Source organism: Bubalus kerabau, chromosome 2, assembly GCF_029407905.1.
Source record: "Bubalus kerabau isolate K-KA32 ecotype Philippines breed swamp buffalo chromosome 2, PCC_UOA_SB_1v2, whole genome shotgun sequence".
Lineage (NCBI taxonomy): Eukaryota > Metazoa > Chordata > Mammalia > Artiodactyla > Bovidae > Bubalus > Bubalus kerabau.
Window position 1 is genome coordinate 80,939,817 of NC_073625.1, and position 72,089 is coordinate 81,011,905.

Sequence of the window (72,089 nt, forward strand, 5' to 3'; positions counted from 1 at the left end):
TGGAGTGCAATGAGGTGTCCAGTAGTGTGTTATGAGGTGTCTATGGGTTCAGTGTGACTTTTGGCTGCCTGTATTTTAATGCTCAGGGTTATGTTCCTGTCTTGACTTGGGTGGAGCTTGGTTTCAGTGTAAGTATGGAGGCTTTTGGATGATCTCTTATCAATTAATGTTCCCTGGAGTCAGGAGTTTTCTGGTACTCTCAAGTTTTGGATTTTAGCCTCCTGCCTCTGACTTTCAGTCTTATTCTTACAGTAGCCTCAAGACTTCTCTATCCATACCACACCAATGATCTAATATTTAGGTTAATGGTGAAAAGATTCTCCACAGTGAGGGACACCCAGAGAGGATCGCACAGTTACATGGAGAAGAAAAGAGGGAGGAGGGAGATAAAGGTGACCAGGAGGAGAAGAGGAGGAATCAAAAGGGGCTAGAGCAATCTAGCCAGTAATCAATTCCCTATGTTCTCTCCACAGTCTGGAACACTCACAGAGGTTCACGGAATTACATAAAGAAGAAAAGAGGGAGGAAGGAGATAGGGGTGACCAGGAGAAGAGGGGGAGTCAAAAGGAGAGAGACAGATCTAGCCAGTATTCAGTTCCCTAAGTGTGTTCTCCACAGCCCAGAACACCCAAAGAGATTCACAATGTTGGGTAGAAAAGAGAAGGGGAACAAGGAGATAGAGATAACCTGGGGGAGATAAAGGACAGTCAAAAGGGGGAGAGAGGAATCAAGCCAGTAATCACACTCCTAAGTAAATATGGGTACTGAAAACTGGATTCTTAAAGGTACAAAATTGATAACAAATACTAAAATGCAAAGATTAAAAATCTAGAGTAGAGGTTAGACTCTTCCAAATACAACATTAAAAAAATCACAAAATTTATTATATATATATATATATATGAAATTTGCTTTAAAAATAGGGTATATTTTGCAAGGTAATAGTAGTTTATAAAAATGAAAAAGGAGTAATAAAGAACTTAAATTTTAAAAAATTAAAAATTAAAAAGTGATAATAGTAAAATATATCTCAGAATTTCTCTGGAGCTGTTGAGGGCAGTGTGGGGTCAGTTCAGTTTCAGATAGTTCCTTGTTCCAGCTAATATGTCTTCTCAAGTTCTCTAGGCCCCTTCCAATGTAGTCAGTGTTAACAACAGGGTTTTAATCTGTTGCACCTGTCACTTCCAAAGTTGTTCCCTCTTTGTTTATTTTGGCAGCCTCTGTTTGCAGATCTCTTCAGTGTCTAATTTCTACCCTGACACAAGAGGGCGAAGGTGGTCACTTATTTAGGTTCATTAGTTCAGTTGTGCTGTGGGGAAGGAGGAACACTGCAAACAAACATCATTGGCATGTGTGGGGAGTGCTTCAGTATCTGGGCTACACTGGGTTTGCCTCCACTCACAGCGTGTGTACTTTCCTGGTCTACACAGCTCAGGCTCCAGGTTGCTCTGAAGGGGAACTGTCTAAAGTGCACCTTGGGTTGCATGCACTTCCCAGGACTAAGCTACTCAGGTTCAGGTTTTTGCTGCTGCTGCTGCTGTGTCACTTCAGTCATGTCCGACTCTGTGCGACCCCATAGATGGCAGCCCACCAGGCCCCTCCATCCCTGGGATTCTCCAGGCAAGAACATTGGAGTGAGTTTCCATTTCTTTCTCCAATGCATGCAAGTGAAAAGTGAAAGTGAAGTTGCTCAGTCGTGTCTGACTCCTAGCGACCCCATGGACTGCACCCTACCAGGCTCCTCCATCCATGGGATTTTCCAGGCAAGAGTACTGGAGTGGGTTGCCATTGACTTCTCATATTCTTGGGCACTCCACAAAAGCACAGACTCGGTTGGACCAATGCTTTGTGCCTTTCCCAGGTCCAAGCAGCTCAGGGGACCAGGTGCTTGGGGAATGCACTCTCCCCAGGTGGGCAGTGCATCTTATCACCTCCCCAGTCCCAGCTCCTTGGTTTCCTGGGTACACTGTGAAAGCACCATCTCAGTTGTTCCGTGTGTTTCCTCTGGGAAGCTGATCTCTGGCTGCGACCCTCCTGGCGGATGTCAACTGCCTAGGATCCCAAGAAGACTTGGTTAGCAACTGGGAGCCTGCTCACAGTTTGGTGGAGGATGCTGTCTCTGGGGCCGAGATTGCCCCTTACCCTCCAGCTCTGGCTGGCGTGCGCCTGCCTCTGCCTCCAGTGGGGGGATGAGCCAGTCTGCAGTTGGCTAGCTCTCCTCTCGTGATTGCCCAATCCTTTGTTCTATCAGCAGGCCAAGCTGTGCCTTGGAGGTTTTTGCTAGAAAGTTCTCTCTCTCTCTCTCTTTATTTATTTATTTTTCTCTCTCTCTGGCTATCCCACAATTTGGGTTGCTATCTCATGTTAGCTCCCTCAGATTGTCCTCAGGGCATTCGGGCCATTCCTTACCCTAAGCATGCTACCCACACCTCCCTGTTCAGCCCCCCCGCTGGCTTCTGGCAGACACAAGCATCTGGGCTACTTCTCCACTGGGAGTTGCAGTAAGGCACATATTCTGTGTTTTCGTTTTTTCCCTCCTGGCTATGTTGCCCTCTAAGATTCCAAAACTCCACACAGACTCACTGGTAGGAGGGTTTCCTGGTGTTTGGAAACTTCTTCACAACTCCCTCCCCCGGATGGGTCTCCATCTCTAACTCTTTTGTCTCTCTTTTTATCTTTTATATTTGGTTACACCTCCTTTCAAAGAGAATGGGCTGCCTTTCTGGGTGCCTGGTGTCCTCCGCCAGCATTCAGAAGTTGTTCCGTTGAATTTGCTCAGCATTCAAATGATCTTTTGATGAATTTGTTGGGGAGAAAGTGGTCTCCGCATCTTATTCCTCTGCCATCATAGGACCACCCCAGTATTCCCTATTTAAATTGAACTGATGACAGTGATTCTTAGAGGACAGATGTTTTGTGAATCTTTGCATTCTGATCCTTAGGTTTTTTTCAAGTTTTGAATGGCTAATGTGTACGTTTAATAAATTAATAAAATGTTTGGTACCTGTTTATATATCATAGGCAGTATGCACAAGATTCTCCAACTGTCTTCTAGCAGCAGAGAAAGTGGATCAATAGTGCCAGACCCAATTATCAAAAAAATCCCTCCATTTTCAATTGAGTCATTTTAGTAACCATGATATGATATTAGTATGTTTTTTAAAGTGTAGAATCCATTGATTATAAAGTCATTACATAATTAATATGATATCTATTTGAGAACAGCCATCCCTACATGTGCGAGGTGCTATCTTATCATGATCATCCCACATTCTGTAATTGCTGTATTTGCCTTGAACTCAAATGCTGGGCTGGAAAAAGCACAAACTAGAATCAAGATTGCTGGGAGAAATATCAATAACCTCAGATATGAAGATGACACAACCCTTCTGACAGAAAGTGAAGAGGAACTAAAAAGCCTCTTGATGAAAGTGAAAGAGGAGAGTGTAAAAGTTGGCTTAAAGCTTAACATTCAGAAAACTAAGATCATTGCATCTGGTCCCATCACTTCATGAGAAATAGCCAGGGAAATAGTGAAAACAGTGACAGACTTTAATTTGGGGGGGCTCAAAAATCACTGCTGATGGTGATTGCAGTGAAATTAAAAGACGCTTACTCCTTGGAAGGAAAGTTATGACCAACCTAGATAGCATATTAAAAAGCAGAGACATTACTTTGCCAACAAAGGTTTGTCTAGTCAAGGCTAGGGTTTTTCCTGTGGTCATGTATGGATGTGAGAGTTGGACTGTGAAGAAAGCTGAGTGCTGAAGAATCGATACTTTTGAACAGTGATGTTGGAGAAGACTCTTGAGAATCCCTTGGACTGCGAGGAGATCCAACCAGTCCATTCTAAAGGAGATCAGCCCTGGGATTTCTTTGGAAGGAATGATGCTAAAGCTGAAACTCCAGTACTTTGGCCACCTCATGCGAAGAGTTGACTCATTGGAAAAGACTCTGATTCGGGGAGGGATTGGGGGCAGGAAGAGAAGGGGACAAGAGAGGATGAAATGGCTGGATGGCATCACCAACTCAATGGACATGAGTTAGAGTGAGCTCCGGGAGTTGGTGATGGACAGGGAGGCCTGGTGTGCTGCGATTCATGGGGTCGCAAAGAATCAGACACGACTGAGCGACTGAATTGAATTGAACTGACTGTAGGTTTTTCAGATCACATACACTGCAGATTTTATAATTCAGATTTTATCCTTGGGCTAAAAGTGGTAAAAATAGGGAACTCACCCTATGATGGTTTCTATTTTCAGATTTTGTTATCTCTCTATAATTTGTCTTATTTTTTTTTTCTTTTTCTTTTTTTTTTTTTTGTACGTTTTAGGGAGTTATTTTTTTGTTTGTTTTGTTTTGTTTTAATATTTGTTTGGTATTTTGCTTAGAGTTGTGCTTACCATCTGATGAAGGTCAGTCTTCCAGGTGTTTACTCAGCTAAAACTGAAACAGAACTACCCAACAGTCCACATGTTTCAAATATACAAAGATAAGGGAAACATTTTACATTTTTCCAAGTTTTTTGTTTTGTTTTGTTTCCCCATATATACAAGAGTTTTGTATCAGTTGAAATTCTCTGGAGAAGCAGGTTCAATAGGATATAGATATGTGCTGAAGTACGTAGATATATACATAGAGAAAGACAGAGACATAGAGATTTTAAAGAATTGGCTCCTGTGTTTATGGGCCTGGCAAACTTTAAAATCTGTAGGACAGTCCAGCAGGCTGGAAACTCAGGAAGGATTCCTATGTCACAGTCTTGACACAGATATCCTTCTTTTGGAAACCACAGTTTTTTGGTTTTTGGTGTTTTGCTGTTGTTGTTGTTGTTGTTGTTGTTTTTTTTTTTTTTTTTTTTTGCTTTTAAGGCTTTTAAGTGATTGTGTGTATGTTGCTCAGCTGTGTCTGACTCTTTGTGACCCTATGGACTGTATCCCACCAGGCTTCACTGTCCTTGTAATTCTGCAGCCAGGAATACTGGAGTGGCTTGCCATTTATTTCTTCAAGGGGTCTTCCCAACCTGGGGATCAAACCCAGTCTCCTGCATTGCAGATGGACTCTTTCCTATCTGAGTCACCAAGGGAGATTACTTAAATTCAATTGATTGTTAATAAAATACAAAAGTACACTCATACTCACATCCAGACTAGTATGGGAACAACCAGCTGGGCATCACAGCCCAGACAATCTGCTAATAAAATTAACTATCACAGGTTTTATCTAGAGTTATGTTCCTACAAAAACTCCCAATATTTCTCAGTGCATATCTACTGGTGGCAGATATCTTAGCCCTTGGTTATATAAATCATTTTTATTTTGCCTTAATTTTAAAGTATATTTTTGCTGACCATAGAATAGAAGTTTGACAGGCATTTTTTAGCATTAAAAAATGATTTTCCATTGATTTCCCAATTTCATTTTTTTTGATGAAATGTAAATAGTGTTTATTTACCTTTATGTAATATATTTCTTTTTTAAAAGATTTTTGAAGTCTCTCTCTCTCTGTTTCTCTTCCCTCTCACACCTTATTTTTTTTCTTTTATGGAATTTAACTGCACCATTTATATATATAGATTATTTGTGTTGTCTTTATTAAACATTTTGGAGCTTCTTGCAACTGAGAGATAAATTTTTATGTTATAAAAAATCAACCATAATTACATTTCTGCCCTCAAATATAAAAACCCTTTGTTTGTTCATCTCAAAATTTTTGTCATCTCTAGAACTGTTGCTAACTAAAGGTGGCAATATATTCTTTAGGTCAGATTCTCTTGTTTCTTCACATGTAATCATTTTATGCTGGTTGTCTTGGATGTTTAATCATTGAGTCTCTGTGTTGATGCCTTCCTCTAAAGAACTTTGACGTTTATTTTAGCAAGCAAGTGGACAATTTGGGTCATTTGATGGCTTTTTGTTGTTGTTTGTTTGTTTCAGTGTTTTATCAGGGTCCTGTTTTCGCAGCCCTGATATCAGGGCTATTCCTAAAATAGAGCCTTTCTGGCATTTTAACTGAATGTCTGGTGGGTTCAGTGCAGTTTCTCCAACCTTTTGTTTTGAACATCATCTACTAATGTGTGAAATCCAAAATTATGGATTTACCAGCTCTTCCTAAATGTTCTTCAGGTCATTTGTTACAATATGTATGAAAATTAAGGGCATTATGCTGAACAAAACCCCACTCCAGTACTCTTGCCTGGAAAATCCCATGGATGGAGGAGCCTGGTAGGCTGCAGTCCATGAGGTTGCTAAGAATCGGACACAACTGAGCGACTTCACTTTCACTTTTCACTTTCATGCATTGGAGAAGGAAATGGCAACCCACTCCAGTATTCTTGCCTGGAGAATCCTAGGGATGGGGGAGCCTGGTGGGCTGCCATCTATGGGGTCACACAATCAGACACGACTGAAGGGACTTAGCAGTGGCAGCAGCATGCTGAACAAAATAATTCAGACAGGATAACTAATACTATATGGAATTTCTTATACATAGAGTCTAAAAAAATTAAAAGTTGATCTCATAGAAATAGACTAGAATGGTGGTTGCCAAGACCTGGAGTAGGGAAGGGGAAATGGGGAGATGTATGTCACAGTGTATGTAGATGCAGTTATAATATGAATAATTTCTGAGAATCATGAGGTTTGTAACACTGTACTATATAATTGAAATAGCTGAGAGTAGATCTTAAGTATTCTCACCACACAAAAATGAACTAACTATGTAAGTTTATGGATGTATTAATTATCTTGACCTTGATAATTATTTTACAATGTATAGATATATCAGATCAGGTGGTCTGGTATTCCCATCTCTTTCAGAATTTTCCACAGTTTATTGTGATCCACACAGTCAAAGGCTTTGGCATAGTCAATAAAGCAGAAATAGATGCTTTTCTGGAACTCTCTTGCTTTTTCCATGATCCAGCGGATGTTGGCAATTTGATCTCTGGTTCCTTTGCCTTTTCTAAAACCAGCTTGAACATCAGGAAGTTCATGGTTCACATATTGCTGAAGCCTGGCATGGAGAATTTTGAACATTACTTTACTAGCATGTGAGATGAGTGCAATTGTGTGGTAGTTTGAGCATTATTTGGCATTGCCTTTCTTTGGGATTGGAATGAAAACTGCCCTTTTCCAGTCCTGTGGCCATTGCTGAGTTTTCCAAATTTACTGGCATATTGAGTGAAGCACTTTCACAGCATCAGCTTTCAGGATTTGAAATAGCTCCACTGGAATTCCATCACCTCCACTAGCTTTGTTGGTAGTGATGCTTTCTAAGGCCCACTTGACTTCACATTCCAGGATGTCTGGCTCTAGGTCAGTGATCACACCATCGAAATTATCTGGGTCGTGAAGATCTTTTTTGTACAGTTCTTCTGTGTATTTGAACAACAGACTGGTTCCAAATAGGAAAAGGAGTTCGTCAAGGCTGTATATTGTCACCCTGTTTATTTAATTTATATGCAGAGTACATCATGAGAAACACTGGACTGGAAGAAGCACAAGCTGGAATCAAGATTGCCAGGAGAAATATCAATAACCTCAGATATGCAGATGACACTACCCTTATGGCAGAAAGTGAAGAGGAACTCCAAAGCCTCTTGATGAAAGTGAAAGTGGAGAGTGAAAAGTTGGCTTAAAACTCAGCATTCAGAAAACGAAGATCATGGCATCTGGTCCCATCACTTCATGAGAAATAGTTGGGGAAACAGTGTCAGACTTTATTTTTGGGGGCTCCAAAATCACCGCAGATGGTGACTGCAGCCATGAAACTAAAAGACGCTTACTCCTTTGAAGGAAAGTTATGACCAACCTAGATAGCATATTCCAAAGCAGAGACATTACTTTGCCAACAAAGGTTCGTCTAGTCAAGGCTATGGTTTTTCCTGTGGTCATGTATGGATGTGAGAGTTGGACTGTGAAGAAGGCTGAGCACCGAAAAATTGATGCTTTTGAACTGTGGTGTTGGAGAAGACTCTTGAGAGTCCCTTGGGCTGCAAGGAGATCCAGCCAGTCCATTCTGAAGGAGATCAGCCCTGGGATTTCTTTGGAAGGAATGATGCTAAAGCTGAAACTCCAGTACTTTGGCCACCTCATGCGAAGAGTTGACTCATTGGAAAAGACTCTGATGCTGGGAGGGATTGGGGGCAAGAGGAGAAGGGGACGACAGAGGATGAGATGGCTGGATGGCATCATTGACTTGATGGATGTGAGTCTGGGTGAACTCTGGGAGTTGGTGATGGACAGGGAGGCCTGGCGTGCTGCGATTCATGGGGTCACAAAGAGTCAGACACGACTGAGTGACTGAACTGAACTGATAGATATATCAAATCATAACATTATTTATCAAGTACAATTATGTTTTTCAGTTATTCCTAAAAAATCTGGACGAAAGTTTTTTACATTGTAAAACCATATGTTCAATATTATCAAAGGTATATTTACATGACACAAAAATATCTTTAGTGAAAAATAAATAATTAAAAATAATGACACCTAGAATAAAGCTACATGATTTTAGACCTTATTCTGTGTTACCCTTCAGCATTCTAGTCCTGGATCTGTGTCACCCAGCATCTAAAAGGAAATTCTCTGTTCATTTTATGCATGTTATAGTTGCTCACAATGGGAAGGTGAGTGTACTATCTATTGCTCTGATATGGCTGAGAGAGAAGAAACTTTACATTGTGTTTTTATGGAAATCACCTCTAATTTTCCATAGTACTTCTTTTTGTTTGACAGGCTGAGATTATCTGTCCTATAGATAGATAAATATTCATTTTCATTATATATATATATATATACTCATTAGATATGTGTATATATATTCATTTTCAGAGTTGTGTTTATCCTTTGATATAGATATTTTAATAGCAGAGAAAGTTCTAAAAAGAAGGGAAAATTTCATACTTATTTCCAGTTCATCTGTTGATGTTCCCTATTTTCTTTTAAAAATATTAGGTATTACAATCAGGAAATTTTCATGCTCACTGATGACACTGACTTTCCAGTTTTATTTAAAGTAGTTTTGTTGCAATCTATTGGGTGTTAATACTTTCATATCTATGTTTTTATCACTACCATCAATATTATCTAATCATAGAGCAACTGTGGTAAAAAATATCCATATCTGAACACAATAGTGTAAATAATGCAGTGAATTCAAAGGTGACAATATTTGAAATTGTCATTGATATGTAATACTAACATGGCATGATTTACTTTGTTTTTCCATTGAGGAAGGATACATTTAATTTTTAAAATGCTGCTTAGATGTGGATGTAAAACCTATAAAACATGGCATTTAATATAAAACACTTGAAAGTCAAAGTCAAGATTTAAATAACCCTGTAAAATGCAGTTTACATTCATTTTAAGGAAAATATTTTACATTTAAAATATACAAAATAGAATACTTGTATATACTGATCACATGGATCACAGCCTTGTCTATCTCAATGAAACTATGAGCCATGAAGTGTAGGGCCACCCAAGATAGACTGGTCATGGTGAAGAGTTCTGACCAAACATGGTCCACTGGAGAAAGGAATGGCAAGCCACTTCAGTATTCTTACCTTGAGAACACCATGAACAGTATAAAAAGGCAAAATATATATGAAACTGAAAGATGAACTCCCCAGGTCAGTAAATGCCCAATATGCTACTGGAAAAGATAAATGACTCCAGAAAAAAATGAAGAGTCTGAGCCAAAGCAAAAACAATGCCCAGTCACAAATGTGATTCATGATGGAAATAAACTCCGACATTGTAAAAAAACCATATTGTAAAGGGACCTGGAATGTTAGATCCATGAATCAAGGTAAATTGGAAGTGGTCAAACAGGAGACAGCAAAAGTGAACACTGAAATTTTAGAGATCAGTGAACTAAAATGGACCAAAATGGGTGTATTTAATTCAAATGACCATTTAATCTAATAAAGTGGGCAAGAATCCCTTACAAGAAATGGAGTATCCCTCATAGTCAACAAAGAGTCCAAAATTAAGTACTTGGGTGCAGTTTTAAAAATGACAGAATGATCCCTCTTCGTTTCCAAGGCAAACTCTTCAATATCACAGTAATCCAAATATATGTTCCAACTACTAATGCCAAAGAAGCTGAGGTTGAATGGTTCTATGATGACCTACAAGACCTTCTGGAAGTAACACCAAAAAAAGATGCCCTTTTCATCACAGAGGACTGGAATTCAAAAGTAGGAAGTCAAGAGATACATAGAGTAACATTAAGTTTGGCCTTGGAGTACAAAATGAAGAAGGGCAAAGGAAAACAGAGTTTTGCCAAGAGAACACATAGCAAACATCATCTTCCAACAACACAAGAAATGACTCTGCACATGGACATCACCAGATGGTCAATACTGAAATCAGATCGATTATATTCTTTGCAGCCAAAAATGGAGAAGCTCTAAACAGTCACCAAAAACAAGACCAGGAGCTGACTACGGCTCATATCATCTAATTGCCAAATTCAGACTTAAATTGAAGTAGGGAAAACCACTAGACCATTCAGGTATGACCTAAATCAAATCCCTTATGATTATATGGTGGAAGTGACAAATAGATTCAAGGGACTAGACCTGATAGACAGAGGGCCTGAAGAACTAAGGATAGAGGTTCATAACATTGTCCATGAGGCAGTGTTCAAGACCATCCCCAAGAAAATGAAATGCAAAGAGGCCAAATGGTTGTCTGAGGAGGCCTTGCAAATAACTGAGAAAAGAAGAGAAAAAAAGGGCAAAGGATAAAAGGAAAGATATATTAATCTGAATGAAAAGTTGTAAAGAATAATAAGGAGAGATAAGAAAGCCTTCTTAAGTTATCAATGCAAAGAAATAGAGGAAAATGATAGAATGGAAAAGACTAGAGATCTCTTCAAGAAAATTAGAGATACCAAGGGACTATTTCATGCAAAGATGGGTACAATAAAGGACAGAAAGAGTATGAACCTGATAGAAGCAGAAGATATTAAGATGAGGTGTCAAGAATATAAAGAAGAACTATACAAAAAAGATCTTAAGCCAGAAAGAAAAACACCAATACAGTATACTAACACATATATATGGAATTTAGAAAGATGGTAACGACAACCCTGTATGCGAGACAGCAAAAGAGACACAGATGTATAGAACAGTCTTTTGGACTCGGTGGGACAGGGAGGGGGAGATGATTTGGGAGAATGACATTAAAACATGTATAATACCATATAAGAAATGAATCGCCAGTCCAGGTTCAATGCAGGATACAGGAAGCTTGGGGCTGGTGCACTGGGATGACCCAGAGGGATGGTATGGGAAGGGAGGTGGGAGGGGGGTTCAGGATGGGGAACACATGTACACCCGTGGCAGATATATGTTGATGTATGGCAAAACCAATACAATATTGTAAATTTAAAAAATAATAATAATAAAATAAAAAAAAAAAAGATCTAATGACCTAGATAACCAAGACGGTGTGATCACTCACCTAGAGTCAGACATCCTGGAGTGTGAAGTCAAGTGGTTTTCAGAAGTATCACTGCAAACAAAACTAGTGAAGGTGATGGAATTCCAGCTGAGCTATTTCAAATCCTAAAAGATGATGTTGTGAAAGTGTTGCACTCTATATACCAGCAAATTTGGAAAACTCAGCAGTGGCCCCAGGACTGGAAAAGGTCAGTTTCCATTCCCATCCCAAAGAAGAGCAAATGCCGAAGAATGCTCAAACTACTGCACAATTGCACTATTTCACATGCTAGCCAAGTAATGCTCAAAATTCTCCAAGATAGACTTCATCAGTACATAAACCGAGAACTTCCAGATATTCAAGCCAGATTTAGAAAAGGCAGAGGAACCAGAAATAAAATTGCCAACATCTGTTGGACCATTGAAAAAGCAAGTGAATTCCAGAAAACCACCTGTTTCTGCTTCATCATCTATGCTAAAGCCTTTGACTGTATGGATCACAACAAACTGGAAATGTTTTAAGGAAATAGGAATACCAGACCACCTTAGCTGCCTCCTGAGAAATCTGTGTTCAGGTCAAGAAGCAACAGTTAGAACCAAATATGAACTTTTTCTAATATTAGTACTTCTAATAGACATGATGGTAATTTAAGTTTTGAAACAACCTCTGTAAAAATATAAACTTTAATTATAATACACTTAAAAATATTGGAGTTTCAAGGCTACTGAATCAAAATATCAGTATCTTCTTAATACAATATAACTATATTTAAGAGTATGGAAAATTAGTCTAATGACTAGAAGGGATAACAGGAGAAATCTGATTTTTCCTGATTTTTGGCAGAAAGATATTTCATCTATCTTAAATGTAATACCTAAAACTGAAACCATACAACACCAAGTATTTTATATTTATTGATCTTATTGTCTAAAATATTTGCACATTTATGTTATTTGGAGAACTGAGGTAATTTTTTTTATCTATTATAACAAGGGTAGATATATTTTTAAACAGCTTAATTAAGATATAATCCATAATGTGCTGCTTCTGATGTCACTCTTCATAGGGCAGAGCCCTGACCATGCTTACAGTCACTCTGGGAGGCCATGGTTTTGAAGGGCTCTGTTTGATTGTCTTTTCCCTGATCTCTCTAAAATCATGTGCATCCACTTGCATCATACCAGCTGTTAGCCTCTACTAATCACCAGCTAATTGATCTGTTATTTTCGATAATGCTCTGGAGCATGAATTGTTCCACAGTTTCACAATTAAGTCTTACCCCTTTGCAGCAATAGTCTTTGAGGCCAGACTTTGAGAGTTGTTCCAATCTTAGTAGAATGCTAAAATTCTTTCTGTACTTCTCTCTTAAAATTCTAGCTGCTCTGTGGGTTAGCATGTCATGCTTATGTAAACATTAATTTTCACAGAACATAGTAAGGTAAGGAATAATTTCCTGGAAGAATAAAAATGTTGCCTGCCTGATGTTTGCAGATACAGGATTGGCACCATAAACGTACACATATTAGAGTGACAGACTTAAAATGATAAGATTTTATTTCATTGTAAAAATAAATGCAAGAGGAGAGCGGGCAAAAGAAGATGAGATGGTTGGATGGCATCACTGACTCATTGGAAATGAGCTTGAGCAAACTGAGAGAGATGGCGAAGGACAGGGACACCTGGCGTGCTGCAGTCCACGGGGTCCCAAAGAGTCAGACATGACTTAGAGACTGAACAACAATAGCAACAACAAAGAATAAACACAGTGAAATTAGTTAACCAATAGTAGCAACTATTTGCCCTATTTATATAAAACATAGAGTGGCCTTAGACCTACATTACAAATCTTTTCTTTATGCTAGTTAATTTTTAATGTATTTTATAAAGAAGTTGATTACTATCATTTCATAAATTTTAGCACATCACTATAGGCATATTGTATGCAACTTCAAATATGTATATACATATATATATATATTCACAGTTGCATAGAATGTAATTTTTACATAGTTCACCCTAAAAATTAAGAAACTGTGGTGAAATATCTATATTATAATATTCACATATCTTTTAAGAAGGTTTGATCCCTCTAGGAAGTAATAGAATTTATAATATATTAATTTATAGAAGAAAAATGTTTATATAGTTTAGATACAGCAAGAATATATGACAGGTAAGGAGAAGGCAATGGCACCCCACTCCAGTACTCTTGCCTGGAAAATCCCATGGATTGGAGGAGCCTGGTAGGCTGCAGTCCATGGGGTCGCTGAGGGTCAGACACGACTGAGGGACTTCACTTTCACTTTTCACTTTCATGCATTGGAGAAGGAAATGGCAACCCACTCCAGTGTTCTTGCCTGGAGAATCCCAGGGCCAGGGGAGCCTGGTGGGCTGCCGTCTGTGGGGTTGCACAGAGTTGGACACGACTGAAGTGACTCAGCAGCAGCAAGTAAAGCAAATGCACTGCCTTGATATAATTTTTATTATAATGATGATGAGAGAGTTGCATTTGGGGATAAAATAATGACATACAAACATAAAGAGTTATAAATGATGCCTAGAGAAACTATAGAATTATTTTATAATTTTCTCTAAAATCACTTAATTAACAATATTAACAATGAATATATTGTGTAATGCCAGCATGCAATTAAACTCAGTTCTGGATTTTAAACATTTAATGGCATTATATTGTATATAGAACCTATAATAATTTCTCTGTAATAAGTAAGGAATATAAACATTAAAAATGAAAGTATCTAAAATTCTGCCTTATTAGCACACTAATACTTCGCTGTAAGTAGAATAAAGCTATAGTTCCTGTCAGGAACAATGATGGGTTTTGGGAATAACATTTTGCCTCAGGTTGATCACTTCTTGTCAAGGATTTGGTTTCTCATCCTATGATTCAGGAAGTTTAGTTGCCAACAAGCCCTAGGATAGTCAGCTCTTAGCAGACATACTTAAGAAACCAAATTCATGAGAATAAGTTTTGTAGCTAAAGTCAATTAATTTCTAGTGACGGTTATACCTGCCTCAGGTAAAATGCAATTCTCCAAATTCCCGAAAGAAATTATCCAACACAATTATTCTGGATTAGTTAAGAGGTTTGGTCTCAAAATCTCCATTCCATACATTAGAAATGAAATTGAAAAACAAAAAAGCAGTGAAATTGCTATGTGTATAACAAATCAGAAAGTGGATTGTGACATTTGAATTCACTGCACCCAAACTTTAAGAACTATCAAATAAAATATACTTGTAGTAGTTGACAAAATTTTAAAAATAATAAGTAGATGTCCATTTTCTAGAATTGCATATGTAGACTGAATTAAACTGTTAATTTTTCTGAATTAGCTGTGAGCTTAGCCTTTTTTGTCATGTCATCTTTAAATTGAAGGGTTGTTTAGGTGTATTTTATTTGGTGGGAAGGAATGGACTCGCTTAAATGTCTTAAATATGGGAGCAGGGATTATTATAAGGATGTACACACTTATGACATTAACAAAATATGTACAGTTGACTCAGGGAAATGATTGATTGTAGAAAGAGTGCACTATCTTCCCTGCAATATTAGAATATTGATTTGGCTGTTCTCCCAATGGATTCTTTCTCTTTAGCTATTGTGCCACTTTTCAATTTGTTGTATCTCAACTCCAAACACTCATTTACTTATCAGTTTTGTGATACTCAGCCTTAATTCCTGTAAACCACACTTATTCTTTACTACTTAGTTTCTAAGAAGCTCTGCCAATAGAAGATACTAGAATGAGATAGCAAATTTGGACAAGGAAGAAGACACTTGTTCCTTCCTTTTCATTTCCAATTTTCTTCCTGTCCATTTCCTGTTTCTGTTGGTGTCAGCTTATCTATTCTTATTCACCAAGCCTGCAGTTCTTTCTTTTAGCCACAGTGAATACAGTGTGCAGATTTTCCACACACACTTGTATGTGTGTGTGTGTGTGTGTGTGTGTGTGTGCTAAGTCACTTCAGTCATGTCCAATTCTGTGCAACCCTATGGACTATAGCCTGCCAGGCTCCTCTTGTCCATGGGATTCTTCAGACAAAATTACTGGAGTAGGTTGCCATGCCCTTCTCTAGAGAATCTTCCTGACCCAGGGATAGAACTCACGTTTCTTATGTCTCGTGCACTGGCAGGTGAGTTCTCTACCACTAGCACCATCTGGGAAACTCTTGTATAACCAGTTTAGTTGTCCCTCCATCAAAGACAACAATACCCAAGAAATTGGCATAACCTCCTTAGGGATATGGTTCTCAGGTTCATGAGGCCTCTCCTCTAAGCTTCTAATTTAGTAATTACAACTTCTGTCTTTTATTCTTACAGCCCTAGGTAGCAATTACTTTCTATAATGTAACCTCTGTGAAAACATAGTATTTTTCTTATTTCTTTTTAGCTAACTCATCAAACTTTATGCCTAGTTAAATTTTTCTTAGGTTAACTTCTCTCTACTCAAATAACTGGTGTGGTTTCTGTCTCTGGACTGGACATGATTAATGAAGAAATTGTGTAAACTACAAAATGGCACTTGCCATGGGTGCTTGACAACTACCTCTGCAAGGATTAAATCACATGCCGCTGTATCTGCTGACCTACCCTACACCCTGTTCAACGTGTAGAGCAGAAATGAGGCACTCTGTGCTCCAGGAAACTGGTAGGACAGTTCTTTAGGTAGTTAGATATTCTCAGGATCTGATTTTATAAGCCCAATTCTTTTTTTTTTCTTTTTCTTTTTTTTAATTTATTTATTTATTTGTTTTTTTAAATTTTATTTTATTTTTAAACTTTACATAATTGTATTAGTTTTGCCAAATATCAAAATGAATCCGCCACAGGTATACATGTGTTCCCCATCCTGAACCCTCCTCCCTCCTCCCTCCCCATTCCATCCCTCTGGGTCGTCCCAGTGCATCAGCCCCAAGCATCCAGTATCGTGCATCGAACCTGGACTGGCAGCTCGTTTCATATATGATATTTTACATGTTTCAATGCCATTCTCCCAAGTCTTCCCACCCTCTCCCTCTCTCACAGAGTCCATAAGACTGTTCTATACATCAGTGTCTCTTTTGCTGTCTCGTACACAGTATAAGCCCAATTCTTATATCTCCTCACATCTAGAAAAGCACTAAATCATCTTTCATTGTGATGATTGTTTCTTGTGACTAGCAGAAACTTCATGAGACTAGTGGAAACTTTCTACAAAAAATATGTGCAGTCAGTGTGTACTCCACCTTTGCTAAAATCACATATATACTGTCTTTCCCCCCTATATCTTTGGAGCAGTTTCTCAGAGCTATCTGAGGTGCTGTCTCCTAGGCTGCAGTCCTCACACTGCCCCAAATAAACCTTAACTTGCAACTCTCGTGTTGTGCAATTTTTTAGGCGACAGTTGCAGCAAAGAATATTATTTGGATATTGTGTCGGTCCTATTATTGGTCTTTAATGCAGTAACATGCACTTTTTTGCAATGGAAAATAAAATACTAGTAATCCCTGACACACATTATCATCTTACATAAATTTATTATTACATGCCTGTCTTGAAATGCCTCCTGTAGCAAGTGCCTCAGCGGATAAAATAGCTACTGAACTTTTTAATTATAACAGTGCCGATTACTACAAGGTCTGCACTTCTGATCTGCTAAGGTAATTGATGTGTCTACAGAAACAAAATGACGTGGTCTCATCTTTAATTTCTTGGGCCAAGTCACCATCAGCAAACACAGTTTCTGTGACTACCATAAAGCAGTTAGGGCCAATATGTTTAAAACTAAACACAAAGTTTTATTGCTTGGGTTGCAGGATTGCAGTGTAAGGATAAATTCACCTCCTTGCAATTCTTTCAGATGCATGCTACACCAAAGACTATAAAGGATTGAGCATCTAAACTTGAATGGACCTAGAAGACATTGAGGACCTTGAACTCTGTCAGTCTGAGTTTCTGGAAGAAGCTTCCCTTCACCTTCCTTGTTTGAATATCCTATAATAAAATTATTTGTAGCAGCTTTATTTCAAAGAAATTCTAGTTTTATCTAAGAGAAACCCTTGTAACATCTTGTTGTCACTAGGCCCATAAGTAGGGATGCATTGTAACATGTTTCAGACAAGCAAGTATAAAAATACCCCAGGAAGAAATAGTCTATGTGGCAAAATAATTTCAAGATTTTGCTGGTTAACATGTGAAATATGTGTGGGAATATATTCTAAGAATATTAGATGAATTAGGCTATGATAAAACACTGAATTTGTTGGTGTGAATGCACTCACCAGAGATTTTGGGTTAATGTGTTAACCTGTACTCCTGGAAATGATTGCGACAGTTTCCTTAGTTGACTGACTGAAGTTTGAACTTAATTATGACCTTCATTTAAGATGTTAAAACTTCCCTGAAATAATTAAGGAAAAGAAATTCAAATACTTAGGGTGTAAGGAGTATTGTTATAGAAGTTTCATATGTAATATACATTTCTACCCTCACAAAACATAACCTCATAGGTCCAGAGGACTCTTCATAGCTTAAAATATCAAAGAATGTATTAGTGAGTGAAACATCAGTATGCTTGAAATGTTCTGCATTAGTTATTCTTTGTAGAACATGTATGATGATGGAGATGATGCAATAGAAATGAGCCTTTGCTTTTAGTAGAGATAAGTGGATACCAGGAACATAGATGCTGGGGGGCAGAACTTAACCTATTTCACACTGAAAAGAACAGCAGGAATAAAGGATAAAGTGGGAATTAATTAGAAAGTTTTGATCCACAGGGATGCTGTTGATAGTTAATTGATCATGATTTCCTCTACCAGTGAATATGTACTCTGGTTACTAAAAATTTACTTGATCTACAAAACAAGATTCCAAAATCTGGTGGTCAAAAACATAAATTGATTCACCACAATGATAAATCATTGTTTTTCAGTTTCTATGACTATGTCTTTTCATAGACCTAAAGAATATGGATTGAAGGAAAGTTTAGATACACTTGAGGAAGGACCTGGAAATACTGTCACAAGTATATACTCCAAGTATATATTTATTTCAGGCATATCCCAAAGAAGATTTCATCTAATTGAGCAATTGCACACTGTGGAAACATCCGGACCTTTTGGAAATTACTGAACACTTTCTTTGAATTATTGTAAATCATGAGAATACAAAAATCCTGTAACTGTTTATGGTCCACCAACTAAAATACTATTTTATTTAATTCATATGATAAATAAGATTTTTACCTAAGTTTATATCACATTGAGTCCAATATGTTTGGGGTCTTTTCCTATAGTTATTTCTCCAGTTCCTCAATATATAATAGAAATAGTTATAATTGGCAACTGGAAGAAATCCCACATTTGCCATCTAAAGCAATAATATAGAGCTATTATAGGAGGAAACATGAAGTGGAAGACAGACCTTAGGATTTTCTTTTCTTCCAATATAGTAGGCTAGAAGCAGTCTTCCACTATTCTTGGAGGACGGCAGATATTAGGGAAAACATCAAAATCTTGAAATATGCATAATCATTCTTATGACAGCACTCTTCTAACTTCCCCCCTTTAACTGTTCAGAGAATGGGTGATCCTTTGAGAACACGAATTACTGTATCTGAATCAGGCAGAGATTCCACTTGCTCCCACTGTTTCAGACAGTTTATTTAATGGAGCAAAATGACACATTTCTGGGTATTTTATACGCAGCTATTGACCTGAATAGTACAGTTTTCCACATATCAATTTTAAAAGGCTATCAAAAGCTGTTAAATTTACCCAGCAGGACCAATGGTATACATTTGAATATCTTGCCTCAGGTCTATATCTACTCTTTGGTTCACTGCAGTAATATAGTCTACAGAGATCTTAATGGTTTGGATATTCTGTGTAAGATCACATCATTTCATTAACATTATGGCTTATTGGATTTTATGAACATGAAGTAGCAAGAACTTAAGATTCCTTAGTGAGATCTATGTGACAGAGGGGATGGTATAGAAACCTAAAAGCATACCCAGGGGCCTGATAACTCATTACAGTTTCTATGAGTACAAAGATCTAGAACGTCATAATATTTCCTTCACACTGAAAGATAAGTTTCAGGAAGAGAATCTGTACAGAAAAGAAACACACTTATTGATGAGTCTTTTGGGTTTGGGAGCATCATATATCTTGCTGCTGCTGCTGCTAAATCGCTTCATTCGTGTCCTGCTCTGTGCGACCCCAGAGACGGCAGCCCACCAGGCTTCCCCATCCCTGAGATTCTCCAGGCAAGAATACTGGAGTGGGGTGCCATTTCCTTCTCCAGTACATGAAAGTGGAAAGTGAAAGTGAAGCCACTCAGTCATGTCAGACTCTTAGGGACCCCATGGACTGCAGACTACCAGGCTCCTCCGTCCATGGGATTTTCCAGGCAAGAGTACTGGCGTGGGGTGTCATTGTCTTCTCCGATCATATACCTTAGGTAACCTGTAAGTTTGCCAGTTTTTAGTGAGAACCAGAGCAAGAAATGGCCTAGCAGAAAATCTAGGCTGAAGTCTCCATTACTTTTCCTGTTTGCCTTATGAATAACAGAGTTAATATTTTTCAAAGTGTTTGTGGCAAATGGGGATGTTGTATGGGACACCTGGACTTCCATGGTGGCTTAGATGGTAAAGAACCTGCCTGCAAGGCAGGAGACCCCTGCAAAAGGTAATGACTACCCACTCCAGTATTTTTCCCTGGAGAATTTCATGGAAAGAGGAGCCTGACTGGTTACAGTCCATGGGATCGCAAAGAGTTGAACATGACTGAACTCTTTCACTTCACTTTTATGGGACCCCTAGCAAGACTAATCAGAGAAGGCAATGGCACCCCACTCCAGTACTCTTGCCTGGAAAATCCCATGGATGGAGGAGCCTGGTGGGCTGCAGTCCGTGGGGTCGCTAAGAGTCGGACATGACTGAGCAACTTCACTTTCACTTTTCACTTTCATGCATTGGAGAAAGAAATGGCAACCCACTCCAGTGTTCTTGCCTGGAGAATCCCAGGGATGGGGGAGCCTGGTGGGCTGCCGTCTCTGGGGTCGCACAGAGTCGGACATGACTGAAGCGACTTAGCAGCAGCAGCAGCAGCAGCACCAAGACTAACAGAAGAATCACAATAAGTTCTATGATGTTTTGGGGAAATCCTTGTTCTCTTCTGCAAACACTATTTACCCCATCAAGACACAGTTCCTTGCTTGCTACCAAGCCCTGCTGCTGCTGCTGCTGCTAAGTCGCATCAGTCGTGTCCGACTCTGTGTGACCCCATAGACGGCAGCCCACCAGGCTTCCCTGTCCCTGGGATTCTCCAGGCAAGAGTACTGGAGTGGGTTGCCATTTCCTTCTCCTATGCATAAAAGTGAAAAGTGAAAGGGAAGTCACTACCGAGCCCTAGAAGACACTAATCACCTAACTATGGGACAAATGACTATTTATGTGTGCTTCTTATTATGAATGATAAGTTTGGGCATTTGCAGCCATCAATCCGCAAGAGTCCATACAAAGAACATATTGAGAAAGTCTGGGAAGCACTATTCTATTGTTTGGAACTTCACCTGTAATATATACTTGGCTGTTCACCTCATCCGGGCCAGTTCAGTTCAGTTCAGTCGCTCAGTCGTGTCCGACTCTTTGTGACCCCATGAATTGCAGCACGCCAGGCCTTCTTGTCCATCACCAACTCTGGGAGTTCACCCAAACTCATGTCCATTGAGTCGATGATGCCATCCAGCCATCTCATCCTCTGTCGTCCCCTTCTCCTCCTGCCCCCAATCCCTCCCAGCATCAGGGTCTCTTCCAATGAGTCAACTCTTCCATGAGGTAGCCAAAGTATTGGAGTTTCTCCTTCAGCATCAGTCCTTCCAAAGAACACACAGGACTGATCTCCTTTAGAATGGACTGGTTGGATCTCCTTGCAGTCCAAGGGACTCTCAAGAGTCTTCTCCAACACCACAGTTCAAAAGTATCAATTCTTCAGCACTCAGCTTTCTTCAAAGTCCAACTCTCACACCCATACATGACCACTGGAAAAACCATAGCCTTGACTAGACAGACCTTTGTTGGCAAAGTGATGTCTCTGCTTTTGAAGATGCTATCTAGGTTGGTCATAACTTTCCTTCCAAGGAGTAAGTGTCTTTTAATTTCATGGCTGCAATCACCATATGCAGTGATTTTGGAGCCCCCCAAAACAAAGTCTGACACTGTTTCCACTGTTTCTGCATCTATTTCCCATGAAGTGCTGGGACCAGATGCCATGATCTTAGTTTTCTGAATATTGAGCTTTAAGCCAACTTTTTCACTCTCCTCTTTCACTTTCATCAAGAGTCTGTGTTTGGAACTTCACCTGTAATATATATTTGGCTGTTCACCTTGTCTGGGCCAAATGATGGTCAAAAGATCAAGATTAATACACATGTAGATGATAATGATTTTAGGATACTTAGAAACTTGAAAAGGACAGGATTGAAAAATTGGTGAGAGTGAAACTTGGGTAAGAGTTGTATGGATGAATCTGTTATGAGACAGCAAAAGAGACACTGATGTATAGAACAGTCTTATGGACTCTGTGGGAGAGGGAGAGGGTGGGAAGATTTGGGAGAATGGCATTGAAACATGTATGATATCATGTATGAAACGAGTCGCCAGTCCAGGTTCGATGCACGATACTGGATGCTTGGAGCTAGTGCACTGGGACGACCCAGAGGGATGGTATGGGGAGGGAGGAGGGAGGAGGGTTCAGGATGGGGAACACATGTATACCTGTGGCAGATTCATTTTGATATTTGGCAAAACTAATACAATTTTGTAAAGTTTGAAAATAAAAAAAAGGAAAAAAAATACGTAGGTGAACAAAATGGCAAAAAAAAAAAAAAAAAAATTATGTCCTATTTTAATGCTCCCCACAGGTCATCCACTGTAGAATAGGTTTTTAGGTTGACAGAATTATACATTCTATGGACTTTAGTTGGCTTCCTTATTCAGCCACTTTTTTTTTTTTTTTTTTTTTTTTGCTCAATTCATCTATGGTAGCCATAATGGCAGAGGTGGAGACTATTTGTGGAAGGGTTACCCATATGTATGTCCTCCACCAATGCTAAATTACCTACTTACTGTTGAGTTCCTTATCTGCCAGCTGTAAACCAACAGTGAACTCTGGTATGGATTCATTCCCTGAGGGCACCAAACAATCACTTGATGGCAAGTTTATTACACTGGACTGCTTCCAGCAAGGAAGGAACAGAGCTCTGTCCCCACTAGAATAGACATGTATTCTGGATATGGGTTGGCTTTCTCTGCCTTTAATGCTTCTGCCAACATCATCATCCAAAGATTTCTATTATGGCCTATTCATCATCATGACATTTGTACAGCATTGATTCTGGTGAAGAAACTTATTTCATAGCAAAATAAGAGCAGTAAAGGGCTTTTGCTCATGGAATTCATTGGTCTTAGCAGTAGCTATCCTAATCCATTGATGGAAATGCCTACTGAAGACTCAGAGTGCAATTTGGGGGTGGGGGAATCACAAACATTTGAAAGAATAGCCTTTTGTATGTTAGGGCACAACATATGTTTTAATCATTGACCAACATATTTGCTGCTTCTCCTATATCCAGAGGATCAAGTCCTGGGAGTGACTCCTCTTGCTACTAAAACAGCTTAAATCACAGATTTTGTTTTTCACTGTCTCAGCATAGGTCTGTTTTTGGATATGTCTCCAAGGAATGAAAATCTCCACCAAAGATATCTTTGTTCTATTCAACAACTTGAGAGGCTACCTGGCCCTTTCCTGCTTTCCATGCCACTGTCCAATGGGTAAGCCAGGTGGTTACTCTACTCACTGGAGTGACTGATACAGATTACCAAGGGGAAAGTTGATTGCTGATACAAAATAAGAGCAAGAAAGATTATATTTGGAACCTAGAGAATTCCTGGGGAAGTCTCATAATACTTTAATGTCTAATAATGTAAGTTAATAGAAAAATAGAGCTTTGAAAAAAATAAAAACCACTAAGGTTTTAGAGTCTTCAGGAATGAAAGTTCAAAGAACCACAATAAGGAAAGAAACATGACAAGATTAGCTTAAGGCAAAGAAAACATATAAGGAATTCTGAAAGAAGGAAGTCATAAATATCCATTGCAGACTAAAGTCTATGCTTAAAGGCAAAAGAAAAATGGAATAAATAACTTAAGATTGAAGATATCAATTATGTCCTCAAGATCAGTTACAGAGTGAGGAATTCCTTGCTTTATATATTATATTGGTATTTATATTAGTATTTACATATTTTCCTTTTTGTTGAACATATGTGTGTGCACGTGCATGTATCTGTGTACAATTTTCTTCTTTCTTCCCCTCACTATTTTATCCACACTTTGTAGAAGGTTAAATTTATAACTCAATATCAGAACTCACCACTCAGGTAAGGGGATTTATAATTCAGGGAACAAAATATGCAGATGTGACTGCAATTGAGTTTGAAGGCAAATTAGCATAGATCAAAGACAGGTAATGTGACAGTCTCCCAGACTCAGATACAATAACTGTTGGTATTTTATACCTTTTTATTTCAGCAGAATGCAAGGATACCTTCACTTGAATACAAGATAGTTGCATCTTATTACATGAAAACATAAATGACCTTGTTGTTTTATGGAAGTTAAAATATATATTTAAAAAGTATATATGAAAGCTGAGTGGCCAAAGGAACAGGATATAATATTATTAAGTTTTTCTTTCTCAGATTCAAATGCATCCTTTTAGGATCTGCTTTGTAATGCTGGTGCTGAAATTCTGAAAGCCATAGATCTGTTTTGCTCACTCTTTGTTGACTTCTGTCAACAGGAAGTGTCAGAAGACCAGAAGGCAAGAGGAGGAAGAAAAGATTTGTTCCTTCTTGGTTGTTTTCTCTTTGTTTCTGTGAGCATTACCCTAGCAATGCTTAGTCCAAAAGACCAGTTCCTTTCTGTGGGACATGAATCAAGTTTTCAGTTTTCTCCACACCATGCCCCACTCCAAGACTTCAGTACCAATGCCCCCTTTTTAAAGGTCTGGCCTGAGTATCATACAATTATATTTCCTTCTTCAAAGTCAGGGATTTCAGCAACGTTGGCCAACAATTCCTCCTCAAAAGCCAGGGTTTCAGCTCTGTGGGGTCTCTTGTCCAAACTTCTTGTCTTAATAATTCAAATTTTTTTCTGTTATTCTCCAGTGTTAGGGGTGATAAATGGTTCTTTTTAGGAATGATAAACTTAATACTTCTTCCTGCCTTTTAAGTGGTTCCTGTGGGTAAGTCACTTCAGTCATGTCTGACTCTTTGCAACTCTATGGACTGTAGCCCACGAGGCTCCTCTGGACTTGGGATTCTCCAGGCAAGAATATTGGAGTGGGTTGCCATGCCTTGCTCCAAGGGATCTTCCTGATCCAGCAATCAAACCCGCATCTCCTATGTCTCCTGCATTGGCAAGCAGGTTCTTTGCTACTAGCGCCACGTAAGAATCCCTTACATATCTACCAAGATTCTATTTAACTTCTCTCTATTCAAATATCTGGTGTGGCTAATCGCTTCTGACTGGACCTTGACTGATACAGCTATCCACCAATAGATTGTTTCTATTTGTCCTTTGAAATTCTCATAATAATACTTTTTTTTTTTTTTTTTTTGTCTAGAATATCTTTTTTTCGGCTGGTAGCCCATGTTTTGACTGATCTTGGAGGAGGGGTCTATTCCTGAAAAAGCTCATCTAAATGAGGGTAGTGCAGTGAAAGTCGCCTAGTACAACTTATGACCACCTGAGACCATATTTTTAAAGAGGCTTGTATAATAGATGAAGCATCTCTTAAGAGTCTAGAAGCATACAAGAAAGTGTGGCTTACAAGTTTAGAATAAACTATTACATCCTAATATGCAGGTGAATTTGGGATAGTAAATGAACTGTATACAAAAATGTCTTATATGATAACTGACATGTGTTTGGTGTATCATTAACTATTTTATCTTCCAGTTGGACATTTACATATAGCAGTATGTATGTATTAACATATATTTATTCCTTAAACTTAAAAAATATATATATTGCAGACAGAATAGAAGATATATGAAGATCTCCCAGGTGGTACTAGTGGCAAAGAACATGCCTGCCAATGTAGGAGACAAAAGAGACTAAGGTACAGTCCCTGAGTTGCAAAGATTCCCTGAAGGAGGGCATGGTAACCCACTCCAGTATTCTTGCCTGGACAATCCCCATGGACAAAGGAGCCTGGTGTGCTACAGTCCACGGGATCTCAAAGAGTCAGACACAACTGAAGTGACTGACTTTGCACGCAAACCCTCTGTGTGTACTACTGTCTGTTATTTCTTGGAAGGTTATATTTCCTGTGCCAAGCTGATCTAGATGTTGATTATATTGTTTTGGGGAGATTAAATACTGGTGCTTCCAAATTAAATCCCAAATAAACTATTTGTTTAACTGCCCTATTGATAATAACACTTGTTTAATCATGATGCATCTGAGTTTCAAATGTGTGATGTGTATGACATTTTTATAACATTGTGACTATATTATGGGACTTTCGATTTTTAATATTGAGGCCCATTAGCACATATTTGTGGATCTGTCAAAAGTGCTGGCATCCACTTTTCTCAATTCAGATACATTTAAGAGAACAACTACGTTAAAAATCTGTGCATACTCTTTCAAGGAATGAGCAGCCTTTACGATTTTTAGAAGCTGCTCACTTTTGTGCCAGAGCCATTCTTCTGAATGAACTGTATGCAGTTCATTTCAGAAATATTGATTTCACTGATTCTACTGCAGTGAAAAGATAAGGAAATGGGATATCAAGGTTTAATTTCTCTGTCAGTGAAATCTTTAATAATTTCTAGAGGTTCCTCTTTATTGGATTTCAAACTTGGGTTTACTTATTAGATTTATAAAGTGCTTTTCCTCCTAAGAACACAGAACTCTATGCAAAGGGTTTTGAAAGAGTAACATTTAATATAATAATAGTGAAAAGACACATATAAAATATGAGAAGGTGCTGTGTGAGCAGGAGGGTTGGGATGAAACAGTAAGAAAAGCAGGAAACAGAAAATTTGCAAATTCTCAGTAGCAGTGTTTGTGCCAAGTCCTTGAAAGATAGTAGGTGTAATAATTCGTGAATCTCCATATAAAGAAAATAGGATAATGATTCTTTTAAATTGATAATGTTTTATCTACTATCTGTTTTTAAAATGTTGTACCCTATTATATAATATTTATGAATAAATACTTATGAATAGCATTTGATGTGGAACAATTTAACTAGGAAGTCTATCTACAACTGTTGATTAAGGTTTCAAGCTAATAAATGGAAGAGAGAATTCAGTAATCTGACCTCTTTCTATTAATGCCCTGATCACTTTCTCTCTTTTCTCTTTTTTATTATGTTCTTTCATCCTCAGAAAATCCATTTAAATGTCAAGGACAGATGGGAAAGCAATAGGGCAGTGAGACCAGTTGATGCAATTTCTTTTTAGTAATTATGCTTAAGAAATATAAATTGAGAGCTTGTATCAAAGATTTCAAAATAATTAAATCTATGCAAGTGCTGTACAGAAGAAATATGACTTTCATTTATTACACAGTATTCTAAAATCTTCAGTTTCCAACAAACTATGCAAGTTACTGACAGAAGATGATAAACTAATGTGTAATTTAATACATATTATAGCATCAATGAGGAAAGTTAATTTCTCATTTTATATAATTACTCTTTTAATTCATTTTCAGAATATTTATGCAGATGTCAAAATTGGATACTAAAAATTATTAAATGCTGCAAAATAATAGTCACTATTCTAGACCCTTGGTAAATGTATTTCATTTAATCCTCAGTAAAGGCCTACAGTTTTGGTAGTTCTACTTCTGGAAAAGATGGTGTGTAAGTGCTTTTTTCCTATTCTTCCCACTAGACAGAACTAAAAGTGCTCGCTTGCTCTCTCTCTCTCTCTGTTATATATATATATACTCTGAAATATGGAGAGAAGACAGACCAGCTAGGAGTCTTGGGACTTAAGGAATGACACATTGGTGAGAACACAATTTTTAAAATTGTGTCCTATTTTCCCCAGTCTTGGTGCTAGAGAAGCTAGCAATTCAGAAATATCAACAGCCATAGGTAAAACAAGCAAACAAAAGCTGGCTCTTCACAACCAAAGGACCAGGGGAAAAAGGGCAGAATAGTAAGACAGAAATGTTTGATTGAGTCAAAACATTGTCTATTTCAAGCAAACACCACAAAAGAATCTGTGGCACCATCTCCACCCCAGCAGCAAAAGGTGAGTTGGGAGCCAAGACTTCCATGCCTACAAAGCTGTAATACGGCACCCAAACCACTGCTGGGGTTACAACACAGAAGTCTGAGTAGAAAGCCAGCTTTTCATCCTGTCTCCCAGCATTAATAGAGACCACGTAGAGTCTGTACTCCACCCTTACCCCGTGAAAATGAGGCATCCCTGTTCCTGGGCTGTCATCAGAAAAAGCCCTTATGAAAACACAAGTTTTTGTCACCAGTCAACATTAATGAGCCCTCCCTCTTCCAGCAGGAACAGTGGAAGTCATCTGAGGAGGACTAACAAGGCATTCTTGCCTCTTCAGGCCATCTTGGTCCTCCCACAGGCATATCTGCAGCTGAAAATTCCACCCAGTAATAAAGAACTCTCTGCCTAGTCAGTGGAGGCCAATAAGGGAACATAGAATTTCACAACTACCTGGAAATAAGGAGGTAGTACCCACCCTCCTTCCCCTTCTGGAATGATGTCAGAAACACTAGTTGAAACAAACAAAGCAGTTACAAAGTTAAATAAAATACCGAGTCTCATAATACTCAAAATGTCCAGTTTTCAACTGATAATCACTTGTCATATAAAGAACCAAGAAAATTCCAACTTGAATGAAAAAAGTCAGTCAATAGAAGTCAATAATAGCATGTGTGACAGATATGGCATGACAATTGAAATGCCATCATACAATATTTCAACTAGCAATTATGAATGGTCAAAACTAATCAAAAATAAAATATCTCCTCAAAGAAATATTAAAAAAACAGCAAGAAAAGAGAAATTAATAAATATAAAATCAATAACTAGACAGTGTAGTAATAGCAACAATAAAGAATCCACAATGATGTATCTAAAAATAGAATGGAGGGGGCAGAGAAAAAAATCAGTGAACTTAAAGATTAGAACAATAGAAACCACTCCATCTTAACCTTAGACAAAATATTGGCTGGAATGATAAACATAGCCACAGCAACTTGTGGAAAAATAAAAAATATGACAATCATGTGATAATTCATAACAGGGAGAGGATGAAGCTGAAAAAGTTTTCAGAGGAATAGTGGTGGACTATTCCAAATATGACAAGACATTAACCAACAACAATGAAATTCATGAAGGGGATTAAAAGGCACAAAAGGAAGATTGAGACAGACACATACACACTGCCATATAAAATATAGATAACTAATAACCAATTCCCTACCAGATAGCACAGGGAACTCTCTAAAATACTTTGTGATGGCATATACAGAGGGAAAAGAATATAAGAATGGATTATGTATGTGTGTAACAGATTCACTTTGTTGTACACCTGAAACCAATGCAATATTGTAAACCAATTCTATCCCAATACTTTTTTAAATAATAAACAAACTTTATTAAGAAAAAAAAATAATAAGTTTTGGGGATGTACGCCCGAAGCCAGGGGTGGTGGCCAGGAGGACCAACCCCACGTCCAAGGAGCCAAGACTGCGCGGGCGCAGGAGGGCCTAGAGGAGCTATCCCACGTTGAAGGTCAGGAAGGGTGGCAGTGAGGAGATACCCCTTGTCCAAGGTAAGGAGCAGTGGCTGTGCTTTGCTGGAGCAGCTGTGAAGAGATACCCCACACCCAAGGTAAGAGAAACCCAAGTAAGATGGTAGGTGTTGCAAGAGGGCAGACACACTGAAACTGTACTCACAGAAAACTAGTCAATCTAATCACACTAGGACCACAGCCTTGTCTTAAATCAATGAAACTAAGCCATGCCCGTGGGGCAACCCAAGATGGGCGGGTCATGGTAGAGAGATCTGACAGAATGTGGTCCACTGGAGAAGGGAATGGCAAACCAATTCAGTATTCTTGCCTTGAGAACCCCATGAACAGTATGAAAAGGCAAAATGATAGGATACTGAAAGAGGAACTCTCCAGGTCAGTACGTGCCCAATATGCTACTGGAGATCAGTGGAGAAATAACTCCAGAAAGAATGAAGGGATGGAGCCAAAGCAAAAAGAATACCCAGCTGTGGATGTGACTGGTGATAGAAGCAAGGTCCGATGCTGTAAAGAGCAATATTGCTTAGGAACCTGGAATGTCTGGTCCATGAATCAAGGCAAATTGGAAGTGGTCAAACAAGAGATAGCAAGAGTGAACGTCGACATTCTAGGAATCAGCGAACTGAAATGGACTGGAATGGGTGAATTTAACTCAGATGAACATTATATCTACTACTGAGGGCAGGAATCCCTCAGAAGAAATGGAGTAGCCATCATAGTCAACAAAAGAGTCTTAAATGCAGTACTTGGTTGCAATCTCAAACACGACAGAATGATCTCTGTTCATTTCCAAGGCAAACCATTCAATATCACAGTAATCCAAGTCTATGTCCCAACCAGTAACGCTGAAGATGCTGAAGTTGAACGGTTCTAAGAAGACCTGCAAGACCTTTTAGAACTAACACCACAAAAAGATGTCCTATGTATTATAGGGGACTGGAATGCAAAAGTAGAAAGTCAAGAAACACCTGGAGTAACAGGCAAATTTGGCCTTGGAATACGGAATGAAGCAGAGCAAAGACTGATAGAGTTTTGCCAAGAAAATGCACTGGTCATAATAAACACCCTCTTCCAACAACACAAGAGAAGACTCTATACATGGACATCACCAGATGGTCAACACTGAAATCAGATTGATTATATTCTTTGCAGCCAAAGATGGAGAAGCTCTATACAGTCAGCAAAAACAAGACCAGGAGCTAACTGTGGCTCAGATCATGAACTCCTTATTGCCAAATTCAGACATAAATTGAAGAAAGTAGGGAAAACCACTAGACCATTCAGGTATGACCTAAATCAAATCCCTTATGATTATACAGTGGAAGTGAGAAATAGATTTAAGGGCCTAGATCTGATAGATAGAGTGCCAAATGAACTACGGAATGAGGTTCGTGACATTGTACAGGAGACAGGGATCAAGACCATCCCCATGGAAAAGAAATGCAAAGAAGCAAAATGGCTGTCTGGGAAGGCCTTACAAATAGCTGTGAAAAGAAGAGAAGTGAAAAGCAAAGGAGAAAAGGAAAGATATAAACATCTGAATGCAGAGTTCCAAAGAATAGCAAGAAGAGATAAGAAAGCCTTGCTCAGTGATCAATGCAAAGAAATAGAGGAAAACAACAGAATGGGAAAGACTAGAGATCTCTTCAAGAAAATCAGAGATACCAAAGGAACATTTCATGCAAAGATGGGCTCGATAAAGGACAGAAATGGTATGGACCTAACAGAAGTTGAAGATATTAAGAAGAGGCAGCAAGAATACACAGAAGAACTGTACAAAAAAGATCTTCACGACCTAGATAATCATGATGGTGTGATCACTGACCTAGAGCCAGACATCCTGGAATGTGAAGTCAAGTGGGCCTTAGAAAGCATCACTACCAACAAAGCTAGTGGAGGTGATGGAATTCCAGTGGAGCTATTTCAAATGCTGAAAGATGATGCTGTGAAAGTGCTGCACTCAATATGTCAGCAAATTTGGAAAACTCAGCAGTGGCCACAGGATTGGAAAAGGTCAGTTTTCATTCCAATCCCAAAGAAAGGCAATGCCAAAGAATGCTCAAACTACCACACAATTGTACTCCTCTTACACGCTAGTAAAGTAATGCTCAAATTCTCCAAGCCAGGCTTCAGCAATATGTGAACCGTGAACTTCCTGATGTTCAAGCTGGTTTTAGAAAAGGCAGAGGAACCAGAGATCAAATTGCCAACATCTGCTGGATCATGGAAAAAGCAAGAGAGTTCCAGAAAAACATCTATTTCTGCTTTATTGACTATGCCAAAGCCTTTGACTGTGTGGATCACAATAAACTGTGGAAAATTCTGAAAGAGATGGGAATACCAGACCACCTGCCCTGCCTCTTGAGAAATCTGTATGCAGGTCAGGAAGCAATGGTTAGAACTGGACATGGAACAACAGACTGGTTCCAAATAGGAAAAGGAGTATGTCAAGGCGGTATATTGTCACCCTGTGTATTTAACTTATATGCAGAGTACATCATGAGAAATGCTGGACTGGAAGAAAACAAGCTGGAATCAAGATTGCTGGGAGAAATATCAATAACCTGAGATATGCAGATGACACCACCCTTATGGCAGAAAGTGAAGAGGAACTCAAAAGCCTCTTGATGAAAGTGAAAGTGGAGAGTGAAAAGTTGGCTTAAAACTCAACATTCAGAAAATGAAGATCATGGCATCCCCGGTCCCATCACTTCATGGGAAATAGATGGGGTAACAGTAGAAACAGTGTCAGACTTTATTTTTTGGGCTCCAAAATCACTGCAGATGGTGACTGCAGCCATGAAATTAAAAGACGCTTACTCTTTGGAAGGAAAGTTATGACCAACCTAGATAGCATATTCAAAAGCAGAGACTTTACTTTGCCAACAAAGGTCCGTCTAGTCAAGGATATGGTTTTTCCTGTGGTCATGTATGGATGTGAGAGTTGGACTGTGAAGAAGGCTGAGCGCCGAAGAATTGATGCTTCTGAACTGTGGTGTTGGAGAAGACTCTTGAGAGTCCCTTGGACTGCAAGGAGATCCAACCAGTCCATTCTGAAGGAGATAAGCCCTGGGATTCCTTTGGAAGGAATGATGCTAAAGCTGAAACTCCAGTACTTTGGCCACCTCATGTGAAGAGTTGACTCATTGGAAAAGACTCTGATGCTTGGAGGGATTGGGGGCAGGAGGAGAAGGGGACAACAGAGGATGAGATGGCTGGATGGTATCACTGACTCGATGGACGTGAGTCTAGGTGACCTCCAGGAGTTGGTGATGGACAGGGAGCCCTGGTATGCTGCGATTCATGGGGGTCTCAAAGAGTCGGACACGACTGAGCGACTGAACTTAACTGAACTAATGTACACCTAGGGAACACACTTATTAGCTTTGTAACAAGTTTTTCTTGTGAGAATGGTAATTGGAGATATTGTGGTGATTATTTCATAAAATGTAAAATATTAAATGACTATATTGTGCACCTGAAACTTTTATAATATTGTACATCAAGTATAACTTAATTTAGAACAATTTAAAAAAAAAAAAAAACAATGGAAACCAACAGATTCAAGAAGCTGAGCAAACTCCGAACAGTATAAAACTAAAAAAATATATGCCAAGATACATCATACTAAAAAGTCTGAAAACTAAAAACAAAGGGAAAAAGAATGAAATCAACAGGTAAAAAAAGGCATCCAGATCAGAAAAAAAGAAATAAATCTGTCCCTATTTGCAGATGACATAATGAATTTTAAATCCCATACAATCCACAAAAATAACTCCTAGAATTAATTAGAGGGAACAGCAAGTTTTGAGGATACAAGATAATATACAAAAATCAATTGTATTTTTAGTAGTGAATATATAGACATCAACATTTTAAAATATAATGCAGTTTACAATCACTTGAAAAGAAGAGAAATTCTGAGATTCAAACCCAGTAGAACAGATCTAAAACTTACATTCTGAAAACTACAAAATCCTAATAAAAAAATCAAAGGAGGTATAAATAAGTGTAGAGACATATTTGTCTATTTATTGGAAGACTATGTATAGTAAAGATGTAAATTACACAGGTTTAGCAAAATTCTTATCAAAATCTTCAGCAGACATTTTGTAGATTTGGCAGGACTATTCTATAAGTTATATTTCAAGACAAAGGAATTAGAATAGCTAAAATAATTCTGAAGAAAGGAGAATAAAGTGGGAGAAATTATACTATATTAAAAATTTGAATAGCTAGAGCAATCAAGATACATTATATTGATGAAAGAAAGGACAAAATATCAGTGGATCAGAAGACATAACCAAGAAGCAACACAATTTAGTTATAGTCAATTGTTGTTGTTGTTCTTGTTTTTTTTTTGTTTGTTTGTTTGTTTTAAGTTTCAAAAGGAATTAAATGAAAGAAAGATAATATTTTCAACAAATGGAGATGGAGCACTGATATATCCATGAAAGTGAAAGTGAAGTCACTCAGTCATGTCTGACTCTTGCGACCCAATGGACTGTAGCCTACCATGCTCCTCCATCCATGGGATTTTCCAGGCAGGAGTATTGGAGTGGGTTGCCATTTCATTCTCCAGAGGATCTTTTCGACCTAGGATCGAACCTGGCTCTCCCGCATTGTAGGAAGAAACTTTACCAGGGAAAGTCAGGGAGCCACCAGGGAGCCACCAGGGAAATCCGAGATATCCATAGGCCAAAAAATTTTATCTAGGTCTTACAGGTCATGTAAAAATTACCTTAAAATTTCACAGTTTTAGGTATGAAATGGTAAACTATACAATTTTTAGAAGTAAACATATGATAATATTCTTGGTCATAGCATTTGGTGAGGTACTCTTAGACATCCCTCAAAGACATGATCATAATCAAATAGATAAATTGTTTCATCAAAATTAAAATTGTCACCATGTTAAGAGGATAAAATGAAAAATTCCACATTGAGAGGAAATATTTGCAAACCAATTGAGAGGAAATATTTGCAAACCATATATCTGATAAGAGATTCCTATGTAGAATACATATAGAACTTGCACAACTCAATTGAAATATGTATAAAGTCTAATTAAAAGATAGATGAGACATTTCATTAAAGATGATATGCAAATGGAAAACAAGCATATGAAAGGTGTCTAACACCACTAGTCAGTAAAGGAATACAAATTAAGATGAAGGAGCTATTACTCCTACTGTGTTGGGCTTCACAAGACCACTTACTCAGCATACAGGGATACTTAGGGCTGTGATTTATGAGTGAAACAGTAAAAGTACAGTGAACAAAGGGAAAGTTTGCTTGGGAAGAATCCCTGTGGAAGTCAGATGTAAACCTATAACAGTTCTCCCCCACTGTGGTCACACAGGATGCACTTCCTCTGTCAATGAGGTGTGACAACACAGGTGAAATGCTATCTGGGAAGGTCATTAAGTACTCTGTTTTAGGGTTTTAACTGGGAATAGATTATATAGGCATCTTCTTCCTGGAGTATATCAACATTCCAGACTCCCAGAAGGGGAGAAAGTGTTCAATGCAAACTAAATTGTACAAAGAGTTCAGGTACCATGAGCTGTTCTTATCTGAGAATAACAGGAACTCTTTCAAATCCAAATTCCAAGATGTCACCCAGGAGCCAATCTTACAAGCAGGCCTATATAATGACAGCCATCTTAGATCTGCTATGTTAATGCTTCTGAACAATTGCATACCTATTTAGAACAGCTACAAAGTAATGACAGCCCTAAACTCTCTCAAGGATGTGGAGAAACTGGATCTCTCATAAGTTCCTGACAAGAATGTAAAATGTTACATCCATTCTGGGAAAACTGCATATATTTACCATATGACCAGCAATTATATCTCTGAGTATTTATCCAGAGATGTAAAAACTTATGGCCACACAAAGATTCAAATCATGCATAGCAATTATGTAACAGCCAAAAGCTGGAAACAACTCAGATGGCCTTTAATTGGTGAATAATTACATTGTGGTACATACATATAATTAAATACAAGCCAGGAGTGAAAAACAAAGAATTATTGATGCATACTACAACTTATACAGATTTCAAAGACATTTATGCTGAGTAAAAATCCACAATCCTAAAAGGCTTCAAGCTGTATGGTTTGATTTATAAAATATTTTCAGTGACAAAGTATGTATGTGTAGAGCAGATCAGCGATTGCCAGGAGTTATGGACAATGGGCAGGGAGGGAATGGCTGTGATCATAACAAGACAGGATAAGAAAATCTTTGAGATGATTTAAGAGTATACACCTTGAATGGTGGTGGTTAGACCAATTTACATATGTGAGAAAATGATATCTCACTATTAGATATATTTCCCAGTTTGATTTTGTATTAGAGTATGTAAAATGTAACCTTTGAAGGGAAATTGGGTGAAGCATTATCTACAAGATTTGAAATTTAAAACACAATAAAACTTCATTGAGAAGAATGCTTAAATTAGAGTATGTCAAATAAATATCTCCTCATGTATGGCAAAATAAAAAATGTATACAATGTAATGCTAAATCAAACAAACAAAATTTGGAGTATGGTTATAATTAAAACAATATATGTGCATGTATGGGTAAGAATGGAAAGGAAATATGTATACCTAAAACTCATTATTTCTTTAAAAAACCTGAATTATAACTCTTAAAAGTTTTAGCTAATGCTATTTTATTATTTTTCAGTAATATTAAGGAGTTTTATTTAATAACATTTTATTTTAGAAAGATTAATTGGTATAATATAAAGTATATTTAGTCATATAGATACAATTTTGTGTTCTGTACATTATGCCAGCATTCAAAAGGAAAACGCACAGTTGTTTAGAAATATAGGGATAAATAAGTAAGCTTATATTAATAATGGCTAATAATATATGAAATTGAGTAGTCATTGAATGAACTATAATGACTATCACAAATACTTTTGGAACCAATAACAAAGGACAATAAGATGTTTGAGTCATAGTGGAATGGCTTTCAAAGAGGGCTCTGTGTAGTTTTAGTAAGATTTATTTTTATTCTAATACTGATGTTATATGACTACTGTAAAATAGGCTTTATAAATTTTCATAACATTTATCTTACCTTACTACTGCTTTGACGTATTCCTTTTCCTATTTGGAACAAGTCTGTTGTTCCATGTCCAGTTCTAACTTTTGCTTCCTGACCTGAATATAGGTTTCTCAAGAGGCAGATCAGGTGGTCTGGTATTCCCATCTATTTCAGAATTTTCCAGTTTATTGTGATCCACACAGTCAAAGGCTTTGGCATAGTCAATAAGGCAGAAATAGATGTTTTTCTGAAACTCTCTTACTTTTTTGACGATGCTTTTGAACTGTGGTGTTGGAGAAGACTCTTGAGAGTCCCCTGGACTGCAAGGAGATCCAACCAGTCCATTCTAAAGGAGATCAGCCCAGGGTGTTCTTTGGAAGGAATGATGCTAAAGCTGAAACTCCGATACTTTGGCCACCTTATGCGAAGAGTTGACTCATTGGAAAAGACTCTGATTCTGGGAGGGATTAGGAGCAGGAGGAAAAGGGGATGACAGAGGATGAGATGGCTGGATGGCATCATCGACTCGATGGATGTGAGTTTGAGTGAACTCCGGGAGATGGTGATGGACAGGGAGGCCTGGCCTGCTGAGATCCATGGGGTCGCATAGAGTCGGATACGACTGAGCGACTGTACTGAACTACTGCTTTATCATTTCTAACTTATATTTTCTAGCTCCATAATTAAGCAGATTTGGTTTAAAAGTAATCACCTGTCTGGTAGGAAAGGTTTACACTTGCCCTTTTCCACTCCATCAACCATTTCTTTACATCTTTATGATATGAACTTTCAGCCTTTTAATGTGAATTCTTGGAGATGAAAACTAAATAAACTATAGGAAATTTTTGTTGGGGGTTGGGGGAGAGGGGTAGCCATTACATTTCTAGAACTTTCCTGATGGATGCTGATACTAATAAGAATGAATTCCTGAAATAGTAAAATACACTGTGCAGTTTTTCACCCATCTTGAATAAGTTTCTCTCTCACTGTCTGAAAGACAGAGAAATCTAAGCTTTCAAACATATCATATAAAATAAAGGGCAAAAGCTATAAAAAGTTTCTAATTATGAAAGTTTCTAAAATGTGAAGGCCACTGTAGGAAAAAAATACATTTAAAATTCCTATATTTCACCAATTTCTGAGTTAATTTTGATCTTTTGTTGAGATTTTTCAACAAGAACACTGTAGATTTTTGCAATTACTGTCTCCAAGGGTAAAAATATAGAACATATTTTTAAACCTTGCCCTTATATTGGCATACTAAGAAGGCACAAATCACAATTGGTGGTAAAGGAGGGTGTATTTTACTTGAGCAGGAAAAACTCAATCCATAGTTAAGAAAATATATTACTGTCGATGAATTTTATCCATAATTTTTTTCTGCTTGCTACTATACTTAACTCTAAAATAAAGAAATAAACTTGATTAGTGAAAAGGTAGCAAATATAAATTCTAAAATTCACAAATTTATTCATTTACTTAACAAGCATTTGTTACTACTTCTTTTATACTAGTGACTATGTTTGATGTTAAGAAAAAGAAAAATAGATGGAAATGAACATTCAACTTGTTTTACCTGTTAAGATAGAATAACCAGAAGACAAGTTAAAATGGAAGGTAAAAAAAAAAATATATATATATATATATATATATATATATATATATAGCTTTATTTTGGTACATATACAGTTCTAAAGGAGCACAGAGAATAGAACAACTTTTCTTGGGTATTGCAAAGAATATTATAATGAGGACATGATATCTGGTCTTGGTCTTTAATTTGTTCCAACCTGTAGACTATGAAAGAGCCTAATGTGTCTAAGGATGGTAAAAAGTTTCCTGGACCACAATGTAAGAGATGCAGTAGGAAGACTGGAGAGATTTGTAACAAATGAAGTTGAAATATATAGATTAGGCTTATGCTACAAAATGTATACCTACATTTTAGACCTAGCTAGGGGTTTCAGCGTGTCCACACAATTTTAATACTGGTAAGTGGATGATTTATTTGTATTTTAAGCATGGCAGCTGGAGTGGCAGCATGACAAGTCAAATGGAACTAGATAAATTGGCTGTATATAAACCAACTAGAAGTTTGTTTTAAAATATTTCCAGTGGCAGATATGAGGGCCTGATCTCAAGCAGCAACAATGGAAGGAAGGAAGAGAGGACAGATTTTTAAACAGCCATCTGGGGAACATTTGATAAGGTTCTATTTGAAAGATGATGAACAGTATTACCATTAAGTGAAAAGAATAGAACAATTCCCTTTTCTCTTTTCACATTCTTTGAAATCAAAGAAATCATTTTTAATTTCATTCTTGCGAATTGAAATACAGTATTTAGCTGCTCCTTCATTCTAATCCATATGAGACATTTTCTAGGATGGTAAGCATTAGTGATTGGCTATTGAATAAATGAATGAATCAATAAAAATGTAAACATATTCTGTACATTTACACTAATCTAAAGTATTGCTAAATATATGCTTTATTGAATATTTGACAACATATCTTGGCTTCCCGTCACATTAGAATATAGGCTCCATCATCAGTTATGTTGTCTACACTGATATTTAATGCCAGTATTTTCTGTCTCATCACATAGCTTTGCACTATCTGATGTTCAGTGCTATCTCTGTGTCATGTCATTAAATTGCAATTTCTGTGTCATTAATAGACTTAGTAAATTTATTCCAAAATATTTATGAAATTTAAAATAATTTTCCAATCAATGTTCATCAGCAGCCTATTATACAGAGTGAAGTAAGCCAGAAAGAAAAACACCAATACAGTATACTAACGCATATATATGGAATTTAGAAAGATGGTAACAATAACCCTGTGTACGAGACAGCAAAAGAGACACTGATGTATAGATCAGTCTTATGGACTCTGTGGGAGAGGGAGAGGGTGGGGAGATTTGGGAGAATGGCATTGAAACATGTATAATATCATGTATGAAACGAGTCGCCAGTCCAGGTTCAATGCACGATACTGGATGCTTGGGCCTGGTGCACTGGGACGACCCAGAGGGAGGGTATGGGGAGGGAGGGGGGAGGAGGGTTCAGGATGAGGAACACATGTATACCTGTGGCGGATTCATTTCGATATTTGGCAAAACTAATACAATATTGTAAAGTTTAAAAATAAAATAAAATTAAAAAAGAATTTTACATTCAACAACTTATTTAGGGGCAGTCTAATAGAAATTGTGTGAATGTATACTTCTTTTTTAGAACATTTTCTCATCTCATATGACTGCATATTTACCAAATCTTCAAAGTTCATGTCAAATGCTCCTTTTTATAGCTTTTCCTCATTTACCTCAATATATATACTTGTTACTTTTCTGATTCTCATAATCATGGTACCTCTCCCACTGTATGATATTTCCTATTATGCTTTATTTTACTATCTCACTAGAAAGTTCTTAGAGAGTTAGGACAGCATCACATTCTCCTCTGTAGATATTATAAACACACACACACACACACATTTATGATGAAAACTCTCCAGAAAGTGGGCACTGGGAAATATACCGCAACATAAGAAAGAGTATAAATGATAAGCCTACAACAAACATCATTCCCAACAGTGAAAAGGTGAAATCATTTCCTCTAAGATCAGGAACAAGACAAGGATGTCCACTCCTTCCACTTTTATTCAAAATAGTTTTGGACATTCTAGGAATAGCAATCAGAGAAGAAAAAGAAATAAAGGGAATCCAAACTGGAAAAGAAGAAGTGAAATTGTCACATTTGCAGATGACATGTTACTATACATAGAAAAATCTAAAGATGCTACAAAAAACTACTAGAACCTATTAATAATTTTGGTAGAGTTGCAGGATACAAAATTAATACACAGAAATCTATTATAATTATATACAGTAAAAACAAAGGATCAGAAAAAGCAGCTCAAGAAATAATCCCATTTACCATCTCATCAAAAAGAATAAAATATCTAGGAATAATCCTGTGTAAGCAGGTAAATGACTTATACTCTGAAAGCTAAATGATGCTGATAAAAGAAATCAAACATGACAGAAACAGGTGGAGAGATATACCATGTTTTTGAATGGGAAGAATCAATATTGTTAAAATTAGTATGCTACACAAGGGAATCTATAGATGCAATACAACCCATTTCAAATTACCAATGACATTTTTCACAGAACTAGAACAAACTATTTTTTTTTATTTGTATGGAAACACCAATGATCCCAAATGACCCAAAGCAATATTGAGATAAAATACCCAGAAATAAACCCATGCATCTATAGTCAGTTAATCTACAACAAAGGAGGCAAGACTACACAATGGAAAAAAGACAGTCTCTTCAATAAATGATACTAAGAAAGCTGGATAGTTACATGTAATAAAATAAAATTAGAACATTCTTTAATATCACACACAAAATTATATTCAAAATAGATTAAAGACCCAAACATAAGACTGGATATTGTAAGAGTCATAGAGGGAAATATAGGGAGAACACACTGTGACATAAATCACAGCAATACCTTTTCAATTTGTCTCATAGTAAAATGTAAATAAAGCCAAAAATAAGCAAATGGGACCTAATTAAACTCAGAAACTTTTATACAGCAGAAGAAATCATAAACAGATTGAAAAGACAACCCATGAATTGGATAAAATGTTTGCAAACAATGTGACTGACAAGGGAGCAGTCTTCAAAATTTACAAATATCTCATGTGGCTCAATACAACAAAATCCAAACAATCCAATACTAAAAAAAAAAAAAAAATGGACAGGAGACTTAAATATGTTTCTCCAAATTAATCACATGATTAGAAACCACTTTTCATGATTAGGCACATGAAAAGATTCTTGACATTACTAATTATTAGAGAAATCAAATCAAAATTACAATGAGGTATCACTTTTCACCAGTCAAAATGGCCATCATCAAACATTCTACAAACAATAAAAGCCGGAGAGGCTATAGAAAAAAGAGAATTCTCCTACACTGTTGGTGGAATGCAAATTGGTACAGCTCTATGGAGAACAATATGGAGGTTCCTTTTTAGTTCCTTAGAAACTAAAATAGAGCTACCATGTGATCAAGCAATTCCACTACTAGGAATATATTCAGGGGAAAATATAGTTCAAAAGGATACATGCACCCCAATATTCATGGTAGTTCTGTTTAACAGTATCCCTGAAATGGAAGCAGCCTAAATGTCCTTGGACAGATGAACAGAAAAAGATGTGCTACTTATATACAACAGAATATTACTCAGCCATTAGAAAGAATAAAATGACACTTGCATCTACATTGATGGATCTGGAGATTGTCATACTAAGTGAAGTAAATCAGACAAAGGAAGATAACTATATTTAAAATAGATAACCAATAAGGACCTACTGTAGTGCACAGGGAAGTCTGCTCAATACTTTGTAATAACCTAAATGAGGAAAGAATTTGAAAAAAGAATATATACATATATATGTATAACTAAATCACTTTGCTGTACACCTGAAACTAACACAACATTGTTAATCAACTGCATTCCAACATACTGGAGTGTGTAGCCTTTCCCTTCTGCAGGGGATCTTCTCAACCCAAGGATCAAATCCAAGTCTCTCACACACTGCAGGAGGATTCTTTACCAGCTGAGCCACAAGGGAAGCCCAAGAATGGACTGCTAAGAAGGCTTTAAAAGTTTATGTTAATAATCCATAGTTCAATTATCAACATATTATTACATAAATGTATATATACCCATGGGGAATCATTTTTGAAACAGACTATCATGTATAGATTCTATACAGGTGTTAGGAAACACATATCTATAATTCTTAAGGAAAAGAAGAATAATAAGAAATTTAACAACTTAAAGATACTTAATAACTGAATAAAAGCTTGGACAGATGGAAAGTTACACTGAGACAGAAATGTCTGTCTCATCCCTCAAATCCCTCATTTCCTCTTCTTGATGAACCCACTGCTTGGTTACACTGCCTGGTATTGCTGGTGGTGGTCATGTGACCAAATTCAAAGCAAAAGAATGTTAGCAAACAGAACTGCATCACTTACATGGCCTACTCCATAAAACCTTTCCCATATAATCCCATTACACGCTTTCCCCTCATGCATCAGTTGATACTCACACTCAGGTAAACCATGGAGTTAAATTGCTAAAGATGGCATCATGTCCAGCAGCTTCAGTCCTTGAAACACTTTATGCAACGTTTATATCTCCATCAACCTCCCTCACACCTAAACTTTGTTAATCTGGCCCTACATTAAATCATTCAATTCAATTCAGCTCAGTTACTCAGTCATGTCCTACTCTTTGCAACACCATGGACTGCAGCACACCAGGCTTCTTGTCCATCACCAACTCCCAGAGGCTACTCAAACTCATGTCCATCGAGTTGGTGATGTCATCCAACCATCTCATCCTCTGCTGTCCCCTTCTTTTCCCGCCTTCAATCTTTCCAAGCATCAGGATCTTTTACAGTGAGTCAGTTCTTCGAATCAGGTGGCCAAAGTATTGGAGTTCCAGCTTCAGCATCAGTCCTTCCAATGAATATTCAGAATTGATTTCCTTTAGGATGGACTGTTGGATCTCCTTGCAGTCCAAGGGACTCTCAAGAATCTTCTCCATCACCACAGTTCAAAAACTGAATCATTGGATGAGCACAAAATAAACTTTTACTGTGTTATCAGGCCACTGAAATTCTAATATTCTTATTTTGGCAATTCAGTTTAATCGCTCGGTCTTGTCCAACTCTGCGACCCCATGAATCTCAGCACGCCAGACCTTCCTGTCCATCACCAACTCCCGGAGTTCACTCAGACTCCATTGAGTCAGTGATGCCATCCAGCCATCTCATCCTCTGTCATCCCCTTCCCCTCCTGCCCCCAATCCCTCCCAGCATCAGAGTCTTTTGCAATGAGTCAACTCTTCACATGAGGTGGCCAAAGTACTGGAGTTTCAGCTTCAGCATCATTCCTTCCAAAGAAATCCCAGGGCTGATCTCCTTCAGAATGGACTGGTTGGATCAGCCTCATTTAAAGTAATTGGGCTTCCCTGGTGGCTCAGATGGTAAAGAATCTGCCTGTGATATGGGAGACCCAGGTTCGATCCATTGGTCAGGAAGATGTCCTGGAGAAGAAACTTGCAACCCATTCCAGTATCCTTGCCTGGAGAATCCCATGGACAGAAGACCCTGGTGGACCATGGGGTCATAAAGTGTCAGACACGATAGAGTGATTACCTGATGTGATGTGATGTACTATCTTTAAGAAGGTACTGTTATAAAATCTCTAATTTGTTTCTGGATTAGCTGTCAATTGATAGGCAGAGGACAAACAAATACAACAAGTTGGAACACTATGGCACCTGGTTATTACTTTGTAAAACATCTGATCAAATTATCTTCTATAATAAATCGGAAGGCACATCATGTGCCTATTGAATTGTGGCCCTAAGGGAAATGGTTGGAAAGAACAATAGTGTTATCTGTGTTCCTGATCATTTTCTATCTCTTAATTTATCAACCCAAAGAAATGTACTCTGGCAAAAATTGGCCACTAAGAAAAGAAATAGAAGAACCCAGAAATGAAGGGACTTAAAGGTTTAAAAACTCAATAGATAAAGAGTAAACAATGTTCAAGTCTCTTCAGTGAGCTTTTCAGAATGCTACGTATTGCTCTGTGGTACTGCATGCCTGTGTTTTCTTTATAGGTAACAAATAAGTTAGACTTTGGGATCAAATAAATACAGAAGGTAATACATTCCTCAAATTTAAAAGCAAAAGTGAGATATGATTTCCATATGTGTTAGATTTTGTTCACTGCAAAATTAATTACCATTGCTATAATGGCTTAAAAAGTATTCAATTATTAGCTCTTAGTCCTCTAGGTCAGAAATACAGCATGATGTCCTGGGTTCTCTGCTCATGGTACTGCCAGAAGGTATAAAAACATTGGCCAATATGAATTCTCACCCACAGACACTGGGGAAAATTTTTCTTCCAAGTTATTCTTGTTGCCAAAATTCAGTTCCTTGTGCTTGAAGGACTGAGATTCCTGTTTACTTGTAGGCTATCAGCCAGTGGCTACTCTCAGCTTCTAGAGACCATAAGCATTCCTTGTCATGTGCCACATCTATCTTCAACTCAACAATAAAAATTATATTTTTCTTGGGCTTCAAATCTTTGATTTTTCTTTCCTTCAATAAGCTAAAGAAAATTCTGTATTTTTAAAATCCTCACCTGACCACATCAGTCCCCTTAGATTATCTTCCTAACTTAGAGATAATTGATTTATTATCAATTTAGGAAACTTAATTGTGACTGCAAAAGCTTTTCATAACCAAACCTAGATTCAGTTCAGTTCAGTCGCTCAGTCGTGTCCAACTCCTTGCGACCCCATGAATCGCAGCACGCCAGGCCTCCCTGTCCCTCACTAACTCCCGGAGTTCACTCAGACTCACGTCCATCGAGTTGGTGATGCCATCCAGCCATGTCATCCTCTGTCGTCCCTTCTCCTCCTGCCTCCAATCCCTCCCAGCATCAGAGTCTTTTCCAGTGAGTCAACTCTTCACATGAGGTGGCCAAAGTACTGGAGTTTCAGCTTTAGCATCATTCCTTCCAAAGAACACCCAAGACTGATCTCCTTTAGAATGGACTGTTGATTTAATAACAGAGAACATGTATGTGTACACTAGGGACCTGGAATCTTAGGGGTCATCTTAGAAATCTTCCTACTCGATTACAACCATCAACTCTTTCATCCTATTCACCTATTAACATCTCACTATTACTCTGCATGGGGTGGCTACATTCTGTTTTCTAGGTCAACTATTTTCTGAAGCAAGCTGTAAAGGTGGCTGGGAAAGAGAGGGGAGTTAAATTATTATTCTTGTATTATTATTTTGTGAGATAAATAATCTCTTAGAGTCAAAGGCAAAATTTTTTCTTGTCATTTAGAAAAATAACTGTTAAAAATCTTCCTATGTAACACTATCAAATATCTAGTCCCTCAGCAGCTGTAACTCACAAATACCTCAGTGAGCTTATTGCTTTAATAGATAATATGTTTTTATTTTTATATTTTATTGTTTTCTAACTTCACTGAATTTGTCATCACTTCATGAACCTCTAGCATAATTTTAATTCTAAAAATATGTAAATAGTGATGTAAAGTTGAGAGAGGTAAAATTTTATTCTCATCTTATCACAAACACTTCTAACGATTTAAATTTTTTAGTATAAATTTATTTATTTTAATTGGAGGTTAATTACTTTACAATATTGTATTGGTTTTACCACACATCAACATGAATCTGCCACAGGTGTACATGTGTTCCCCATCCTGAACCCCCCTCCCACCTCCCTCCCTGCACCATCCCTCTGGGTCATCCCAGTGCACCAGCCCTGACCATCCTGTATCCTGCATCTAACCTGGACTGGAGATTCGTTTCATATATGATATTATACATGTTTCAATGCCATTCTCCCAAATCTTCCCACCCTCTCCCTCTCCCACAGAGTCCAAAAGACTGTTCTATATATCTGTGTCTCTTTTTCTGTCTCATTTACAGGGTTATCATTACCATCTTTCTAAATTCCATATATATGCATTAGTTGCTGTATTGGTGTTTTTCTTTCTGGCTTACTTCACTCTGTATAATAGGCTCCAGTTTCATCCACCTCATTAGAACTGATTCAAATGTATTCTTTTTAATGGCTGAGTAATACTCCATTGTGTATATGTACCACAGCTTTCTTATCCATTCATCTGCTGATGGACATCTAGGTTGCTTCCATGTCCTGGCTATTATAAACAGTGCTGCGATGAACATTGGGGTGCATGTGTGTCTTTCAATTCTGGTTTCCTTGATGTGTATGGATGCCGAGGAAATTTAAATGCCTAGTAAATAAGATGTTGATACATACAAAATGCATATTTTTTTATATTTTTGGATATATCAGTTATATCAGATAATATGGTTCCATCACCATATAGTTATAATTTTTTGTGTGTAATGAGAGTTTTTAAGGTTTATTCTCTTAGCAACTATCTAATATGAAATAAAATAAAATATTATTAACTGTAGTCACCACACAGTACATTACATCCCAATACTTATTTACTTTATTATTGGATGTTCATACTGTTGCCCCCATCACTCCTTTTACCCAGTTCCCAACTCTCCTCACCTCTGACAACCACCAATCTATTCTTTGTATATATGGGTTTTGTTTTTGTTTGTTTGTTTTGCCTTCTAAATAAAAGATCAAAAAGCAATTGAATGTTTCTCTCCACATGGTGAGTAAATATTTTTTAAATAAAATAACCCTAAAGCAGAGGTGATATTTTGATGGAGATCTAAATGTATCTTGAATCTGTGATTTCTACTCTAGATAACAAGTGTCTTCCTCTATAGAGAAAGATTTTTGTTACTGCCCAACATTCTTGCTAATCTTTTTGATCAATGAAAGGAAATGATATCACAGGATGTATTATGAATCTTCAAGGCTTGAATATTGGAATAACAATTGGTTATCAATGTATAGTTGGAATGACATCCAAATTAAGCTACTAATATTTTAGTTAGAGGTTAATAAGGATACAGTTCACTTAATGTATGTAAAGAGAACAGTGAGCTACAATGAAAACTTAAAATCTTGCTTACAATATTCTCAAAATTATTCATCTGATACCAACAAACACAAAAGTCTATATATTGGTACTGTAAATAAGTACAGTTTATATGATCATTTTAAATGTATCTATGATTAGTCTTTAAAATGCAGATTAACTTGTCTTAAATTACCTATTGGCACCATAGCAAACACGCTTAAAATTCAAAGAAAGCATTCAGAATAAATTAAAAGTTGAAGTATTTTACATACGATTCCTGTGTTTTATATCTTAGAACTGTTACTCATATTCAGCTGACAGAGGGAAAAATGAGGTCTAGGAAGGGTGACTTGCCAGGCTTGATTAAGGTGAAGTATGTGGAATGCATTGCTCCATTCAGGCACCCGCAATTCCTTAGCTCACTCATCTGGCATGATTCCATTTTTATGTCCTAAATGCTATAGAATGAATGAATGCATGACTGCTGTATCAGGAAGTCTGTGCAAAATACATGACTTCAGCAAATCTTTGACAAGCACCATTCATTAATCTTTGTTTCATAATTCTTACCAGTATGCACACCCTGACTTTCTGTCCCTATCTGCAAGTAAATTGGTTTTTAAGAAAATGAAGAGGTCAGCAGAAGATGTTGGAGTACACATTTTTATGTTGAAACCAATCAGTAGACCTGGGAAGCAATGTTAATGGTTAAAGTTAGTAGAACTTATCCATATTTCAACTGAGTCATTAATTTATATTAGCAATAATATTGTTTGGATGCCCATTTAACAATAAAAATAAATTAATCTACAGCAAGTATATGAAAAATGTTTAGCTTACAGACTTTTATGGTCTTAAAATATAGTTATGTAAAACAGTTCAACTGTAGTGAAATGTTAGGAGCAGTATCTGGTTTTCAGGTCCAAATTTTTTTTTTTTTAAGTTTAATTAGAGTTATTTTCCCTATAACAATGAATTAGGTTAACTTGAACAAATTCTTATAATGAGAATAAATAGAAAATCTAAAAAATATATATCTAAATATGTTATAATATATACAGCTACATGGTTATAAGCAGAAGCAGAATTGAAATATGAAAGAAAAAAGAATTCTACAAATACTTGGTGACTTTTTTCTGTCTTATGAGGTTTAGAATTTGAGAGAAACTTTAATCACAAGGCCAAGAGGACAAAAATCGAAATTTATGACCTACCAAGAAGTAAGAGCACTGATAAACCCAGTAGGCACTATGAAAGAAAAGCTATGTTCTACACCTTAGGTGTACAGGTTAACTGGAAACAAACCATCCTGACTAAGACTGAAGCATAGCTTCAAATTATTTCAAAACTAGATTGGATTAAGTTGATTTGAGATTGCTGTTGGCCTTAGCCCTCTTGGAGAAGAAAATAAAAATGTGAAAAACTAAAATTATTTTGGAACTCAAATTATCTCTACTATTTTTATCTACAACTTCCAACACTAATTCAAAAATAACTGCACATATAGAGATAGACAATTTGATATTAGAGATAGATTCATAGGGAATGTAGATGAGGAAAGTATTTCATGTATTAAACAAATAAAATTCTGCTTAAAATGTTGAAAAAATCCTAGAGGAGTTTTATAATCCTGTCAGGAGTCTTAACATTTCAAAAAGAACCAAGTGAAATTCCTAGAGTCGAAATATACAAGTAACAGAAACTAAGACTGTGAAGGATGAAATTAATAGATTAGTCAAAGCTGGAAAAAATAGAAAATGAGAATATACAACAGAAGAAGTGCTGAGAAAAAAGATTGAAGTGATTAAAAGAATGCATAAAAAATGTACAAGAGACAAGAGGTTTTAGTGAAATGTTTATCATACATTTCAATTGGAGTCTCAGAGAAGACAGAATAAAAATTAAAAGACATAATATTTGAAGACATAGTGGTTGGGAATTACCAAAATTTTGCTAAGTGATACCAATCACAATGAGCTCAGTTAGATAAATGCAAAACAAATCATGCCTAGATGAAGCATGGCAATTTTGCTGAAAACCAGAGTAAAGGTATGGAAAATGTTAAAGAATTTTCACCAAAGAATACAAAGCAAAACTGTGTCTGACAGGTGAACCTTATATTGGAATCAAAGATACTAGAGGAGTCCATCTTTTATTTTATGATCTGTAATGCCATTTCTTATATTTTAATAAATAAATTGTTCCATGTATTTGTACTTGAGCAGTAATACCATAATGTTTTATTTAATAAAACTATTTAATATATCCTCTCCCTCCTTGAACTTCTTTCATAGGAAAATTTTGCTTCCACATGGTTAATATCAATTTCCACAAAATAGCTGGTTACTATTTCATTGACACTGAACTAAACCTCTAAGTCAATCTGTGGAATACAAATATCTTCATAATACTGACTTTTCCAATGGCTTATATAGATATTTAATTTATTACAATATAGCTCTTGTACAACTTTTGCTGGATTTATTTCTAAACAGTGTTTATTAATTTTTAAATATTACAATGTTTTATTTTTTTGTTTTATTTTATTTTTAAACTTTACATAATTGTATTAGTTTTGCCAAATATCAAAATGAATCCGCCACAGGTATACATGTGTTCCCCATCCTGAACCCTCCTCCCTCCTCCCTCCCCATACCATCCCTCTGGGTCATCCCAGTGCACCAGCCCCAAGCATCCAGTATCGTGCATCGAACCTGGACTGGCAACTCGTTTCATACATGATATTTTACATGTTTCAATGCCATTCTCCCAAATCTTCCCACCCTCTCCCTATTTTTAAGTTCAATTTTTGACATTTTATTAATAAAAAGGAATGCATCCAACCTCTTCTCATTGATCTTATAACTAGAACTTGGACTATAAAATTTTTGTTTCAGTTAACTTTCACTCAGGATAACTATTGTATACTTATCATTTTGGTTAATCATCTATTCTTAAAATTAAATCTTAGAGATATTTTGAAGTCTTTTCTTTTTCTCTTGGACTATTTGATTAGCTTCTCTCAGGTAAGTAGGGGCAGAGACCTGCCTAAGATAACTTTCAACTAGATCATTAGCTTATAGTTCTAGCAGTACATAATAGAGTCAATTTTTATGTCAAGTATATTTGACAGTAGACTATTTTTAGGAAATCCCAGAAGAGAGAGAGTTGGGATTTTAGGCAAAAAAAAAAAAAAAAAAAAAAAAACCAGAAAAAAAAGTGTCCCAAACATATTCTGAATTTTAGTATTTTTTTAGTTTTACCCAACTGGGAGAAAAATAAATAAATAAATAAAACTCTTCCAAATAAGAATTTTCTGATTTAACCTACTATTCAGGCCTTGCTTCATATGTAGTACTCAGGCAATTAAAAGCTTCCTGCTACTTTACAATAGCTCTTAACTTGCATTTCTTGTATGTTTGGTGATTGTTACAATTCCCTTACTTTTGTAGCAGCATACCTTTTCTTTAAGGGATAAATTATTGTATTTTATCCAGCATAATTTTTATCACATATTGGAAAGTTTTATCTTAATGTGTGATCTGCTTAGAGGAGAAACATGATTATCTCAAGTTTATAGATTTTTTGAGCTGGATGATTGAATTAAACCATAAATTTAATTGAAATTTTCAATTATAGAAATTTTAGACCCTTATTGAACTGAATTTCTTCTTAATGAAACAATTTTCTTCTCCTTGGGACCACAGATATAAAACCAAGCTACTTTTCCTTTCCTTGACATTGTAGAAAGCCATCTATCTTGTTTTTTTGTTTGTTTGTTTTTTAAGTTTTTATTTTGTATTGGAGTATAGCAGATTAGCAAAAAAAGGTGTTGTGATAGTTTCAGGTGCCATTTACCTTCGAATTGTCACTCCTGCCTTTTTTTTTTTTTTAATTTAGATACTGCATTTCCAATTTGTGTTATATGGAAATTTTTTCTGAATGAAATAACTTTCAAAGGTGTTTTAAGACTTAATAGAAAATGGACTCAATAAATAGAATTTTACTATTTTGGGTGGAATACTACAATTATTTAATATATCAAAGAATACTTCTCAAATAGAAATAATGTACAAATAAAGAGACTATGTGTGGTGAATTTGCAATGTTTTTTATGCCTCTTTTGTTGCACAGAATAAAAATAATCCAAGTTCTTGCATTGTGCTTGGACATTCCAGTGAGTAATAGTATCTCTTCCATTTTGTCTTTGGACTCCAGTGTATCTTTTATGTTAATTTATCATGTTTAATAGGTGAGAGGTTTGTGTTTGCTTTAGAAAAGAACTGATAAAATTTGCATTGTACAATACACAAGAGATGATGATGCAATATTTTCTTTTGTTCCTTTTTCAATTACCAGTGTCCTGAAATGTATTATCGGTAAAACTCCACACAGATAAACTGCCCAAGAGATCATACTGTTCTTCATAGAATAGTAATCTGTTACACACTACAAGCTTACAGTTATTGAATGCCTTTAATTATTAAGACTATGCCTAAGTAAAATAGATTTCAAATTTTGATATTACAGTTACATTTAAAACACAGAGGAAACTAAGAATATAATGTATTATCTAAACTTTCTGAAATTCACTAAATTATGATACACTGAAATTCTATTAGAAAACTAACAAAAATACATGCACCAATCTTTATTGATAAGATATTTAAGTAGATACTTTTTGATGTTTATAACATTTCATTATTAGTTATGGCTTTTATATCTTCAAGTATAACTTTTTAAAACATCTTTTTCAGATAAATTAATATTCATTTTTTGGGTGGACATAATAAAAACAATAAATGACAAAGTATGACTTATGTGCTGATAATACATTACACTTTTATAGCTCTGCATACTTCACAAAGCACTGAACTTTTTGCATTACCCATCACAGTTAATATATTCACTGCTCTGCTGCTTAATCGCTTCAGTCATGTCCAACTCTTTGTGACCCCATGGACCATAGCCCTCTAGACTCCTCTGTCCATGGGATTCGCCAGGCAAAAATACTGGAATGGGTTGCCATGCCCTCCTCCAGATGATCTTCCTGACCCAGGAATCAAACCCTTGTCTTCTGTGTCTCCTGTATTGCAGGTGCATTCTTTACCACTGAGCAGCCCAATATCCTAAATAATAGACTCTTAGACATTTTGGCAGCCTGCTGGTGGTTGTGGGTATATTTAAAAGTAGGCTGGTCTGCTATTCCCCACCTTTCTACTCCACCCTACAGAGGAGGTCAGTCTCCCAGAAATGACCTTTACAGAACATAAAGCATGCAAGCTGACTGAATGTTGCATAGACGCCTCTTCACTTCTGCATACTAAATATCAAATAAAACTCCAAAACTGTCCAGATAGGATATCCATATCCATATAGAGCTATAAAGGTAGGTATCTATACTCATCTACCTATCTACCTGGAGGCACTTCAAGTAAAATGACATATATCTATATTTTACATCCTGTAGAAATATAGTCTAAAAATTCTTAATGCTGCTTAATTTTTAAATATAATGAATCAGCCTGCATCCCACATATGGTCTAGAGTTCACTCAGTCTTTGCCATTGCTATTTTAATTCACTTTTGTACTATCTATTCTAGTCAGTTTCTTGCCATTTTGTGGATAAAATAAACATACTTAATTTTAATATATCATTAAAAAAATGAAGGTACCAAAAAGTATTACAATCACTCTACTGTTTCAATACCTAAGCTGCACTCTCAATCATGTGATTAAAAACACTTTAAGTAAAAATTATTTTAGTTTATAATTGATGGGAATTTGCAATCATGGATTCTGATGTAATATCTAAATATTAAAGTTTTACAATTTCATTTAACCAACAGAAAGCCTTTGGAATTATTTAACTTAAGATTTCTGTAGATTTATATTAAAGACATGCTTGAGATCATCTATTTGCACAATGTAATAGCCTTTAGAAAGGAAATATCTAAATTAGAGTTTTTTCAGAATATTATTAAATGAAAATAAATAATGAGCAAAACTCAATGTTATCAGAGTAGAAGAGAAAAACACATATAATTCATCCAAAATACACAACTTGAATCTTTCTACCTGTACATTCTTTAAATTATACTTAGAAATAAATATTCATTAGGAATTCAAATTTGGTTTTATATATATGAATACTATATTTATAAAAAAGGAGACAAGATACTTCTGGATTTGTGAATGTAACCTTATCTGGACTTACAGATAATTAAATTAAAATCATTCATTAATCAGAAATTAATCCAATTGTTACAATAGTCTAGTGAGATGCTCTTCATTAGAAAAAAAATTCATTGGAATTTTCTGCTTTAAGGACAACTATTTTTTTTTTAAGTTCAAGTTATGTATTGGGACTCTGTATCTATCTTTATAAAGAAAGTAAGTTTTCTTACATAAATATTAAAAATATGCTTGAAATTAAATCAAATTGCCAACATCAACTGGTTTATCGAAAAGGCAACAGAGTTCCAGAAAAACAGCTATTTCTAATTTATTGACTATGCCAAAGTCTTTGACTGTGTGGATAACAACAACCTGTGGAAAATTCTTAAAGAGATGGGAATGCCAGACCACCTGATGTGTCTCCACACAAATCTGCGTGGAGATCAGGAAGCAACAATTAGAACTGGACATGAACAACAGACTAGTGCCAAATCGGGAAAGGAGTATTTCAAAGCTGTATATTGTCATCCTGCTTCAGTTCAGGTCAGTTGCTCAGTCATGTTCAACTTTTTGCGACCCCATGAATCGCAGCACGCCAGGCCTCCCTGTCCATCACCAACTCCCAGATTTCACTGAGACTCACGTCCATTGAGTCAGTGATGGCCATCCAGCCATCTCATCCTCTGTCGTCCCCTTCTCCTCCTGCCCCCAATCCATCCCAGCATCAGAGTCTTTTCCAATGAGTCAACTCTTCGCATGAGGTGGCCAAAGTATTGCAGTTCCAGCTTTAGCTTCATTCCTTCCAAAGAAATCCCAGGGCTGATCTCCTTCAAAATGGACTGGTTGGATCTCCTTGCAGTCCAAGGGACTCTCAAGAGTCTTCTCCAACACCACACTTCAAAGGCATCAATTCTTCAGCACTCAGCCTTCTTCACAGTCCAACTCTCACATCCATACATGACCACAGGAAAAAACGGAGCCTTGACTAGATGAACCTTTGTTGGCAAAGTAATGTCTCTGCTTTTGTCATAATTTTCCTTCCAAGGAGTAAGTGTCTTTTAATTTCATGGCTGCAGTCACCATCTGCAGTGATTTTGGAGCCCCAAAAAATAAAGTCTGACACTGTTCCCACTGTTTCCCCATCTATTTCCCATGAAGTGATGGGACCGGATGCCATGATCTTCGTTTTCTGAATGTTGAGCTTTAAGCCAACTTTTTCACTCTCCACTTTCACTTTCATCAAGAGGCTTTTGAGTTCCTCTTCACTTTCTGCCATAAGGGTGGTGTCATTTGCATATCTGAGGTTATTGATATTTCTGCCGGCAATCTTGATTCCAGCTTGTGTTTCTTCCAGTCCAGCGTTCCTCATGATGTACTCTGCATAGAAGTTAAATAAGCAGGGTGACAATATACAGCCTTGACTTACTTCTTTTCCTATTTGGAACCAGTCTGTTGTTCCATGTCCAGTTCTAACTGTTGCTTCCTGACCTGCATACAGATTTCTCAAGAGGCAGGTCAGATGGTCTGGTATTCCCATCTCTTTCAGAATTTTCCACAGTTTATTGTGATCCACACAGTCAAAGGCTTTGGCATAGTCAATAAAGCAGAAATAGATGTTTTTCTGGAACTCTCTTGCTTTTTCCATGATCCAGCGGATGTTGGCAATTTGATCTCTGGTTCCTCTGCCTTTTCTAAAACCAGATTGAACATCAGGAAGTTCACGGTTCACATATTGCTGAAGCCTGGCTTGGAGAATTTTGAGCATTACTTTACTAGCGTGTGAGATGAGTGCAATTGTGCGGTAGTTTGAGCATTCTTTGGTGTTGCCTTTCTTTGGGATTGGAATGAAAACTGACCTTTTCCAGTCCTGTGGCCACTGTTGAGTTTTCCAAATTTGCTGGCATATTGAGTGCAGCACTTTCACAGCATCATCCTGCTTATTTACCTATATGCAGAGTACATCATGAGAAATGATGGGCTGGATGAAACACAAGCTGGAATCAAGATTGGTGGGATAAATAACAATAACCTCAGATATGCAGATGACACCACTCTTATGGCAGAAAGCGAAGAAGAACTACAGACCTTCTTGATGAAAGTGAAAGAGGAGAGTGAAAAAGCTGGCTTAAAACTCAACTATCAGAAAACTAAGATCATGGCATCTGGCCCCATCACTTCATGGCAAATAGCCAGGGAAACAGTGGAAACAATGACAGACTTTATTTTGGGGGGCTCCAAAATCACTGCAGATGGTGATTGCAGCCATGAAATTAAAAGATGCTTGCTCCTTGGAAGGAAAGTTATGACCAACATAGACAGCATATTAAAAAGCAGAGACATTACTATGCCAACAAAGGTATGTCTAGTCAGAGCTATGGTTTTTCCAGTGGTTGTGCATGAATGTGAGTGTTGGACTATAAAGAAAGCTGAGCACTGAAGAATTGATGCTTTTGAACAGTGGTGTTAGAGAAGACTCTTGAGAGTGCCTTGAACAGCAAGAAGATCCAACCAGTCCATCTTAAAGGAAATCAGTCTTGAATATTCATTGGAAGGATTGATGGTGAAGCTGAAACTCCAATACTTTGGTCACCTGATGCGAAGAACTGACTCATCTGAAAAGACCCTGATGCTGGGAAAGATTGAAGGCTGGAGGAGAAGGGGATGACAGGGGATGAGATGGTTGGATGATATCACCGACTCAATGGACATAAGTTTGAGTAAACTCTGGGAGTTTTAATGAACAAGGAAGCCTGGTGTTCTGCAGTATATGGGCGTCGCAAAGAGTTGGACACAATTGAACTGAACTGACTGAACTGAAAAATCATACTGTAACAGTAAGTATACAGTTTTCTGTTTTGGTGATTATAGACGAAAAAATAGGCTGTACTGAAATCTTTAGGTAAAATTCAACCCAAGGGCAGAGCATCAATTAAACAGCCCCTTCCTGATTCTTATTTAGTAAAAGCAGAATGTAAAAACCCAAGGTGTGCATATGTGAAATATTCATATATATCTTCTCTCATTTACTCTCATAATATATGTACTGAGAGAACAACAGACTAATAAACAATGACAGGATTGGAGAGGGATTTCTTGTCTCCCCTCTGACCTGCAGTGTCTTACAGACTTCTTCCTTCAGGAAGAGATGTCTGTAGGACTCTGACACCAGTGTAAGGGCAATATGGAAAGAAGAAAAAGATAAGTAAACTTCTTTTTCCCCTTGTTAGAGAGTTTAGCTGAAGCACCTAAATTTGACAGTTCATACCATTTTACAAACCTTTGCCTTTCAAGCTATTAAGGAGCTGATAAAAGATAAAGGTTAATAAACTCTTCTTGCACACTTCAAGGAGACAATTACTTCTCTCTCTCACTTGTAAAATCTGTTTTCTCTTAGATATTTCTTAAATCTGTCTCATTTTCTCTATTCTATTACCACTGCCTTAAGGTAGACTACTGTCAACTTTTGCATGGATTATTACACAGCCTCCCTGCCTGCAGTCCTAAACTGTTCAATTTATTTCTCCCCCAAAATGCCAGAGTAATGCATCCTAAAATTCAAGCCATCATAAAATCTATTGTCCACACTTATAATGCAAAGTTCAAACTCTTTATGATTAAGTGCCCTGCATTGAACGTGACACGAGCTTCTGAAATATTTGCTTAGACAATAAATGGAAGACTAATGAACAAAGAAGTGAAGAAAAGGCACTATCTAACCAGAGCCCAACGTGCTTTTCCTTCATCTCATACTATTTTCTTTTTTTGCCATTTTATTTATTGTCTTCATCCCATATTTTTGTTGTATACTTTTGCCATTCACATCACTCCCTACATAGACTGACCCCTTCCTCCTTTGCCTTACTAACATCTCAGTTCAGTTCAGTTCAGTCGCTTAGTCATGTCCGACTCTTTGCGACTCCATGAATAGCAGCAGGCTAGGCCTCCCTGTCCATTACCAACTCCCGGAGTTCACTCAGACTCATGTCCATCGAGTCAGTGATGCCATCCAGCCATCTCATCCTCTGTCGTCCCCTTCATCTCCTGCCCCCAATCCCCATCTAGTCATCTTTAAAATTCAGCTCAGAGTCACTTTCTCACTCTCCCCAAAGCATTTCAGCTATCAGAAACCTCCTCCCATATGATTCCAGATTAGCCAAGACATACATCTATTTTTGTCTGTGTAGCTCCACTGCATTTCAGTCACTTATTTTCATGTCTGTCTCTTTACCTAGATGAATTTCCTTGAGGACAGGGCTGTATCACTTACAAATATCTTTGCTTCCTAATATGAAATCCAGTCTCACCCTCATACATAGTCATTAACTCATATATGTTTATGAAAGGAATGCATGATTGGATAACTTAACTAATATTGAATGGTAATTACATTTTCCCAATCTGTGTCTGTATGGGGGAGGAGGAGTTATTAATGAATATAATTGTTCTCCTTTTAAATTTGTCAGTTATATTAGTAAACATGTTTTACTGAAATATACATTAGCTGAAAATTATTTTATGGTATATTGTAAAAATGTTATCACTTATTTGCTTCTATTCAGAAAATATCAAAGAGGCTGAACAATTTACACATATAAGGGCAACTGCTGCTATTATCTTGCTATGTTTTATTTAAATATTTCTTTACTGATTTAAACATTTGACTGGAATGATGATTTTGTATTGAATATCATACATATATTTGGTCAACAAAGTTCCTTTAGATTGTGTCATAGAATTAATTAGTATATTTTAGCATGCTGATTAAATTGCCTTTTTGAATCATTTATGATACATTAAGGTGCTGTTGTACACATTGGGAATAGGGAAACTAATAAGATACATAAATCCGCATCATATTGGATATATTTTGCAAAGTGAGACAGCAATAAGATATGCAAAAAAATGAAAAGTAATAATCACTCAGATAGTGAAAAATTACCAGAAGGAAACAGAGTATGACAGGTGTAGTATTGGGAGCATTTTAGCTAGCATGGTCAGAAAAATGCTCTTTGGACAGCAGGACCATCCACTGAGAAAAAAATGACAAGATGAGATAGTTATAAGAAGGTGTTCAAGAAGAGCCTTCCAGGCAAAGAAAGAGGGCATATGGAGTCTTAGTTACAAATAGACTTTCTGAGGCATATAACAGAAATGGTAGTGTGACTGAAATGTGTGAATCAAGAGCGGAGTGATAAGGGAAGGCCTGGAAAGGTAAATATGAGTTATAATGAGTATTTAGATTGCATTACTATTCTAGGACAAGCCATTGGAAAGTCTTCATCAGGGAAACAATAATAAAATAGTCCAAAGAACTTGCTATTGGTTTAGATATGAGATACAGAGGCCATAAAGGCATAAATGATGATTCCCAGTTTCTTGGCTTGAGAAACTGGGTCAGTGGGAGGTGTCTGCTGCTGCTACTGCTAAGTCACTTCAGTCGTGTACAACTCTGTGCAACCCCATAGACAGCAGCCCACCAGGCTCCCCCATCCCTGGGATTCTCCAGGCAAGAACACTGGAGTGAGTTGTCATTTCCTTCTCCAATGCATGAAAGTGAAAAGTGAAAGTGAAGTCACTCAGTCGTGTCAGACCCTCAGCAACCCCATGGACTGCAGCCTTCCAGGCTCCTCAATCCATGGGATTTTCCAGGCAAGAGTACTGGAGTGGGGTGCCATTGCCTTCTCTGGGGAGGTGTCTAGTCAGATCAAACTATTATAATGAAATGCTATAGATTGGGTGACTTAAACAACAGAAATTTATTTTGGGGGGGTTCTAGAGCCTGAAAGTTCAAGATCAGGGTACCGGCAAGGGTTGGTTCTAATGGGTGCCCTTTTCCTGGTTTCCAATAGAAGCTTCCTTCTGTGCACACACAGTCCTGATGACTGTGTTCTCACATGGTGGAAAGAGGATGATCTGGTGTCTCTTCTTCTTCTTACACAGGCAATGATTCCATCATGAAGGCAGGGTAAGGATCCACGCTCAAAACCTAATCTAAACCTAATGACTTCCAGGCTCCCACTTCTTAATACAATCACATTGGGAATAAAATCGTCAATAAATGATTTTGGGGGTCACAAACACTCAATCCATAACAGGTGGTGGGTGGATTGTGCAGAGAGTAGAAATCAAGAATTGAGTTAGAATAATCTTGCTAAGAAAATGCACTGGTCATAACAAACACCCGCTTCCAACAACACAAGAGAAGACTCTACAATGGACATCACCAGATGGTCAACACCGAAATCAGATTGATTATATTCTTTGCAGCCAAAGATGGAGAAGCTCTATACAGTCAGCAAAAATAAGACCAGGATCTGACTGTGGCTCAGACCATGAACTCCTTATTGCCAAATTCAGACTTAAATTGAAGAAAGTAGGGAAAACCACTAGACCATTCAGGTATGGCCTAAATCAAATCCCTTATGATTATACTGTGGAAGTGAGAAATAGATTTAAGGGCCTAGATCTGATAGATAGAGTGCCTGATGAACTATGGAATGAGGTTCGTGACATTGTACAGGAGACAGGGATCAAGACCATCCCCATGGAAAAGAAATGCAAAAAAGCAAAATGGCTGTCTGGGGAGGCCTTACAAATAGCTGTGAAAAGAAGAGAAGTGAAAAGCAAAGGAGAAAAGGAAAGATATAAACATCTGAATGCAGAGTTCCAAAGAATAGCAAGAAGAGATAAGAAAGCCTTCTTCAGCGATAAATGCAAAGAAATAGAGGAAAACAACAGAATGGGAAAGACTAGGGATCTCTTCAAGAAAATCAGAGATACCAAAGGAACATTTCATGCAAAGATGGGCTCGATAAAGGACAGAAATGGTATGGACCTAAGAGAAGCAAAAGATATTAAGAAGAGATGGCAAGAATACACAGAAGAACTGTACAAAAAAGATCTTCATGACCCAGATAATCATGATGGTGTGATCACTGACCTAGAGCCAGTCATCCTGGAATGTGTAGTCAAGTGGGCCTTAGAAAACATCACTATGAACAAAGGTAGTGGAGGTGATGGAATTCCAGTTGAGCTATTCCAAATCCTGAAAGATGATGCTGTGAAAGTGCTGCACTCAATATGCCAGCAAATTTGGAAAACTCAACAGTGGCCACAGGACTGGAAAAGGTCAGTTTTCATTTCAATCCCAAAGAAAGGAAATGACAAAAAATGCTCAAACTACTGCACAATTGCACTCATTTCACATGCTAGTAAAGTAATACTCAACATTTTCTAAGCCAGGCTTCAGCAATATGTGAACCGTGAACTTCCTGATGTTCAAGCTGGTTTTAGAAAAGGCAGAGGAACCAGAGATCAAATTGCCAATATCCACTGGATCATCAAAAAAGGAAGAGAGTTCCAGAAAAACATCTATTTCTGCTTTATTGACTATGCCAAAGCCTTTGACTGTGTGGATCACAAGAAACTGTGGAAAATTCTGAAAGATATGGGAATACCAGACCACCTGATCTGCCTCTTGAGAAATCTGTATGCAGGTCAGGAAGCAACAGTTAGAACTGGACATGGAACAACAGACTGGTTCCAAATAGGAAAAGGAGTACGTCAAGGCTGTATATTGTCACCCTGCTTATTTAACTTCTATGCAGAGTACATCATGAGAAATGCTGGACTGGAAGAAACACAAGCTGGAATCAAGATTGCCGGGAGAAATATCAATAACCTCAGATATGCAGATGACATCACCCTTATGGCAGAAAGTGAAGAGGAACTCAAAAGCCTCTTGATGAAAGTGAAAGTGGAGAGTGAAAAAGTTGGCTTAAAGCTCAACATTCAGAAAACGAAGATCATGGCATCCGGTCCCATCACTTCATGGGAAATAGATGGGGAAACACTGGAAACAGTGTCAGACTTTATTTTTGGGGGCTCCAAAATCACTGCAGGTGGTGACTGAAGCCATGAAATTAAAAGACGCTTACTCCTTGGAAGGAAAGTTATGACCAACCTAGATAGCATATTCAAAAGCAGAGACATTACTTTGCCATCAAAGGTCCGTCTAGTCAAGAATATGGTTTTTCCTGTGGTCATGTATGGATGTGAGAGTTGGACTGTGAAGAAGGCTGAGTGCTGAAGAATTGATGCCTTTGAAGTGTGGTGTTGGAGAAGACTCTTGAGAGTCCCTTGGACTGCAAGGAGATCCAACCAGTCCATTCTGAAGGAGATCAGCCCTGGGATTTCTTTGGAAGGAATGATGCTAAAGCTGAAATCCAGTACTTTGGCCACCTCATGCTAAGAGTTGACTCATTGGAGAAGACTCTGATGCTGGGAGGGATTGGGGGCAAGAGGAGAAGGGGACGACAGAGGATGAGATGGCTGGATGGCATCACTGACTCGATGGACATGAGTCTGGGTGAACCCCGGGGGTTGGTGATGGACAGGGAGTCCTGGCGTGCTGCGATTCATGGGGTTGCAAATAGTCAGACACGACTGAGCGACTGATCTGATCTGAATCTTGAGTTTGAGAAACCTATAAAAATGCAGTTGAATGTATCTTCTAAGTGCTGTGTCAACAGATCAATTATGAGAACTTTAGGATAACATAATACATGGTAAATTATTAATACATTCTGTGACTTAGTGTGTTAACTTTCTCAAGTAATATATTTGCATTTTTATGAATTTCAGTAAGCAATTTGACCCAGATAAATTGCTCTAATACTCACCATATCAGCCACATGACAGATTGTGAGAGTTGAATGCTATGATAAGCAATCATCATGCTGAGAATCATGGGTACCTCACCCAGTATAGGCCTCACTGTTGTCTAGTGCAGTAGCCTATCTCATCTCCTTTATAAAGATTACTGTGCCTACAGTCACATTTTCAGAATGTAGTCTGGAGGATAAAAAGTTCCCACATGTGCTTATTGGAAGCATTCTTTGACACATTTTTTTAAGATTTGTGAACATATTCACTAGTTAATTTGGGACCATCTGCTCTCACTCAGTGAATAAAGTTAACAGGTTTCTAATAATTAAATAGATAATATATTATTAGGATGTTCTAAAATATCAATGGATAAAATGCTGAGGATACACAACTATGTTTTTGTTGCTCTTATTCTAAACAAAAGAAAACTTGGATTCTCCAAATAGTCTGCATGCTATATTTATAATGTCAGCCTAGTTTTTCAAGGTCAGAAAAATGAATAAAAATCATAGTAAAGATGGGGGACATAGTCATCTCCTAGATTGAAATCATTAATTGGGGACTCAGAATTTGTTGAAAGACCCTATTGATGTGGGAAGAAAGTAGGCACTAAGGGGAGGGGAAGAAGGAGGAAATGAAAAATAACATCAGTGTTTTCCCTACCCTCACCTACTCAAAGTCCAGTTGACATTAGTAGGGAGATGGGCAAACTCGAGGCTAAAACTTATTTGACTCATTTCTGAATAGTGAAATAATGTCTATACTTTTATTACATTTCTCAAAAGGCAAATACTCTTTATTTTTACTTTTCCTATATGTATGATTATGTAGCTGTTATAACTGAAAATGTGTTACAGAACTCCAAATCATAGTCTCTGGATCTAATACTAGGATATTTAAAACAGCTTATTAAAGGCTGGATCTGAGAACAGATTCTCAAAATTTATAGAATATCTTGTAACTATAATGAGTTAAAATTAGAAAGATAATTACATTAGCTTTATTTAAACAGTTGTCAGATAGCTACTGCTCTATAAAAATTCACTTAAAATTTTAATAGCTTAAAACAACAACAACAAAATTTTCTTTATTATTTTCCATGTGTCTACAAGTTTCCTGGGCAACTCTATTGATCTGGAAGAACACCCTGTGTTGATTTAAGCTGAGCCTGCTCAAGTATCTCGGTTAGCTAGCTGATAGAGTGGCTAGGTTTTGGCTACACAGAATAGTCTTGCTTGGGGTTGCACATAGCTAACAGGGGTAATATCAGATATGCAGACAACACCACTCGTATGGCAGAAAGTGAAAATGAACTAAAAAGCCTCTTGATGAAAGTGAAAGAGGAGAGTGAAAAAGTTGGCTTAAAGCTCAACATTCAGAAAAAGAAGATCATGGCATCTGGTCCCATCACTTCATGGGAAATAGATGGGGAAACAATGGAAACAGTGTCAGACTTTATTTTTTGGGGGCTCCAAAATCACTTCAGATGGTGATTGCAGCAATGAAATTAAAAGACACTTACTCCTTGGAAGGAAAGTCATGACCAACCTAGAGAGCATATTCAAAAGCAGAGACATTACTTTGGCAACAAAGGTCCGTCTAGCCAAGGCTATGGTTTTTCCAGTAGTCATGTATGGATGTGAGAGTTGGACTGTGAAGAAAGCTTAGTGATGAAGAATTGATGCTTTTGAACTGTGGTGTTGGAGAAGACTCTTGAGAATCCCTTGGACTGCAAGGAGATCCAACCAGTTCATTCTGAAGGAGATCAGTCCTGGGTGTTCTTTGGAAGGACTGATGCTGAAGCAGAAATTCCAATACTTTGGCCACCTCATGCAGAGTTGACTCATTGGAAAAGACCCTGATGCTAGGAGGGATTGGGGGCAGGAGGAAAAGGGGACGACAGAGGATGAGATGGCTGGATGGCATCACTGACTTGATGGACGTGAGTCTGAGTGAACTCCAGGAGTTGGTGATGGACAGGGAGGCCTGGCATGCTGCGATTCATGGGGTCGCAAAGAGTCAGACATGACTGAGTGACTGAACTGAACAGGGATAAATCTGAAAACTGATCATATTTGAATGAAATAAATATTCATATTATTCTTTAACTTTTTGGTAGGGTAGTCAGAAGTACTTATTTGATGGAATTAAAAAAACAGTGACCTAAAATTTTAATTGATCACTCTGTTCTGTAGATGAGCCAACAGCTTCATAAAGCTGGTATTGTCTAGTTACGTCTGAGTAAATTTCCTGTTTATTAGCTTACAGATTATAAGAGAGTATTTCCAAATCACTCAGTAATACTATAATCTTTATGGACTATCACAAAAAATATATTTCCAGAAACAAATATCATTTCTTAAAAAGTGAATGCAGTTAAAGAATAAATAGTATCTAAAGAAAATAATTAGTTAATAATATGCCAACAAAATTATAGTACTATTTTAAAATCCTTTTTTAGGATTAACTATAAACTTCACGGAAAAGAAAAAAAAAAGCTGTAAGAACAACAAACACATGGAGGCTAAATAATTCACTTTTGAATAATGAAGAGATCACTGAAGCAAAGAGGAAATTTTAAAAAATTGTTGTTTTTCAGTCACTAAATTGTGTCTGACTGTTTGTGACTTCATGGACTGCATCATGCCAGGCTCCTCTGTCCCTAGAAAAAAATAACAGTGCAAACGCAACAACTGAAAACCTATGGGATGTGGTGAAAGCAGTGCTAAGAGTGAAGTTTATAGCAATACAAGCCTACCTCCAGAAATAAGAAAAAAAAGGATAAACAACCTAACTTTACACCTAATGCAACAATTAAAAAAAGGAAAACTCAAAGTTAATAGAAGAAAAAGGGTCATGAAGATCAAAACAGAAATAAATGAAGAAAAAAAAAATGAAGGTGACAATAGCAAAGATCAGTAAAAGTAAAAGCTGGTTCTTTGAGAGGATGAGAAAAACAGACAAACCATTAGCCAGACTCATCAAGAAAAAAAAGGGGAGAAGACAAATAAAATTAGAAATAAAAAAGCAGAAGTTACAACAGACAATTCAGAAATACAAAAGGTCACAAGATATTACTATGATCCACTATATGCCAATAAAGTGGATAACCTGGAAGAATGGACAAATTCTTAGAAAAGCATAACCTTCCAAGACTGAACCAGGAAGAAATAAAAAAGCTGAACATACCAATCCCAAGCACTGGTATCAAAAGTGTAATCAGAAATCTTCCTCCATATGTTGGAATTTTTAAAGTTTTTCTCCTGTAATTGACATCTAATCTTACTGCATTGTGGTCAGAAAAGATACTTGGAATGATTTTAAATTTTTTGAATTTACCAAGGCTAGATTTACAGCCCAGGTTGTGATCTATCCTGGAGAAGGTTCCATGTGCACTTGAGAAAAAGGTGAATTTAATTGTTTTGGGGTGAAATGTCCTATAGTTATCAATTAGGTCTAACTGGTCCATTGTATCATTTAAAATTTGTGTTTCCTTGTTAATTTTCAGTTTAGTTGTGAGTGGGGTATTAAAGTCTCCCACTATTATTGTGTTACTGTTAATTTCCCCTTTCATACTTGTTAGCACTTGCCTTACATATTGCGGTGCTCCTATGTTGGGTGCATATATATTTATAATTGTTATATCTTCTTCTTGGATTGATCCTTTGATCATTATGTAGTGTCCTTTGTCTCTTTTCACAGCCTTTATTTTAAAGTCTACTTTATCTGATATTAGCATTGCTACTCCTGCTTTCTTTTGGTCTCTATGTGCATGGAATAACTTTTTTCAGCCCTTTACTTTCAGTCTGTATGTGTCCGTTGTTTTGAGGTGGGTCTCTTGTAGACAACATATATAAGGGTCTTGCTTTTGTATCCATTCAGCCAGTCTTTGTCTTTTGGTTGGGGGATTCAACTCATTTACATTTAAGGTAATCATTGATAAGTATGATCCCGTTGCCATTTTACTTTTTTTGTTTTGGGTTTGAGTTTATACACCCTTTCTGTTTTTCCTGTCTAGAGAAAATCCTTTAGCATTTGTTTAACTGCTGGTATCCTGGTGTTAAATTCTCTCAGCTTTTGCTTGACTGTAAAGTTTTTATTTCTCCTTCATATTTGAATAAGATCCTTACTGGGTACAGTAATCTGGGTTGTAGGTTTTTCTCTTTCATCACTTTAAGTATGTCCTGCCATTCCCTTCTGGCCTGAAGAGTTGCTATTGAAAGATCAGCTGTTATCCTTAAGGGAATACCCTTGTGTGTTATTTGTTGTTTTCCCCTTGCTGCTTTTACTATTTGTTCTTTGTGTTTGATCTTTGTTAATTTGACTAATATGTGTCTTGGGGTGTTTTGCCTTGGGTTTATCCTGTTGGGGACTCTCTGTGTTTTTTGGACTTGGGTGACTATTTCCTTCCCCATTTTAGGGAAGTTTTCAACTATTATCTCCTCAAGGATTTTCTCATGGCCTTTCTTTTTGTCTTCTTCTTCTGGGACTCCTATGATTTGAATGTTGGAGTGTTTAACATTGTCCCAGAGGTCTCTGAGGTTGTCCTCATTTCCTTTAATTCTTTTTTCTTTTTTCCTCTCTGCTTCATTTATTTCTACCATTCTATCTGCTACCTCACTTATCCTATCTTCTGCCTCTATTATTCTACTATTGGTTCCCTCCAGAGTGTTTTTTATCTCATTTATTGCATTATTCATTATTGATTGACTCTTTTTTATTTCTTCTAGGTCTTCGTTAAACATTTCTTGGATCTTTTCAATCCTTGTCTCCAGACTATTTATATATAACTCCATTTTGTTTTCAAGATTTTGGATCATTTTTACTATCATTATTCTGATTTCTTTTTCAGGGAGACTCCCTATCACCTCCTCTTTTGTTTAGTTTGGTGGGCATTTATCATGTTCCTTTACCTGCTGAGTATTTCCCTGCCTTTTCATCTTGTTCAGATTGCTGTGTTTAGGGTGGCCTTTCTCTATCCTGGCAGTTTATGGTTCCTCCTTATTGTGGAGGTTCCTTGCTGTGGGCGGGGTTGGATGGTTGGCTTATCAAGGTTTCCTGGTCAGGGAAGCTTGCATCGGTGTTCTGGTGGGTGGGGCTGGATTTCTTCTCTCTGGAGTGCAATAAAGTGTCCAGTAGTGAGTTTTGAGATGTCTATGGGTTTGTTATGACTTTGGGCAGCCTGTATATTGAAGCCCAGGGCTATGTTCCTGCATTGATGGAGAATTTGCATGGTATGTCTTCTTCTGGAACTTGTTGGCTCTTGGCTGGAGCTTGGTTTCAGGGTATAGAGGCTTTTGGATGAGCTCTTATCAATTAATGTTCCTTGGAGTCAGGGGTTCTCTGGTGTTCTCAGGTTTTGTACTTAAGCCTCCTGCCTCTGGTTTTCAGTCTTATTGTTACAGTACCCTCAAGACTTCTCCATCTATAACAAGCTTCTGAATAACCAACAAATCACAGAAGAAATTTGTTTTTAAAAAAGCAAAATATGCATAGAAATGAATGAAAATGAAAACACAACAACCCAAAACCTGTGGGACACTGTAAAAGCAGTGCTAAGGGGAAGGGTCACAGAAATAAAAGCTTACCTCAAGAAACAAGAAAAAAGTCAAATAAATAACCTAACTATACACCTAAAGCTACTAGAAAAGGAAAAAATGAAGATCCCCAGGGTTAGTAGAAGGAAAGGAATCTTAAAAATTAGATCAGAAATAAATGAAAAAGAAACAAAAGAGAACATAGCAAAAATCAACAAAGCTAAAAGCTGGTTCTTTGAGAAGATAAATAAAATTGACAAACCGTTAGCCAGACTCATCAAGAAACAAAGGGAGAAAAACCAAATCAACAAAATTAGAGATGAAAATGGAGAAATCAGAACAGACAACATAGAAATACAGAGGATCATAAGAGACTACTATCAGTAACTATAGACCAAGAAAATGGACAACTTGAAAGAAATGGACAAATTCTTAGAAAAGTATAACTTTCCAAAACGGAACCAGGAAGAAATAGAAAATTTTATCAGACACATCAGAAGCATGGAAATCAAAATGGTAATCAGAAATCTTCCAGCAAACAAAAGCCCAGGACCATATGACTTCATAGCTGAATTCTACCAAAAATTTAGAGAAGAGCTAACACCTATCCTACTAAAACTCTTCCAGAAAATTGCAGAGGAAAGTAAACTTCCAAATTCATTCTATGAGGCCTCCATCACCCTAATACCAAAACCAGAAAAAGATGCCACAAAAAAAGAAAACTACAGGCCAATATCACTGATGAATATAGATGCAAAAATCCTTAACAAAATTCTAGCAAACAGCTAGATCCAACAACATATTAAAAAGATCATACATCATGACCAAGTGGGCTTTGTCCCAGGGATGCAAGGATTCTTCAGTATCCACAAATCAATCAATGTGATACACCACATTAACAAATTGAAAGATTAAAACCATATGATTATCTCAATAGATGCAGAGAAAGCCTTTGACAAAATTCAACATCCATTTATGATAAAAAAAAAAAAAACCTTCCAGAAATCAGGCATAGAAGGAACATAACTCAATATAATAAAAGCTATATATGACAAACCCAGAGCAAACATTATCCTCAATGGTGAAAAACTGAAAGCATTTCCCCTTTAGTCAGGAACCAGACAAGAGTGCCCATTCTCACCACTACTATTCAACATAGTTTTGGAAGTTTTGGACACATCAATCAGAGCAGAAAAAGAAATAAAATGAATCTAGATTGGAAAAGAAGTAAAACTCTCATTGTTTGCAGATGCCATGATCCTCTACATAGAAAACCCTAAAGACTCCACCAGAAAATTACTAGAGCTAATCAATGAATATAGTAAAGTTGCAGGATATAAAATTAACACATAGAAATCCCTTGCATTCCTATACACTAACAATGAGAAAACAGAAAGAGAAATTAAGGAAATAATTCCATTCACCATTGCAACAAAAAGAATAAAATACTTAGGAATATATCTTCCTAAAGAAACAAAAGACCTATATATAGAAAACTATAAAACACTGATGAAAGAAATCAAAGAGTACATTAACAGATGGAGAAATATACCATGTTCATGGATTGGAAGAATCAATATAGTGAAAATGAGTATACTATCCAAAACAATCTATAGATTCAATGCAATCCCTATCAAGCTACCAACAGTATTTTTCACAGAATTAAAACAAATAATTTCACAATATGTATGGAAATACAAAAAACATCAAATAGTCAAAGCAATCGTGAGAAAGAAGAATGGAACTGAAGGAATCAACCTGCCTGACTTCATGCTATACTACAAAGCTACAGTCATTAAGATGATATGGTACTGGCACAAAGACAGATGTATAGATCAATGGAACAAAATAGAAAGCCCAGAGGTAAATCCACACACCTATGGACACCTTATCTTTGACAAAGGAGGCAAGAATGTACAATGGAGAAAAGACAATCTCTTTAACAAGCAGTGCTGGGAAAACTGGTCAACCACTTATAAAAGAATGAAACTAGAACACTTTCTAACACCATACACAAAAGCAAACTCAAAATGGATTAAAGATCCAAATGTAAGACCAGAAACTATAAAACTCTTACAGGAAAACATAGGCAAAACACTCTCTGACATAAATCACAGCAGGATCCTCTATGACCCACCTCCCAGAGTAATGAAAATAAAAGCAAAAATAAATAAATGAGACCTAATTAAACACAAAAGCTTTTGCACAATGAAAGAAACTATAAGCAAGGTGAAAAGACAGCCTTCAGAATGGGAGAAAATAATAGCAAATGAAGCAACTGACAAAGAATTAATCTCAAAAATATACAAGCAACTCCTGCAGCTCAATTCTAGAAAAATAAACGACCCAATCAAAAAATGGGCCAAAGAACTAAATAGACATTTCTCCAAAGAAGACATACAGATGGCTAAAAAACACATGAAAAGATGCTCAACTTCACTCATTATCAGAGAAAAGCAAATTAAAACCACAACCAAAACCATCTCATGCCAGTCAGAATGGCTGCTATCCAAAAGTCTACAAACAATAAATACTGGAGAGGGAATGGAGAAAAGGGAACCCTCTTACACTGTTGGTGGGAATGCAAACTAGTACAGCCACTATGGAGAACAGTGTGGAGATTCCTTAAAAACTGTAAATAGAACTGCCATATGACCCAGCAATCCCACTGCTAGGCATACACACTAAGAAAACCAGAATTGAAAGAGACACAGCACCCCAATGTTCATCACAGCACTGTTTATAATAGTCAGGACATGGAAGCACCCTAGATGTCCATCAGCAGACAAATGTATAAGAAATCTGTGGTACATATACACAATGGAATATTGCTCAGCCATTAAAAAGAATACATGTGAATCAGTTCTAATGAGGTGGATGAAACTGGAGGCTATTATACAGAGTGAAGTAAGCCAGAAAGAAAAACACCAATATAGCATACTAATGCTTATATATGGAATTTAGAAAGATGGTAACAATAACCCTATATGTGAGACAGCAAAAGAGACACAGATGTATACAAGTCTTTTGGACTCTGTGGGAGAACACGAGGGTGTGATGATTTGAGAGAATAGCATTGAAACATGTATATTATCATATGTGAAACAAATTGCCAGTCCAGGTTCGATGCATGAGACAGGGTGCTCAGGGCTGGGGCACTGGGATGACCCAGAGAGATGGGATGGGGAGGGAAGAGGGAGGGGGGGTTCAGGATGGGGAACACATGTGTACCCATGGCTGATTTATGTCAATGTATGGCAAAACCACTACTTTATTGTAAAGTAATTGGCCTCCAATTAGAATAAATAAATTTTTAAAAAAATAAAGAAAGAAATCTTCCAAGAAACAAACACCCCGGGCCAGACCGCTTCATTGGAGAATTCTCTCAAGCATTTAGAGTAGAGTTAACATCTATCTTGCTCAAACTTTTCCAGAAATTTACAGCAGAAGGAAAATTCCCAAACTCATTCTACAAGGCCACCATTACCCTGATACCAAATCCAGACAAATATATCACACAAAAAAGAAAATTATAGGCCAATATCACTGATGAACATAGATGCAAAAATCATCAACAAAATTCTTGCAAATAGAATCCAACAACACATTAAAAAGATTATGCACCATTATCAAGTGGGGTTTATCCCAGGCATTCAATGATTCTTCAATATACACAAATCAGTGTGACACACCAATTAACAAATTGAAAGATAAAAACCATATAATTATCTCAATAGATGCAGAGAAAATGTTTAACAATATTCGACAACAATCTGTGATAAAAACTCTCCAGAAAGTAGGCATGGAAGGAAACTACCTCAAAATAATAAAGACCATATATGTATGACAAACCCACTGCAAACATTATTCTCAACAGTGAAGAACTGAAAGCATTTCCTTAAAGGAACAGGACAAGGGATCAGGAACAAGACAAGGGTGTCCACTCTCACCACTCTTATTCACTATAAAATCCTTTCTAATGAGGAAAGACATAAGTCATGAAGATTAGAAAATCTAGAAATATATAAGGAATATGAAAATCATTAATAATTTTATTGTGCAGAAATTAACCAAATCAACTACAGGATCATATAATATATACAGACATAGAGAAAGTAAAAATTGCTTTTTATTTAGTTAATATCATATAATGAGCATGATTCCTAAAATAACTAGGCACAGAAAAATGTTAAATGTAATGCTTCTTAAGGTATGCAAAATAATTTGTTTCTTGAACACTTTTGTTCTTTTTAAAAACTTATTTTGCTTATAAAGGCAAGGCTGTGATGAAACTTAATGTCTGCATATGTCACTAAATACTTCATTCCTGATGCTGAATATTTCCTGATAAATTTCTAAAGTGGACTATTAGCCTGTAGTCTGTATATTTGCACCACTCCAACCCAGAGTATCCCTCTCTCACTCTCTTCCATTTTCATTCTAAGCCTATAATTGTATATGAGTCTTCATTAAATTGAGAAGCCAGATAACAGTCCTGAATTCTTTTTCTTTGCACTTTAGTGATCACTAATTTCTTGTCATTTATATTTCTTTTTGTGGCATGTTATATGCTTGTATACGTTAGCATTTTTCTGTTTGACTTTCAAGATTTGATTATAACCTATTGCATAATAGAAAATTAACATTTTACCTAAAATTGACTTCCCTTATCATTCA